The sequence below is a fragment of the Aptenodytes patagonicus genome, chromosome 19 (genome assembly GCF_965638725.1).
Source record: "Aptenodytes patagonicus chromosome 19, bAptPat1.pri.cur, whole genome shotgun sequence".
Classification (NCBI taxonomy): Eukaryota; Metazoa; Chordata; class Aves; order Sphenisciformes; family Spheniscidae; genus Aptenodytes; species Aptenodytes patagonicus.
Window position 1 is genome coordinate 248,628 of NC_134967.1, and position 69,984 is coordinate 318,611.

The 69,984-nt window shown below is 51.9% G+C and overlaps 2 protein-coding genes across 2 annotated transcripts; one reads left to right on the forward strand and one right to left on the reverse strand.

Moving 5' to 3' along the window:
• Window positions 1-10,847: 10,847 nt before the first annotated feature.
• On the reverse strand, window positions 10,848-40,541 carry LOC143169156 (maestro heat-like repeat-containing protein family member 2B). The gene is made up of 34 exons (XM_076356427.1): window positions 40,517-40,541; window positions 39,826-39,965; window positions 39,021-39,143; window positions 38,297-38,462; window positions 37,795-37,893; window positions 37,085-37,236; window positions 36,550-36,693; window positions 35,892-35,984; window positions 35,432-35,501; window positions 35,204-35,320; window positions 34,645-34,718; window positions 34,050-34,169; window positions 32,928-33,035; window positions 32,573-32,732; window positions 31,963-32,003; window positions 31,536-31,677; window positions 30,759-30,811; window positions 30,229-30,336; window positions 29,860-29,979; window positions 29,567-29,689; window positions 28,810-28,920; window positions 28,578-28,726; window positions 28,213-28,354; window positions 27,833-27,900; window positions 27,360-27,471; window positions 27,134-27,229; window positions 26,206-26,329; window positions 25,140-25,249; window positions 24,559-24,711; window positions 22,899-23,044; window positions 22,518-22,665; window positions 22,026-22,219; window positions 21,256-21,393; window positions 10,848-10,929 (listed from the first exon to the last, which is right to left on the reverse strand). Exons 1-34 carry the CDS (start codon window positions 40,539-40,541, stop codon window positions 10,848-10,850), a joined length of 3,951 nt encoding a protein of 1,316 aa, XP_076212542.1.
• Window positions 40,542-59,629: 19,088 nt separating this feature from the next.
• LOC143169030 (guanylin-like) lies at window positions 59,630-64,815 on the forward strand. The gene is made up of 3 exons (XM_076356145.1): window positions 59,630-59,807; window positions 62,844-63,033; window positions 63,930-64,815. Exons 1-3 carry the CDS (start codon window positions 59,733-59,735, stop codon window positions 63,995-63,997), a joined length of 333 nt encoding a protein of 110 aa, XP_076212260.1. The 5' UTR covers window positions 59,630-59,732; the 3' UTR covers window positions 63,998-64,815.
• The last annotated feature ends 5,169 nt before the right edge of the window (window positions 64,816-69,984 follow it).

Consider the following 69,984-nt stretch of genomic DNA (forward strand, 5'->3'; position numbering starts at 1 on the left):
ACCAGCAAATACCGGTGTCCTTCTTGTCGAGGTAAGTCAGCAAAATCTCTCTGCCAGTAGTCTCCAGGACTATTTCCTTTTTTTATAACTCCTAAAGGGGGTCTTTTATAGGAATGTGCATTATTTTGTAAGCAGATTTCACACTTACTCACTCTAGTCTTAACAATTCCTGTCATCCTTACGCTAAGTACTTGATCTTTTAAGGCATTTACGATAGCTTCTGCACCCCAATGTGTTGCTTTATGTTTGTCTTCTGCCAACTGTCTCATTACTGCCTGGGGTACTATTACTTGACTATCTGCTGTTATCCACCACCCTTCAGGGTTTAGGTGGGCTTTTAATAGTTCAGCCAATTGGTTATCTTGGTTCTGATATTCTGGGGTTACATTTGGGAGGTTCACATACCTTGATGGAGCAACAATCAGGATGCTTTCCTCTGCGATCTCTTTTACTATTTTATCCACTAATCGATTCCCTATATTAGTTGATGTTTGTCCAGACTGATGGGCTTTACAATGCATTATGGCTACTTCTACCGGTAGCTGAACGCTGTCCAACAGTTGTTTAATTATATCCCCATACTTGACAGGAGATCCCTGTGCAGATAGCAGTCCTCTCTCTTTCCATATAGCTCCATGAGCGTGTACTACCCCAAACGCATACTTGGAATCAGTCCATACATTGACTCTTTTATCCTTAGATAGTTCTAAGGCTCTTTGGAGTGCCATCAGTTCTGCCTTTTGAGCAGATGTGTTCCCAGGTAGCAGACAAGCTTCCACAACTTCAGTCTGAGTCATGACCGCATAACCAGCCACTCTTTTCCCTTGGCGCATAAAACTGTTTCCATCTGTGAACAGTTCGCAGTCAGGGTTCTCTATCGGGGTGTTGTTCAAATCTTCCCTGCTTGAACAAACTTGTTCAATGGTCTGGAGACAGTCATGTAATATTTCTCCTTCTACTGATGGCTCAAGAAACATGGCAGGGTTGAGGGCAGTCGTCGTTTTCAATTCCACATCTTCTTGCTCCAAAAGCACCACCTGGTATTTTAGCATCCTGCTTGGAGACAACCAGTGACTTTCTTTTTGTTCCAGAATGGATATAACCATGTGGGGTACATAAACAGTCATTCTTTGCCCCATAGTCAGTTTTTGGGCTTCTTGGATTAGCAGTACTGTGCCGGCTACTGCTCTGAGACAGGCCAGCCATCCCTTACTTACGTTGTCCAGCTGTTTGGAGAAATACCCTACAGCTCTTTTCCAAGAGCCTAATCTTTGAGTTAATACTCCCAATGCCAAGTGAAGGCGTTCATGTACAAAAAGTTCAAAAGGTTTAGTTAGGTCTGGTAAACCAAAAGCAGGGGCTGTCATCAAAGCCTTCTTAAGAGACTGGAAGGCTGTTCTACATTCAGGAGTCCAGTACAATACTTCCTTAGATTGATTCAAAGTTTCATGCAGGGGCCTCACAAGCAACCTATAATCAGGGATCCACAACCGACACTATCCAGCCATTCCTAGGAAGGCACGCAGTTCTTGCACAGATCTTGGCTCTGGTGTCTGACAGATTGCTTCTTTTCTTTCTGTTCCCAAGGTCCATTCTCCTTGCGATATGGTAAATCCCAAGTATAAGACTTGAGCTTTTGCTATTTGCGCCTTCTTCCTTGACACTCAGTAGCCAGCTTGCCCTAGGAAATTTAATAAACTGATAGTTGAATGAATGCATTCCTCCTGTGTGGATGCGGTGATCAAAATATCATCCACATAAGAGAGGAGAGTTAGATCTTCATTTTCCTTCTTCCACACTTCTAATTCTTTTGCTAATTGATTTCCAAACAACGTAGGACTGTTTTTAAAACCTTGGGGCAACACAGTCCAGGTAAGTTGTGTTTTTCAGCCTGTACTCGGACTTTCCCATTCAAATGCAAACAACGCTTGACTTCCTGCCTCTAGAGGTATGCAGAAGAAAGCATCCTTTAAATCTAAGACTGTGAACCACTTATCGTTCTCCTTGATTGTATTCAATAGTGTATACGGATTGGCTACGACAGGGTGTATATCCTGCACTATCTGATGGATAGCCCTAAGATCTTGTACTAGCCTATATTCGTCTGAATGAGGTTTCTTTACTGGCAAAATAGGGGTATTATAGGCTGATTGACATTCTACTAGCAATCCATACTGTATAAAGTTATTAATCAATTTTTCCAATCCCCTTCTTACTTCTAATTTTAAAGGATATTGTTTTTGTCTTACTGGTCTGGCATTAGGTTTTAGTTGTATTCTTACTGGTTCTGCTGCTTGTGATTTCCCTGGGATTTCAGTGGCCCAGACCAGCAGAGTAACGGCATTCTCTACCTCTTCTGGAATCCCTTCTTCCGCCTTGGGTTGCTGTAACATGAAAACCTGGGTTTCCAGGGCTTTACTTTCTGGAATATGGACTTGTACGCTCCCATTTTCAAAAGTTATTTGTGCATTCAGTTTACTCAGGATATCCCTTCCTAACAATAGCATTGGGCATTCAGGCATGTATAAGAATTGATGCATCAACCAATCAACTACCTATTTTAAATTTTAATGGCTGGAAAAACGGCCAGTTTTCTCCTTTCCCTGTGGCACCAACTACATTTAGGGTATCTTGACTAACACTCCCTTTACAAGTATTTAAAACGGAATAAGCTGCTCCAATGTCTATTAAAAATCTGTCCTTTCATTCCCCAGCGTCAGGGTAACCAGCTGGGGATGACTCCCCTGGTCCTCTTCATGCCTCATCTAGAGTCAACAGTTTTACAGCCTGATCAGGGGTAATCCCGTTAACTCTCCTCCCTCACGGACACTCTCATTTTCAATGTCCCTTTTCCCTACAAATAGCACATTGATCCCTATCCAGAGGTCGGTGCTGGAATCTGTTTCCTCCGTCGCCTCCCTGATACCTTACTCCTCGCAATCCTTTTTCTGTTAGTGCAGCAATCAGCTTCCTTTCCCGATTCCTCTCAACAACCTCCCTGTTGTTACACACCTTCCAAGCAGCTTCTGATAATTTGTTAAGGTTCCTGGAATCTTCTCCCTCTAATTTCTGAAGCTTCTTCCTGATACCTGGTGCAGACTGTCCTACAAACAGTTACCAATTGCAAAGCATCCCCTTCCTTTTCAGGATCTAAGTTTGTGTATTTCTGAGCTGCAGACATTAATTGCTCGTGAAAGTCAGAGGGAGATTCTTCCCTCCTTTGTATGACGTGGTACAATTTGGACAGATTAATAGCTTTTGGAATAGCGTGTCTTATACAAAACACTATCAATCTCTGGTATCTGGTCAATAATTCACGTTGAGCTGGGTTGTTAGGATCCCATTGGGGATCCGCAGGTGGAAAATGGTCATTCACAGTTCCTGGTTGGGCACTCTGAGCATGTATTCTTTCTGCCTCTTCTTTAGCTTTAGCTAATACCATAGTTTGCTCATCTAGAGTTAACAAAGTATCCAACACCACCAATCGATCCAATCCGGGTTGTGGGTTCGAACTATGGTCTCGAATATTTTTGTTGCCTTCTCTGGATCTTCTCTATATTTCCCTGCCAATTCCTTCCAGGACCTTAAATCAGTTACTGAAAACGGAACTTTAACAGTAACTGGCCCGTTATTCTCAACTGCTTGCCGGAGAGGTGCTTGAAGTGCCTCCCCCCTTTCTGCATCACGATGTTCCATTCCCCTCCTAGTTCTCCCGGCTATGAGGCTAAAATCCCCTTCTTCATCTGTACTCGACTCATCTCCCTGCCTTGTCCCTGATCTCTCCTGCCTTTGCAACTCCCACCTCCTTTGTCCTGGGGCCACTAGTAAATCTATATCGTCTTCCTCCGATTTTCCATACTTAACACAATGTTTTCCAATACTACAAGCAGAACAACATCTCCTTGGTTTCTTTCCTTGATCCTTCTCTAAGGCCAGAACCATAGGATCGTTTGGCACTAAACAACAATCTTTCTGCCATTCCGGTCGATTTCGCAATGTAAAGAACAAATCAACATAAGGCACATTTCCCTTCACGGCGGCAAAATAACATTAATTGTAATATAGTATTATACTTCAAAGTCCCATTCTTTGGCCATTTTTCTTGGTCTTCCAAAATATACAGTGGCCACCAATGATTACAATATTCAATCAATTGCTTCCTTGTGAGGGGGTCATTCCTAGCATCCTTCCAGTGCTTTAAAAAACATCCCAGAGGTGACTTGTTCAAAATTCCCCTGCTAAAGATTGTCCAGAACCCATGATACAACAATTACAGACAACAATTACGAACAATTAGCAATACCAGACACGTTCACACACTCACAACACTCATACACCTTTCCACGGCTGGCACTCCGGGCGTTCCTGTAATAACATGCAAACAAGCCTTCCCTTCCCTACCACGGCTGGCACTCTGGGCATTCCCGTAATAACGTGCAAACAAGCCTTCCCTTTAACCGGTTTTCCCTTTTAATCCCTGTAACACAATCTGGCGGGAATCTTCTTCCCCAATTTACGGACTGGTTCCCTTAGAAGTAATGCCTTATAATCCCAGGGGATCTTGCATTGAACTCACCAGATCAGAGGATCAGAGGCTCTCCCTGAAAAAAAGACTTTGGTGGCGCTGGAGTCCTCTCGATTCTGAGAATCTGTCGAGCGTCAGATGCGGTGTCCCATCTGGGTTGAGAAATTGTCACTGAAAATCGGGAATAAAACACTGGGTGTATTAAAGAGCAGGCATTACTTTATTCGGCTGGGTGCATGGGGGATCTCTCCGCCTAGCATGCACACCATATGTTGCATCAACCGTCCCTTATATGGTTCTTCGATATACATATTCATAATAATTTCTTGGAATAATCATGTATATTCATTATATTTCTAAGAACTAATTATAATATTTGCATAGTCTTTCATGCATGCATTTTGGGTCCTTAGAAGCATCTTCAGGTGTCTTAGGTGGTCTCCGGTGGTCTCTCATGGTCTCTTGTGGTTTCTGCAGGAGGTGAACTTTTCTTGAACCTTTGGGCCCTTCTCCTTATGTGGTCACAAATTGGCTCATCGCTGCCGTTTGCCACAGTTCTGGTTGTCCTTGTCTGGTTTCTGCTAGTACTTATCTGTCTCATGATGTGCTCGTTAGCTTTGGCCTTGTATGCTTGATGCATGCTTGATTAATCCAGCTGTTTACCCTACAACTATTTACAACAAGACAAGTAATTTTAATGAGGATAAACCTTTTGCCTTGCACCTGGCAACTGATGGGGATGTGGACCCAGCATCACAGACCAGGCAGCAGAAATGGACGCAGGAACGCCCCACCTCCTTGCTGAGCCATCTCCTGTCTTTTTGGATGGCATTAGCTGACATGTGAAGAGCGAGAAGTTGCACGTCGAGTGAAACATTACTAAAAGACATTGTGAAAGAATAACTTGTTCAGTTCAGAAAGAAGACTGGACAATGCCACGTTCACAACACCATCACAGGGAAAACACTAAAAGTCAGACGTGGTATCCAATAATGACAATTAATGGCTCTGCACATCAGTTTTCTGTATGTTCAGATTAGTTCTTTCAGTCAGACACAGAAATCAGAAGTGATTTCTTCTGCTTTTGCTAAGTAATCAGTCTTTTAGGTAGTTACTGCTAAACAATGCAGAAGCTACCAAAAAAAAGTTGAAGCAGGTACTTTCATCCTCACAAGAAGCATATCATTGAAGTGCTTTCATATTAAATTCTCTTCTCTACTTTAAAGGGTCCTTGTTTTCTCTCCTCCCAAGGAAAACTCTCAGAGCTATTTATGGGTTTTCAAAGAAAGGAACGTGTCCTTTAAAACCATTTAAAAAGCAAAACAAAACAAAGGTACTCAGAGCTATGAATGGAGAACACTTACAAAACACTGTAAAGACAAATTAACCAAAGAGCAAGCATTAGTGGGAAAACCTGGGAGCAGAATGAGAAGCAGCACACAAGTAGAACTATCCCAAGCACTCAGGCCTCCATCAAGGACCACAAGCCCTGAGGCTGATGATGGCTGTTGGATGAGTTTCCCTCCCCCAGATGGAAACACCTCTCACTGCACTGTGCTCAGATCAAGGAAGGAAAAAGCAATACATCCCCTTACATCTAAAGGCATGCTACTCCATTCAAAGGTAACTTTTTATTTCTTTAGCTAAACTGCCAGGCCAGGTATAACACCTGCCTATAGACTATACTGACTTAATCCACCCCTACCCACAAAAACTTCTGAGGAGCTGAGTAAGTGTGGAGAGTCAGGTGGACTTGCTGCTGCCCCTTCCCAGTACTACCAGGGGGACTGGTTTTTTAACCTATTTACAAGTATCCATTGCTTTGAAGCTGCCCAAGGGTCAGCATGCCCTTGCTGCTGGAGGTTCTTGCTCTGTGCAGGCACTAAGGAAAACATTTCTGGCAATAGATTATTTTAAACTGGTAAAGCACAGCAAAACATACAGTTTATGACCTCCTGGGAGAATTACCTCCCAGACACATCAGGAACAAGGGCAAGAAGAGGACAAAAGAATGAAGGTTGGGAGCCACCGGGCATTGCTTCATAAAAATACTAGCTGAAGAATCAGCAGTGGTTGAAAAGGCAAAGAGAGATTCAGGACATTGTAGAAAAGCAATACAAGACAAAAGAGAACACATTGTTCTGCTCTATTTCAAATCCATGGTACAGCCATACTGCACGCAGTTTTGCTCCCTCTAATTCAAAGATACAATAGATGAAGGGAAAGTGAAAAGCAAGACATAGATCATAGATGTTTCCAGAAATTATCCAAACATAACCATAGTGATTTACCACAAGATTCGTTCTGCTGAAATGAGTTGAGTTCTAGATACACAGTGCAAACGTGTAAGGCACAAGATGGGTCATTCTCATGTTTGAATCTCATCTTTGATACTCTCTCCCATTTACTCAAACCTGAGAACAACGATAAGACTTAAGAACAAAGCACTAAGATTTCAAAGGAGCAGGAGTCCTGACAACGTCTTCTTGTAATGCTTCAAAAGTCACACCACACTGAACAGATGTATGAGGGAGCAAATACAATCCGTTGGTGTGAACTTTGTGAAAAAACGCTAGTAACACATTACAAGAAACACTCAGCCAGGTGACACTCTCCCATCAGTCACTTGTATTAATAGTGTTGTGTTTCCTTAACTGTATTTGGCTTCAGTTCTGATGTCTTCCCGCAAGAAACAATGTGCCAGGCTCTTCCAACCCTATGAATAAAACCTCATCAGCTTTCCTAACTAAAAAGTAATTATTTTAAAAATTATTTTTAAAATTGAAAAGGACTAGGATTCATAGGAGTAGCATCATTACATTTACTTCACAGTTCAAAATGGGAGGAAAAAAGATAATTGACATGACAACCGCCAGTTACAGACATTCCTTCCTGTGGGTGCAGTTCTGACACCAAGGAGCTCATGCATGCAAGAATGGATGACGCTAGACAGCAGTCTCCTTACATGCCTCTGATCTCAGGAAGAAACAGGTAAAATGAATACTTTTAGTCCATTTGCTAGCAGAAACTAACATCCTGAGGACTGGAGATGGAACCCTAGATGAAACACTGACACAATCAGTTCCTTTAAGGGATGAAATTGGTTGTTTGAGTTTGGCTTCAAGGACTCCCACAGCTGGTGATTAACTAAGATTTATGCTACAGCTCAAAACACAGATTGCAGGACAACTCATTGCACCAGGCCTCTGAGCTTGCAGTTCTCATCAGGGCCCAGTGCTGGCTGAGCATGTGGGTGGACTTCCAAGTTCTAGAAATACACATTCGTGAATCAAACACTCAAGCACGCAGGCAAAACTAGCTGAGCTTTAGAGAAGCAAACCAACAACGAGCCTTTGTTTGTTTGGGTGCTTCCTGCCTGACGATACTCTTGGCTACTTTCTTTTCCTGGCAGTAGCAGGAGTAAGTTGCTATCACACATGCCAGCTTCTGACAGAGGAAGAGGATGACCTCGTTCTTGCCCGTTATTACGAGGTGTGGCAATAATGCAGTCTTCCAAGACTGGGAGGGAATGCCTTGGAGGTGCAAACGCCTGGGTGTTCATTACTCCTGGGCAGAATCACAGGAGACGGTGCCAGAGGGCCTGACCTGATTCACAAATTGACACACCTTAGGACTGAAAAGGCTTCTCATTCAACTAACTTACTTTTCTCTTCAGCAAGAGCATCAGGAGAATAACTTCTTCTTAACCCTTTACACTAGAGCAACTACAACAGAAACATTAATTAATGGTTACCATTTCTTTAATCATTGTCAGTTCAAATTAATAAGCTGCAAAATATGCAGCAGACATGGCTAAATTCTGTCCAGTTGCGCCATCAAGAAGAAAGAGATGAAGGCTAGCTGGGCCCTTGATGCACTCTGATGAAAAAATGTCTAGGAGGAGGAGCCTGTAGTAAAGCTGCTGGCCAGAATAATCCAATCTCAAATGCCTCAGCACTTATATACCAAAAATGAAATCCCCAGCAAAACCTGTGCATGCCAATATCCAAGTATTAGCTTCTCTATGCCTATGCTGTGCAATGGCACAAAGCTTTTACAGCGCTGTCTTTTGAGAGCAGGCCAGACTGACGGCAGCTAAATGCCCCTGTAAACTTTAGGGTAGAAGGAAAAACTCTGGTGACTGGTCCCAAAGGAGTAAGGGGGATGAGCAAAATAAGGTGAATACTGGGTGGAGGACATTTGTTTCACTTTTATTTCTAGACTTCAAAAACTACATTGAAGAGGGGACCAGGATAACTGGATGACAGTCCTGCAGGCTTTGTGTGTTCAAAAGCCTATCTAGTCTTCCAACTACCTCAGCTCAACTACTTCTCCTCGTAAAACTCACTCTGTGAGGTGCTTTTTGCTTCTCGCAGCCATCTATGTGGGTACGTAAGCATATACTCACACTTGCGCCCACCCAAGAAACAACTTTTATACTCAACATCCCTCTAGGCAGCATAAGATTTCATGGGAACACTATCCTGTTCTCTCAAGTTCAAGCTCAAACTTCTTCTTGTACAGACTGAAGATGGCTTTGCAGGTACAATCCATCCCCAGAGTCTCACGGATGTGATTTAATCCTAATGTACCTTACAAGAAAACTACTGCAGTCTTCTCTACTAGTGGGCCAATGTTGCTGAGCCTGTAAGGAATGTTTTATGTTTTAGTAACCTTTCTAAGCACTAGCTTTGCTTGCAATCTCATTAGTTGAGCTTCCTGTGACTTTATATATACACATTCATTTTCTCTGGCTAAATCTGATTTGGAACACAGGGGTGTTCATCTGAAAACACTGCAAAACACTCTTTTCACATCAGTTCTCTCTGGTGAAGGCAACAACTGAGGAGGATCTTCAGCTAACGTAAAACTGCAAAGCTCAAAGGAGTCGTACTCCAGCTAAAGATCTGCACACTACTAGACATGAATGTTGAATTAAGTAATGCCCAACAGATACAAGTCATTGAATCTTTTCTTTTGTGAGTAGGAAAGAAAGGATACACAGAAAGATAGTGGTCTGTAGAAAATGGATGTAAATCATCAAGATAATCCAAGGATTATTTGAATTGCTTCCTGGAGATGCCAAAAAAAGAAAGGAAGAGCGAATATTAACAATATAGCCACAATTCCACTGTCAAATACAGTTTCAAGGCTTGGGAAAAATTTAAAATTACTTTACAGTTTGCATGAATCATGGAAGAGCAGGTTCTAGATATTTTGCTTTTCTTCCTCCCCTTCTTTGCCCCGCTCCCTCCCATGACCTTAGAGTGCACTGCACTAACAGACTCATAGAAATTGAAATGAATGAATATTTTAATCTTGAATTAACATAGAAGCATTACTATGGAGCATGGAGGTGTGCTTTTAAATTTAAGAAGTTGTAAATGTAAGAAGTCTTCTTTTTTCCAGCAAAACACATGTAGTATTGACCTGTTTCAAAAATAAACATATTCCTCTTTTTCTGAATATTGACCCAATTCAGTTACAAAGGAACTGTAATTCAGCCCCAACAAATTCCTGCTTTACGAACGGGAAACTTTTTCTAGTAACACCTTTCAATATTTTCAAAAGTGAAGAAGAAAAAAAACCCTTAAATGATAATTTTCCACATCAATTAAAATCAGCACTTTTTCTTCAATAATATTTATAATTCTATTACGGTACTCTAAAGATTTTTTTTAAATTAAGTAACAGGAGCCTTTTTAAGCAGGCAATAGGTTTGTCTCATTTCCTTGGAAATGGAAGGGGCTTTCTTCTGTCTCAGGAAGAAGATGGCAACAATAGAACTCATTGTTTGTGACCAAGCTTGGTCACAAAGTAGTGGCATCATTAAAAGAACATCCACTGGTTCCACTAGCTCCACAGCTACGAGGAAAACGTGCTATTTAGCATTAGATTAACCTCTGTCAAGCTAGATCACCAGTATTGCCACAGCTCCTGAAAAAATAGGAGGGTTTGACAGCTAGTCAAGCCTGAGAAGTTAAAAGCAGTTGTCAGGTCTGAGGCTGAGAGCGAAACCATGGGAAAGTGGTACTGCAGAATGAATCTGAACAGGAATCAGAAAGGAACGGGGTGTAACTAGCTCGACAAATATGAGTTTTCATTTGTCCAATTTTAACAGTCAGTAGCTTCTTTGAAATATTTCAACTAAAAGCATTACTCATCTATGCTAATTGTGCCTGTTGATGACAGTTTTCATTTGCGTCATTTTTTTCACCCTCATACTCTCCAGGGAAGTTCCCCATTACTTGCACTTGAAATGTTGCATTTGACAAAATGTCCTCAGTCCCATAACGAACAAAAGATTTGCTCAGCCTAACTTTCAGCTAAGGTCCCGTGGACCTGCTTCATCTCCTACCCCTAACTCCTTGACAGCACTTTCAGTGATGTCGAGATCAGGAGCACTGTGAAACAAACAGAGAGAGTTAGTCCCACCCCAGTCAAAAAGCAATGGAGCTACATTCGTTGTAAGAGTTTAAACAGCAACAAAACATCATTCTCACTGCACAGAGAAAATACTTAGCAGGCAGATGAATTCCTAATTTATTGTTCTTAACAAACATCCATTACTCCAAAAGGACTGTTTCTTGTGAATTTTCTACCCATTTGTATTTTGTGTGTCTGAAGATACACCAGATGAGAGATCAGATCTTTTCAGTTGATCTTCAGTAACCTTTAGGATTGTTTTTTTAACAAGGTCTCCGCAAACCAGCAGCTCTGTCTTCCAGCCTATCGCAATGCCATTCTGCTCAAGGGACTAAAAGAAGGAACCAGCAGGACATGTCTCTTAATCCCCTCCACAGTGCAAACCTGCAGAGGAATGGGCCTTCACAGCATTGGAGCTAGGCCCTGTGATGGTGGGAGTTGCGTACTGCCTGCATCAAACTTCATTCCCAAATATTAACTACATCTTTTGTAAGCCATCTTCTCAAAAGTTGTTTGCTGCTAGGTATCAGCCAACAAGAAAATGTACAGGGAGAGAGAAGGTCTTAGAGAAAATCTGAACCCATTAAAAAGTAAACAAATCACATAAATGTCACTTGGAAATAAGTAAATAAAGTGGAGTGTAAGGAATTATGGCATAAGTATTCTCTGGTATATGGTCTGGTAGGCAGCCGTTCTCATATCCTCCACATTCAGGGGCCCCAGCCAGAACATTGTCAGAGAGGAGAACTTTTCCTTCCTCTTCTAGAAAGGCTTTCTCCTTGCTTGATATGGAACAAGTTAATGAAAGGAATTACAGAATGCCCCATAGCAGAAGGACAGATATCACTCACCCAAGACTTATGCTGTGGTCATGAAATCTTCGTGAATCAGCAGGAAAACAAAAGTATGATTCAGGAAGGGATGTTACCAGGGTGATGAGGAAACAACCGTGGAAAGAATGGAAGAAAGCAAGGCACCATCCAGGGTCTCATGGCAAGGATGTCAGAGGTGCTGTCTGCGGGCGGATTAATTGGTGGGGTTGGGGGGAGCTTGGGGAAGGGGGGTTCATTATTTTCTTTTAAGCCTGGAGTGTAGACATGTAAAAACAGAGTCATTTTTGAATCGTTAAAGGAAGAACCTTCATTGTTACTTGGTTTTCCCTGGGGATTCAGGAGACCTTCAGTGAAGATAACCTTGCTCTACCAAAAGCCTGCACACACGGGTGGGCAATCAGCTCTATGATCAGCTGGGATCAGCTCTTGCAACTCTTTCAATGTTCTTTTCGGAACCTGTCCTGAGATAGGTCATCATCTTATTGTGGACAAAAGGAGTTTCACTTCCCAAATCTGCAGACTAACTGATAGCATTGCTTTGGGCATAAGGCTATGTAGGCACTTAGGACTTACTCCTTTACTCTCTCTTAGGAACTGGGAGTGAATCCAGATGCTTTGAATAAGTACCCCGTATTCACCACAAACCATGACACAATGGGGAAGAGTTTCACAAGTTTCGCTGTAAAAGGAGTTGCTTTTGCTATGTTTGACCATGTTGATGTGAAGACCGACTTGATGAGCACACTACCAATTCCAGAAGTTATTATGAAACACAAAAGGTGCTGCAAAAGTCTCATGTCCTGTTCCCTCAAGTATAACAATGAATTGCAAGAACTGATGTTGCAATGCACACAAACCGTGAGACATGCAGGGGCAATGACAGACTGCTAAACTCAAACAAACGTAGTGCTCTCTTCACCATCAGGAGATCACACGCCTGCAGGCTGTTCAGAAACATACGCACACTACTGGCACTGCCTTCCAAAGGGATTATGCTGAGCAAAAGAGCTTAGTCACAGACAAGAGCAACATTTCAAGGATCTTATGAACACTACACGACACCACAAGACATTCAACACAGCTTCCTCTCCAAAATCAACACAGAGAACAAAACAAGGAGGAAGGTTAATCCTCCTGGACCTGACACTATTCCAGCAAAATGCTAATAACCAAAGCTGAAGAAACAATTGCATTTCAATTCATCCCAAAATAAAGTTATGCAGCAGAATTTCAAAGAGCCAGCCTCCTGCTACAAAGGAAAAAGGAGACCAGCGTTGCACGAGATTTAATGTAGCTTCAGGTCTGGAGACAGCCTAATTGGCACGATGTTCATAGCGCATTCTCTTCAGTTGTTCTGCATCTAACAACAGTCACTTCCAGAGTAAACCCAGGCTCTGGCAATGTCTGTGCACATCTGAGTGCAAAAGGAAATCCACTCACACTCATAAAACCACTCAATAGGCAGAAGAATCATTAACAGCAACAATCAACAACGGCAACAGTCAATCACAGGAGCACCAAGTATCTATACAGTATTACAGGTTAGTAAAATGGATTTGCTCGTGTTTTCTTCTCTTCTAGTTTTGCACAGGTACCGGAGAGAAGGCAGCAGAAGTGCACACTGGTTAAAACCCCTTTTTATTGCCGGCAATAAAGGTGCCTCTCGGCTGGGAGCACAAGAAGGACCCCGTATTACAACTCTTCATTCCTTATAGACCATCTCAAGACTACTCCCATATTCCTTTTTACCCTTTACACAACCTATTGGCTTTGGCCACGATACTGTCTGTTGCCCTTGACTTTTGAGTATCTGTACATGCAGGCCCCTGTGCAAGCAGACTTAATGCCTATTTCTCTAGCTGAGCTTGCAAGATTTTGTTGCAACTTTGCTGCTTTCAGCCTGTTTGGTCTGGGTTCTTTAACAGCAGACCCACTTGGAGAGGCAAGGTCGCTGTTGGTCATGTTCAATTGTGCGTGTCTTGGAAGCCATCTTTACATTGGAGCTTTTTCTTGGGTAACATTCCCTCCTTTTGTTTTGTGCATACCTACACACCTTAAACTGGAGAAGAGTAGTATTTGTACCCACTAATTTGAGCAAGACAGGTTGGGCGTACTTGAGTAAACCAGCAGACCGTAATCCCCCAAAGAAGTAAAACTCCTAATATCATTAATATCAAACTGATAAGTCGTTTCAATATTGGGGCAGTAGGAGGAAATAGATTTGACAACCAATTTCCACCTTTCTCTTCCTTTCGGGTCCTGTCTTACGTTTTGTACTAAAGCTTTAAAGTTTTTCAGTTGGGCTTCTGTAGGTTTACCGTTACCTGTGAGCTTGAAACCACCAAGTCCTTCAAAATCTTCACAGCCATGGTTGGCCCCAAGTAACAAGTAATCTACGGCTGCTCTATTTTGTAAGACTGCTTCCCTGTTTGATTCTTGTTCCTCCTGTAAGAACGCAGTCCAAGTGGAGGTGGCATTCAGAGTTTTTGCTAGCGTACGGGCCACCTTTGTCAGAGGGAGGTTGGCACCAAGTGCTAGTGCAGGGACTCCCACAAATGAGAAGCTTAAGGCCACTGCTTCCGCTTTGCTGAACGGACTTACATTTGAGTCACAATCCGGTGGTAGAGCCTGAGGTAGGCTCCTTCTGCTTCTCGTTGTGTTATATTTGGCTGAGGTATTTCTTGTTAGTAGGGAGACTGCGAGTCTTCCAAGTGTGCACAGACCTCCGGTTGCATTTTTGGGTCCATGACTATAGGCCTCAAGTTCACACAACAGAAACCCTCCTTTTGGGAGACAGATATCAGTGGAATAATAGGAAACCTTTGTACTTGATTGGTTGGTGCAGTAGCATCAACCATACACATGCAAGATTTGACTGGAGTAACACTGAGAAGCTGGAATCGCATAGCATGTTGAGTTGTCCATGCAGCCCGTGTTGAGACTTTCCCTATGCTGGGAAGCTGACTGTAGGTTAGGTTCCCCTCAAAGCTGGACAAGTTTGAGACGTTACGTCTGAGTGACCGAGGTGTGCTCGTGCCTACGAAACGTGTCGTTGCAACTTTCATGGTACCCGACCCATTCTATACACAGAATTTGTCTGAATTATTTAACGCAGTCCTTGCTACTAATAGGCACCGGTTTGAACTCGGAGTTACGTGCTGTAGTGGAATTTCTCTGGTTGTGTTCAACAGCAGCAAAAGGAGGATCATGGCCGGGAGTTCGGTGCAGCTTTCACCTGAGAGTGGTGAATCCCTGCGTCTTTACCCGCAACTTTGAGAGCAGAATAAGCACATAGCACTACTTGCGCAGGACCCTCCCACTTGGGTTGTACTGCACCTTTAGTCTTACAGACCTTGGTCATGACACAATCTCCGGGTCGATGCGGATGCAAATGCTTTCCTAAGGATAAAGTTTGCGTAATTACAGCTTGACACCGTTTGTTTTTAAAACTACCTTGTAGCTGTAAGACATATTGGGTCGCTGCTTCATCCACTGCCAGAAGGCTTGTGTGTGCTGGAAAAAAGGTTCCTGGAATTCTACCTGGTCTTCCGAATAGAGTCTCAAAGGGAGCTAATTTATGACCTGAGTTTGGGCATGGCCTGAATTCCCGTAGTGCTAATGGTAAAGCTTCTGTCCATTTTAATTGAGCTTCTCTACAGATCTGTGCCAGTTTACTCTTTAGAGTACGGTTCATTCTCTCTACCTGTCCTGAGGATTGGGGGTGGTAAGGTGTATGCAGTCTTTGACAAATCCCTAAAGCTTCATACAGGTTTTCTAATATTTCAGCTGTAAAATGTGATCCTTTATCAAAGTCTGTTTCTTCCGGCACTCCAAAATGTGGTACGATATCTTTCAGTAAAGCTTTAACCACCACTTGAGCAGTTGCTTTTCGGGTAGGGAATGCCTCTACCCAACGGCATAATTGATCCATTATAACCAGCAGGCGTTTTTGTCTGTCTTTGGGAGGCACGTCTTGGGAGTCAGTCTGTAGTTTGTGGAACAGCACCCAGGCCCAAGGGCGCCCTCGTTTTGGTTTTGCCTCTATTTTGGAGTTTGCGTTACATTCTGCACAGCTCAAACATCCTTTTGTGACTTGTAATATTGCTTGGGTCAGTCCAGGTGCCACCTGCCATGATTGAGAGACCTGATTTTCTAGAGAAGGTGCTCCTCCATGTGTCCGATGGTGGGGTTGTCTGACCAAAGGTATCAACATAATCCTGGGGAGAAGAAGTTTTCCTTCTAATGTCCAGATTCCATTTATCTGTTTTGCTCCTAAAAGTTTCCATTTTTCAGTTTCTTCTGTGGGCAGGGTTTCATGTTCTCTTTTTAAGTCTTCTTCAGTTATGGTCATTAGCATTTCTTCTTGTATTTTTGGTTGGACCTGTAAGGGTTGTAAAGCTGCTGCCTTAGCCACACCGTCAGCGAGATTGTTTCCTTCAGTCAGATCAGAAGTATCTCACTGGTGGGCTTTATGGTGTAATACCGCTACTTGCTTTGTTTTTTCTAGAGCATGTAGAAGATCCAAAATTTGTTCTCGATGTGCAATTTTGTGTTGCGTTGTGACGTTAGAAACTCTCTTTCCTTCCAGGACGCTTATGGACATCTTTCAGTCCTTGGGGTATCGCTTGGAACTCCTCAGCCGTCATTATCTGATCAATTACCTCTGGCAGTTCCAACGCTATGCCCTTGTTTTCAAACGTAACTCCTGCCTGCAATTTTTCCAGTAAATCCCTTCCCAATAAATTAATTGGACTGCCTTCCATTATCGCAAACTGATGGTATAATGCCTGTGGGCCAACTTCTACTAATAAAGGGATTGCTATCCCCAATGTCACCGGGTGCCCCTCGGTTCCCTGCACTTGTACTTTCTCTTGACTTAATTCACCTGAGTATTGATTTAGCATAGCGCAGGTTGCACCCGTGTCTATCAGAAATTCTAAAGTGTGATTATTGACTTTTATCACGACTCGAGCACGATCTCCTACCACTGGTTTGCACGCCGCAAGGGTTACAGGCTTTCCCACCTCCTGTCGTTGTTGAGAGTCATACTGAGGGAATTCTGCCAGTTCCTCAACATTTTCTCTGCTTGGCGGCTTCCAAACAGCGGGATTCCCAAATCCTCTCGTCATTTGTGGCCAAAATGGACAACCTCTCTTCCAGTGGCCTGGTTTCTTACAGCATGCATGACAATTTGGGTCCAGTTGTCCTCTTCTCGTTGCTTCTGCTGTTCCCGCACCCCTTCTCATATTCATTCATCTTCCTCTCGTCACCGGGGTTCCTCCCATCGCTACTCACCCAGCGCGCCGGCTGTGTTGTATGTGGTAGCTACACTCACCAGGTCGGAAGCCCACAGAGTCCCATCTGGGTCGCCAAATTGTTAGCAAAAAGGACTTGCTCACATTTTCTTCTTTTCTTCTAGTTCGTGCGCAGGTACCGGAAAGAAGGCAGCAGAAGTACACACTAGCTTTTATTGCCGGCCTTAAGGTGCCTCTCGGCTGGGAGCCCAAGAAGGACCCCATGTTCCACTTGATTCTTTATATACCATTTTAAGACTGCTCAGATACTCATTTTTACAGTTTACACAACCTATTGGCTTTGGCCATGACATCACTTGTTACCATGCTCTTTTGAGTATTTGTTCACGTGACCCCCCCGTGCAAGCGTGCTTAATGCATATTTATTAGCAGAGTTTGCACTATTTTGTTGCAACTTTGCCACTTTCAGCCAGTGTGGTCTGGTTTCTTCTAAGAGCAGACCCTCTTGTACAGGGGAGGTCACTGTCGGTCAAGTTCTCTTGCGCAGGTCTTGGAAGCCATCTTTACATTGGCGCTTTTTCTTAGGTAACAGCCTCCAAGGGCTGTCCAGCTCCCTTCGGAAAAGGCTCCTTGGCTGGCACCTCCCCCTGGGGAGAGGAACTGTCCCTCAAGTCCAAGTCCTGCCTAGGGCTGCCTTTGCCTTCGCCTTCTACTGAGGCACCCGGAGTGACCCTTGGAGGAGCCGTACATGTCTGTGGTGGGGACATCTGTCCATGAGAGCTCCTCAGCAGAGGGTCCCCTTCCATCCCACGGTGATCTGGGAAGCCGAGTCACCAGAGGCAGGGCTTGCTTTAGTCTTGCTTGCAGATCTTGAGCTTAGACATCTCTCCAACCTCGTTGTTCCAGTATCATCCCTCTCGCCGCGCCTGCCCTCTTGATGCAGCTAAGGATGCCATCCTCTAGCCTGAGGAGCCAAAAAGGGCCGACCCCAACTCTCCTCCCTCCTCTGCCAGGCCCAGCCTTGGAAACCAGCTGGTAGCATCAAGGAGGTGTATCAAAGGGTGGGAAGTTTAGGCAAGGAGCGTGGGGAGGCATGGCCCTAGTTCTGGCTGGGCTCTGAGACAGCATTCCCAGAAAAAGTCATGGACATCCCTCCCCACACCCTTCCTTCCCTCCCTCCATCCCTGACTAAGTCAGGCAGCCCCAGCTCCAGCTGTGCTCCTCTGGCTCCAGCTGTGCTCTGCCCCTGGCCTTCCGCCTTGGGGTGCAAGGGGTGGGGAAGCCCCCGTGCGTCCCAGAGCCTTCCTTCTGCCCTTGGATGAGCAAACTTCCCCTCTCACCCCTCCTGCCTTGCTGGAAAGCCCTCACCCATCTCTGCTCCTTGGGGCTCAGGGAGGCAGGGTCAGACCGTGGTGGGAAGGCAGGGAAATCTGTTGGCCATTGGGCGGGGCACCACAACCGAGGTGGGGTTTCTCCTGGCCTCTGGAGGGATTTCTGCCTGAAGTTTTGAGAGCAGCAAGAGGGACAGCCACATGTGAGTGAGTCGCCCAGGGTGCCTGTTCTGCTCCCAGAGCAGGCAACGTCCCGCAGCCCAATCTCTGGGTCGCAGCCCCGCAGAGCCTGGGCCCCCCCCAGCCCTCCATGCACAGGGAGCGCCTGGGGACCCCTCACCTCCCACGGAGGTGGTGTGGCACGATGGGACAGCGCAGCCTGGCCATGCCCTGGGGGACCGCGGCCGCAGGACTGGGGCCGTGCTGGCCTGGTGCCCCTGGGGGCTCTGTGCCCCTGGGGGCTGGTCCTCAGCTCCCGGCCAGCATCACAGGCTTCCCTCCAGCCCCCCACCCGGCCCAGAGCTTGCTCCTCTCCCAGGAGTGGGGCCCGAGGGAGCTGCCTGGGGGAAGCGAGTTGTCAGAGTTACGCTTGTGTTTGCTCAGAGGAGGCTGTGCTCTGCAAACAGCCTGTCTTCAGCAGCTGTTGTGGCTGCTGCTGCTGTTGTTACTGCTGTCAGGAGAGCTAATAAAACAGGCTAGCAGGCAGAGCTCGGCCCCTTCGAGCTGTTGCCTGCTGGAGCCTTCCCAGTCCACAGTTTTGTCTCTTCTCCTGGCCTGGCCGGACATGAGAAACCTCCTGCAAAGACATTTATCTCCAGGGACTCCACTCTGCAAGGACCTCTCTCCCCGTGTCTCTGGCTTCTTGGTCCTTTGCTTGCTTTCAGGAGATGCAGCTGAACCAACGCACCTGGTCCGTGCGAGCAGCAAGTTGGGGGAAATAGGAGTTACCGGCAGGGCTGAGAAGCTCTGTGGGGTTGGGAGGAGGCTCAGACCATTTGAGGGGAGTGCAAAGCCCGATGTGCAGGGAGCCAGGACTCACACGTGCCTGGGACCGACCCCCTGCAGCGGTGGGGCAGGATGGGTCCCTCCGAGCCCACCTCATACAAATGCCTGCCGCTGGAGCACCTCCAGCTCAGTCGCTTGCCCCGTGCCTGGCACACTCAGCTCCCAGGACTGCCGGAGCCCTCGGCACTGCAGGTGCCCAGGGCAACCCCCGGCCCCTCGGCCCTTGCTGGTGCCCCTTCCACAGCAGGACCCCCTCTCAGCATGGTGTTCAAGCCAGAAAGGGGCTCCACTCCCTCTTACAGCTCCATCCTCACCTCTGTCAAGGAACATGACTGTGCGAGGCGGGAGCACGGGTTGTGTTTGAGCAAACCTTGCAGAGTCTTCAGTTTGGATCACACATATGGTGGGACCCCCGGGACAGGGGACCAGAGGCTCACAAGGGCTCACAGCAGGGCTGGTGTGCACAGCAGCTCGAGGGACGAAACCACGTCTCTGCTGGTGGGCTCCCTGTGTGGAGCTGCCCCCGCCCCATGCAGCTGTGCCCAGGCCCATCTGGGGAGCAGCACCAGTGGGGCCTGTGTTAATGGGCAGGGGTCCGATGGGCCAGCCAGACCCCTCTGCTGCACTCCGTCCCTCTGCTTGGCCCCTGTGCCATTGCTGACCCTTTAAGATCCCCCCGACATTCCCCACCCGTCCCCCAGTGCCCCCCTTCCGCCCCCTGCCCACACCCCCCTGTAAACCCCTGTGTCCCCCTCCATTCCCCCCACCCATCCCCCAGTGCCTCCTACTCCCCCCAGTGTCCCCCTTTTCCCCTGCTACCCCCACACTGTGTCCCTGGGCAAGTGCAAAGCAGGGTCCCAGCGGGGTGGGACACCGGGGGCCAAAGCCTGCTGTGGTGGTACGGACGGGGCTGTCCTGTGCTGTCCCCTGCGCCAGCCCTAGCTGGTGCTGGAGGTGGTCATGCCGTGGGGGTGGGGGGTGGCAAGGGGATCCCCATGGGCAGTGGGAGGGCACGGCTAGGCCCCAGGACCCCATGGGGAGACCCCTGCTCTGGGGTCTGTCCCGGCGTGACTCCGTTGTCCCCAGCCCGGGAAGATCTGAGAGGGGCCACGCAGCTGGCAGCCCCCAGCCTCAGTGTAACCCACATGTGGTCCCACCAACCACGAGGGTGCCATCAGGGAAAAAAAAGATACACTCCCCTCCAGGCATTTTGTGCTGAGCTTTATTTAATTAACTCCTTGGTGCTGGCTGCGGGCAGGTATTGCAAAAGGACTCCTCTAGTGCCTGCCTCACGCGTGGATCCTTGCCGTACTGCAGTCCCGAGAGAGCTGGAACGACACAGGCAGTGCCTGCCTCACGCGTGGATCCTTGCCGTACTGCAGTCCCGAGAGAGCTGGAACGACACAGGCAGTGCCATGAGGACCTGGTCCCAGCCAGGCGTTCCCCTGACTGCCCCACTGCAGGGACCCTTTCTCCAGGGATTTTCCCACAAAAAAAGGCATCCCAAGCAGCAATGTCTCAGTAAAACCCCTCTGAACCCTTCCTTCCCCCCCTCCCCCCCGACCTTACCTCAGCAAAGAAAGCTCTAGCTGTCACCTGCAGGTTAACTGAGCAGGAATCCAGCCATGGCAAGAGGCTCTGCACCAGACAGGGTGATGCGAGCCCAGCCTGGAGCAGGACGCTGCGCAAGGGAGCACAAACAAGGGACACAGAGTTACCCAGGAAGGCCACAGGCCAGGTCTCCAAAATTCACTTGCACTCATGGAGACACTATTCTTCAGCTCAGGACGTCTCCCCAGGCACGCCAGAAGGGTCCCAGCAGCCATTTCCCTGGGCACAGCCCCGCAGAAGGCAGCCACATGCATCCCTGGGGCTCTTACCTGGTCAGGAGACACACCCCCTCAGGGTGAGCCAGGGGGTCTTCCAGGCGAGCCCACACTGCCCGATTCATGAGCAGCCGCATCCATTTGTCTGCCATGCATCTGCCTAGCACCAGCTCTACAGCCAAAAGGAAAAGCCTGGCAAAAGAAACAAAACACAAAACAAATAAAAACACAGTCAAACAAAACAAAACGAGTCAAAAAACCAGCACCACCACAAAACCAAAGAAACCTCAAAGAAACCTCAAATCACAACAGGTTAGGGGAAGATTTATCTTTAGCAGAGCTAAATACCCCCTGAAATGATGCTTCATAGCCTTCAAGACCGCAGCTAACGGCACTGGCATTTTCTTCATGCCCCAAAGCCACTGAAGCAGAAGAAAAGCCATGTCCCTAGACTGGCTCCATGCTAGATAACCCAGGCAACACCTAATACCTCTTCCCACCAGCATTTTGCGAAGAATGACACCAGCGCCCGTGAGAGTCACGCTCCCCACAGCGGGGGTCCATTGAGGGAGTGCAATGCTATCATGCATGCAAGGTTACGCAGGAGGCAAGATGACAGCCGTCCGCAGTATGAGCTGCGTAAGACCTTCTTGCCTGCGAGCTGGAGCTTCTCCGTGAAGGAGCAGAAGTAAAACCAACCGCGACGACCGGTTTGCACATCTAGGAAGCAGGGCAGGCAAAGTGCTCCCACAGCCCCACGAACGCACATGTCTTGGAAAGGGGAACTGAAGCCAACCCCTCCACCGACCCCTTCAGCTCCTTACCTGCAGGGCTTCTCCTCAAGGACCCGGCCCTCGAGGAACAGCCTTCTCCAGCTGCTCACGGGGGAAAGCAGCCTCTCCTCGCCCAGCGTTTCACTGGCCCACCTCAGGAGGCTGGGAAGGAGCTGGGGAAGCAGTTGCTTGAGCTCCTCTGTGCTCCTCAGAGCAAGCACCACCTCGGAGATGGCACGGGTGATCTACAGAGAAACGTGACCAAGAACCACCTGTTCAGGCAAGGCCTTTTCCCACCAGCCGGGTTCCCCAGCCTGCCTGGGGCAGGGGGGGTGTTACTCTCCGCAATTGTCACTTCTGCGACAGCCTTGTGGCTCAGGAGCACAAAACTGTCCCGGCTCCCCACACTCCTCAAGGCCGGCCCAGCACAGCACCCTGGGAGTCTCCACGGGCATCCGCAAAGGGCACCCAACTCCCTCATGCCAAAGTATGCGTTAGAAAGCAGATGCAAAGCTGCAGAAATGGGTCTGCCGTTGAACGTACCGTCAGAGTCTCCAGAGCAGTCTGACGGTTGTGCTGCTCACAACCCAGGCGGTTGTTTCCTGCTCTGTTTAGTTTCTCCGCCAAGCACCTCAGGACCTGAATCCCAAAGGTGCTTCTCCCCAGGCTCCTCCACAGCTCCACTGTGTCACTGCAAGGGAACAGACATTCACCCATGAGTCCTGCAGTGCCCTCAAACCTTCTCCTCGTCTGCAGTGGGGCTTACAACACCCCACTCACGGCAGAGACACAAGCACGCGGTCTTGCATCACTCAAGACAGTTCAGGCAGAAAAAGGACCTGCTTCTTAACCGGACCCCCCCAGTGCAAGCAAGCTCCAGGGTCTCTCTTTGACTACAGTGGGGGAAGGGGATAGTGCACGTACCTGTCCATGGGCAGACCTTTCTGGAGGAGACTGCTGATCACGGGCTCCTGGTGAAAGCGGGTGAGGAGAAACACCGCATGGAGAGAGAAGGGCCTGTGGGTGCTCTGCTGCATGGAGCTGTAAAGGGTGTTCAGGATTTTTGGCACCTGAATGGAAGAAGTGGAGAAAGAAGGGCTCGGTGCATCCTTTACCCCCTCTCCTGCGGGGCCCAGACACAGTCGTTCTGCACATGAGCAATGCCTGCTCCCTTGACACAGAGTCCAGATCTAGCTCGAAACCTCACCCCTTCCCCCTGCCTGACCCTGGCTCACGTCCGGAGCCGAGCGTGCTCTTGGCAGTTGCGCTTGTGCGCGCGCACACACATGCACGCATGCACGCGCGCACGCGCAGAGCCTCAGTCACTGCATGTGCCTGGGCCCAGCCGTATGAGCAGCTGTGTGCCCTGTGTGCACACAGAGGACACGGACACATTTCACACCCAACACCTGAATAACTCTCCCCGTGTGTCCGAAGCAATGTAAGAGCAAAACCAAACGCGCTCTTCAAAACCCTGAAGAGGCCTTGCAAGAGCACGTGACTCCTTCCCGGGGAAGCCAGTTCTCCAGGGACACTGTTCCTTGCCTCTACCCTCCTTTCCCAAAGCGCCAGCCCCTTCCCCGCACAAAGGACCTTCCCCCAAAGGCAGGGGTGTTTGTCCGAGCCTTTCACAGCTAGAAGCCGTGGCCACAAATAGGCAGCCAGGTCCCTCATCCTGTGGAAGATCCCAGCTTCTCCCACAGCTGCCTGCCTCTGGCCCATGGGGCAGACACAACCTGCTCTGCGCCTGGGGAAGCAGCAAAGGGTGACCCCGCAGCCCACGGTTGCGGTGCTCCCGCTGCCCGGAGCGGCCGCGGGCTCTGGCTGCCCTGGCTGTAACAGCAGCCGCCTAACAGCTGGGTGAGCTTTAGCTCAGCTGGGCGCGATCCTGTGGGCTGCCACCCGCGGTTGCCGTCACTGTGAACAACCTCTGTCAGCGGCAGACAGCCACACTGGGGAGTTAGCCTGGGCTGAGTGGGCTGCTGGCGGCCCTAGAGCCCAAGTGGAGCGCAGCAGAGCGCGAGTGGAGGAGGAGAACGGGAGCCTTGAAAGGGCAGGCACAGCACGAGGCCAGGGGCTCCCAGGCTACAAATGGGCAGCAACTGGTCGCTAAGGGAAGAGCGCCTCGCGGGCTGGGTAACACCACAGTCGGGGAGAGCAGTGAGAGCAATGAACAAGTACCCAAGCTGTGGAAAACCTAGCGTGCCCAGCAAAGCTCCGAGTAGAGGGAATTGGGGACCAGTGAAGAAAGAGCAGGGTGAAGTGGGTCCCAGGGCAGGGAGGACTGACAGTGACCCCAGAGGAAGGGGAGGAACGGTAAGGTTGGTGCCTCCCAGTGATAACTGCCTCACTCATGGGAAGGACCTGGACCAATGGGAGACTCTGGACAAGAAATGCCCATATGCTCGTCACCAGCTGGAGCAGATGCCAGCAGCAGTTGCTAATGCACGGACTCAGACCATCACTAGCCCCTCGGCTCAGCACACAGGCGGTGTTTCTTGAGCCCATGCCGGCTGCACAGCGTGTAGTGCAACAGCCAACCGGAGAAAAGACAAAGTCAAGCGGAAAAGAAGTTCTCCTTTACCTCCTGGAGTATTTCCTTTCTGCATTCCACCAGGAAGACGAACACCCACTTCCACACTGCCTTCACACACGTGGGTCTGACGCGCTGGAAGCTGTCCAGGAGAGCAGTCAGGAAGTCCGTAGCCTGTGCTGGAGGGATGCATTTGCAAACACCCTGGAGAGAAGTTGGGAACAGGAGAGACCACGTCACGGCTCTGCTCCAGCCATTCAGAAAGGAAAGGAAACTTGACAGGACTGTTAGTTTGGCAGTCGTGGAGGGGGCAATCACTTGATCCTCCTGCTGTGCATACAGTGCTGTTTACATCCGATGCAGCTAACTGATTTGGAAGTGTCTCCCCGCCATGTTGTTTGCTTATATACCAAATTTGTACTCTGACAAGAGCACTCACGCAGACACACACATACAGTATCTGCTCCAGCATGCCTAAAGGACAGTCTTGTCTCAAAGCCTCCTGCTACTTGCTAACAAGAGCCGTCCTGGACAGCACGCTCTGGAGACAGCAAGAGGCTCTGGAGGGGAGCAGGGAGACGTGCAGGAGTGCAGGACCTGGGCCCCCACCCCATTGTTTTGGGGCCAGTTACCTTTGCTATCGTGGCACAGCTGTCCGCCAGAGTCTTGGTGTCTGGGCTGTTCGGCTCCTCGCACAGGCACCTGATCTCATCTGCCTGAGGCACCACCTTCATGGTCTTGGCTGGAACAAACACCAGGAGAAAAGAGGAGTCACGTCCACAGAAAGCCAGCCTCTGGCCCCAGATACTGACAAAGGAGAACCCCAGTGGTGGCAGTGAAGGCCACAGGGAAACCCAGGGCCCTCCTGAACTCGGTGCAGCAGGATTTCCTGAGCCTGATGAATGGTTGACAAATCCCCGGCTGGAAAGACCCCTCTTCCTCCTTGAACCACTTGCTGGGGCTCCAGGGTTTCAGCGGCCACTGGCCTCTGCTGCCAGCAGCTGTGTCCCCTATTCCCACACAGGCCACCATCATCGCTGGGAGGCAGGAAACCTCCCTGTGGCTTCCTCAGCACAGGCAGACGCTGCTGCCTGAAGAGGAAAGGGTTCAAACACAACCCTTTGCAGCACGCTCCGGGCCTGCAGCTCAGATCCCTCCTCCCTGCCCACTTTGCTCTGGGCAGCAAATTGGTTTCCTCTCTTGTGCTCGGCAGGAGACTTCTTCCCTGGCAGGGATGAGTTTGGAGACGCTGCCTGGGTAGCTGCCTGTCTCCCCAGGCTCAAGGCAGGGAGCAAGGGGGAAGGCACCCTCTGAAACGTCAGGGGCCTCATCCGAGCAAGTTGTCTGACCACCCTCTGTCTTTCCTGGAACGTGGAAGGGGACAGACGTGGAGGGGGACAGTCCCCAGCGTTGGTGACAACATCCTGCTCTCGGACAGCAGTGGGGGATGGCCCTGACCACCCAACATCACACACGCCCCAAGGAGGTGGGACTCAGCAACCCTTTCCCAGGGATCCTTCCTGAGATGGCCGGGGAGGCAGAGACTTAACAGGGTGGGGGCACAAATCCAGCGGAGCACGTTGCCTCCCCCTTCCCTCCTGGGGATGGGGCCTGGCCCTGCAGGATCCCGGCGGTGCCAAGCCAGGAAGGGAGGGAGGATCAGGCTGAGCAAGGCTGGGAAGCGCCCGCTCCCCTCACCTTGCATTTGGAGAAGGTAGCCAAGGCAGACCCATGCCCTCTGGCAGGATGTGGCCAGGCAGTCGCTGGTCAGAGTCCCCAGCAGTCCCACCAGAGAGCCGAACTGCTTGCAAGGACGTCCTCTCTGCAGGGGAGAGCAGCAGGAAAAGGGTCGCAGGCAGCCCCAGCACCCACTGGCCTCTACCGCCCATCCTGCTCCCTGAGCAGCGACTGGGCAGAGGGGCAGGCCGAAGGGCTGCCCCATAATCCCAGGAGCCCCAAAACCCAGCACCCGGCCGGGCAGGGCTCCCTTCCGGGGCCATGAATGGGGTGGAGGGGGCACCGGGGCACACGGGGGGTCCCTACTCACCATGAGCTCAAATCGCTCCTTGCAAGCTCCCAGCACATGGGCGCAAACCCGCAGGGCTCTCTCCCGCTCCCATTCTTTGGCTGAGGTGAGCCAGCCCTTCAGGACCTGAGGCAGGGTGCATCTCTCTCGCAAGAGGCATCTTTCTCTCCCTGACATCCCTCTCCATCTCCCTCCTTCTCTGGCCCCTTCCCAGCACAGCCCCCAGCCCCACCGAGCACTGGCACTGCTGCCTCCACCGCCTTGCTCTCTCCAGCTGCCTCTGCCCTGAGCCAGGTGTTGCTTCCCTGCCAGCATCTCCCCACTCCAGCGTTCCCCCAGGCTGCTCTTGCCCAGCTCAGGGCTGCCTCTTGGCTTTCCCTCCGGCAGGGCCCACTTCTCTGCCTGTCCGGAGGCCACAGTGGCCGGGCGCCCCTGCCTCCCAGCTCAGGCCCTGGCCCCAGCCCCAGCCCGACGCACAGCCTCAGAGCGAGGAGCCAAAGCCCCGCTTTCCCATAGGAAAGGTATCCACCTCCTATCACCCTCTAAGGCCCTGATTCTCTGCCCCTGTGACACTTTCCCTGTTGCCCCATGGTTACTCACATGGACCACGTCGTCAAAACAGGCAGAGGTGGCCTCTGCCTCCAGAAGGGTTTCTATGAGATGGCCCAGATCTTCCATGCCTCTCCTGTGCAGAAGCTGAAAGCAGGAAAGGAGAGCTGAGGTTCTGCATCACGGGGGCTGCCAGGGCACACTGAGGTGGGATCCTGACACAGAGGTGGGCAAGCACTGGCCGGTGGGTACCTGCACGCTCACAGCTGCCCTTCACTGTCTTCCTTACCTTGTTCATCCGCTCCTTGGAAGGACCGGACAAGACGCTCTGGCAGCACACTGACAGCAGGTTGCGATTTTCCTCCCTGCTCAGAGGTGGCCTCAGCTTGCTGGCCAGAGGAAAAAGGAAGAGGAAACAGAAAGGGGATTTACTAACCCTCTCCAGAATGGCTCAAACCACAAGTGGGTTCCTCCTAATCGAGGGCCCCAAACCCAACACCCCCAGCCCATGCCAGCGAACACTGCCTTCAGCTCCAGCAATTCCTGCCTCCTCCCAGGCAGCAGGCGCCCCGCCCCAGGTTAAGGAACCCCTGGGGCTCCCTTCCTTTGGAAGACACCCGAAATGGGGAACACCCTCCCACTCCACAGCCCCAGCAGCTCCTGGCCCCATGCTCAAGGTCGCTGGGGCAGCCCCAGCCAGCTGGGCTGGGGCACACCCAGAGCCCCCTGAGCCCAGGGAACAGACCTCACCTCAACTCCTCCAGGGCCTGAAACACTCCATACACCAGGGAGTCCCAGGGCTCCCCCTTTATCCAGTCCTGCAAGTCCCAGAGAGACAAGCGCACAGCTGGCAGTGGGCAGGCGCACGGGACAGCCCTTCCGCCTCCCCCGGGGACAGGCTCCACTGACAGGCCCTGCCCCGGCACCCCCACGGATCCCCAAAGGCACCGCAGGATGGACCCCGCTCCCCAGCCACAGCCACCCTGCACCAGCACCCAAGGGCCCCACCAGCTCGGGACACAGCTCCAGGAGCTTGCATGAAGCCAGAGACCATTGTGCCTCTGGGGAAAGCAGCCTCATGGCGCAGCCCAAAACTCCCCCGTGTGACTGCCCCGCCTACGGGCACTCACCAGCAGGGTCTGTGTTGCCTCCTGCTTCAAGGAGAGCTCAAAGCTGCCACAGTCGCCCACAGCCTGGATGGCGCTGCTGACCTCAGTGACGCTCTGCACCAAGGCAAGCTTGAGCTGCAAGTCCTGAGGCCAAAGAGAGCAAAGCACCCCCTGAACTCTTTGAAGAGCTGAGGGGGGGAAGAGGAGCATGGGCAGGGGGAACCCGTGGGGGTTTTGGGTCTGGACGTTGAGGACAAACCCTTCCTTGGGGGATCTTTAGAAAGAGACCATCCAACTCGGTATGCCCCAGCCCTGAGGGGCTGGAGCGAGGGCACCCAGGCACCCCTTGCCCCTGCGCGCCCCACGCTCCTACCCTCTGTTTGGCTCTGGAGAGCCGCAGGATGTTGCCCATGATTTCTTTATCCACGCGGGTGAGCAGCTGCTCCTTGGGGGCACGCAGCGCAATGCCGCTGTAGGTGCGCATGAGAGCAGCGCAAGTGGCCTGGGCTCTCTCCATATTCTGCCGCCGCTGTACCTGTGTCGACAGAGATGCCCCAAGACATCAGCCCCCAGGACTCCCGCGGGCTCCTGCGGCAGGCCGCTGCCCTGCACCCTCACCAGCTCCTCGTTCAGCTGGGCACCTCCCAGCAGCTCCCCAAGCCGCTCCTCGAGCTGCGAGCTCTGGGGCCGGGAGCTGTTCCCATCCCACAGCGTGGGTTCTCGCATGGACTGAGGAGGAGGGTGCAGCCAGCTTCACACACACTGCTGGTGGTTTTACCACTGATTGGAGGGGTTGGGGAGCTGTCCGGAACCTTTCTGTGGAAAGGTATCTGAAATAGCCTGTCACGGTCCTGCTCAGAGACGCACAGCCTGCGCGTGTCAGTGGGCAGGTAAGCCCAGTCTGCCCACCGCCCCAGGCCAGGCTGCACCGCTCTCTCTGCAGGGCCGGGCCCTGCCCTGCCCTGCCCTGAAAGGCTTCCCCATGGCCCCCAGGTGCGGGGCAGAGCCAGTGAGACCTCACCAGGCTCCTGGTCCCAGCCTCAGCTTTGGGGAAGGGGCAGAGTGTCGCACCACGCCCACCCCCTTGTTGCCAGCTCCTGCTGAAGTTAAGTCATGGGCAACGTGGCTGCATACAAGCAACTGCTGCAGCTGCCCCAGCCAGCTGGCTCTCATCCACGAGGTGTCAAACTCCGTCCTTTCCAATGACACCTCGGGGGCCCCAATGCCGGGACATCCCCTCTGAAACACAGGTCTCAGGGAGCTCTTACAAGAGGGCTTATCTAAACACAGCTGCCGCAGTTTGGCTGCTGCAGGTGTAGAAGTGTTTGGCTTTCCAAACAAGGAAAGCCAAACAGCAAAACCCTGGATCCTTTACCTTCCAGCCCATGGAAGTCCGACAAAACCAGCCTCTAGTGAAAGCGGTGGTGAACATCGTCACTGTGTCCAAGACCAGGTGGAAGTGGCTCTTGGCAGTGTGGGACACAACAAAAGTCATTCCCTGCAACCACAGAGAAACAGGGAGTCGGCTCCAGCCCAGGCACTCAGCTGTGGCCAGTGACAATGGCCAGGCAGGATGTTGCAGCAAGGGGGAAATCAAGAGGTCTGGAGCAGCCCTCCCTCTCCCCCAGGAACAGGCAGGGGATGCTGAGGACATGAGCATCACCTCACCTGGGCCTCAGACAGCTCCACAGGGTTTGTCTCCTGGAGGAACCTCAGCACCTGCCCTTGGACGTGCCTGAGGTCCTGACAAGCTGCCAGCGCCGTCCCAAGAGCCTTGTACAGGAAAAGCTGCAAGAGAGGAGGCCGAGCCCAAGATGGGGTCAGGGCCCAACCTGTCAGGAGAGGGCTGGCCCCAGATGGACCCCACCGCCCCCGGGAGCAGGCGAGGCCAGCCGTGGTGCCAGGCTGTAGCCAGCCACTGGAGCAGCCTGGGAGGAAGCGCCTTTTGGGGGTGAAGGAAGGGGAAGCAGTGAAAACTGCCTGCGTGGGCAGAGCACTGGCGCCAGCCCCAGCCCCAGCACGGGGCAGGAGACACACCTTCTCCCAGGAACCAGGGGCAGAGGTGCCCAGCTGCTGGCTCAGCTCCTGGCTCAGGCCCACGGTCCAGGCCTTGTCCTCGATGGGCTCCAGTGATGCTCGTAGGAACTGTGGGGAACAGGAGAGGAAGCGAGTGTTCCCCTGCCCTTGGCCAGGACCCTTTCCACACTCGCGTGTCCCGGGACACTGCTGGGGGAGAGCTGCCGGGAACGGCAGTCCCTTCCCCTGCCCCACCCAACCCTCTTTTCACCAGCCTCCCTCTTCTCCTAACACCTCAGGCGAGACCCCCTGGCACGCCAGATGTGGGAGGAGGAGGCAGTGCTAAGGCGTGTGCCACAGCATTAGAGGGCATTAGCCATCAGCCGTGGCTCGTGTGCAGACAGCAGCTCCTCTGAGCAGGCAGGCACCTACTGTGGGGGGAGGTGCAGGGTGCTCAGGAGGTGCCCCCACCTCCCGGTGCCTACACAGGCAGCCCCAAGCTTCCTCCCACAATTTTGTTTGCTCCCTCTTCTCCCCCAGGGATGCTATACCTTAAGCAGACAGTGCTCCCACTCTGCAGAGGCCAGGGAGATCTCGGTGTTTCCTAGAAAGCAAGAGGAAGCAAAAGCCCTCGCTGCTATTTAAGCTCACACCAAAGAAGAGCCCGGTGGTCTCCTCTGCAGTCAGACCTCCCAAAAGTCCCAGGCCATCAGGCTAGAAAGGCCCTAGAAGCACCTACGCCAAAGCCCTTGTGAGGCCAAAGACACAGGAGGGATCCCAGGGGCATTTCTCAGAGCCACTGGATTCAAGTTTGGGAAGGACGCACTGACCGCCGCTGACCCCCACTGCTTGACTGCAGCTCCCACAACAACTCCGACCACTGAGTGCCAGCACACACCAGCAACACACATTTTCTCCTGAATGACCCATCACTTTCTGCCCATTTGCAGCCCTCCTCCCAGGCTATTGCCAAGGACAGATGCTGCAAACCTGGCCTGGCCTGGGGACTCGGCCCTCCAAAGCCAGGGGCTGCACCCCCTCCAGGAGCACCAGTCCTGTCCCTGCCCCAGACACCATCCCAGCCAGGACATAGGGGTGCCACCAAGACCTGCCCTCCTAGGGGACATCAACGGCCCCATCCGTCCCCTGGGCCGAACTGACGCTGGGGGACGGCTGCCCCCAGCCTCAGCGCTGGCTCCCTGGGAGGGGAAAGGCAGCAGAGCAAGTGCTGGGGAGCTGGGAACAATTCCCCTCCGTCACACTGGAAAGCTGCATTTCCCTGCCCCTCCTCTGTCCCCATAGCCTCTCCCTCCCCTCCCGCACTTTACCTTCCAAGTACTGCAGCAGGAGGGGGATCTCGGTCGCCCACACCGCCCCCAAGGCTCTGTGGATCCTGCCGTGGAGGGCCTGCAGCAGCTGCAAGGCAGCGACTGCACGTTCGCCGCTCTCGTGAGGAGCTGCCGCCACCACCTAGGCGAGAGCAGGAGAGAAAGGGTCGCTCCTGCCGCCAGAGCTGCAGCGGCTCCCGAGAGGGAGCTCAGGAGCTCAGCGCAACTCCGGCTGGCAGCGGGCGTCCAATGGCTTCACCCGGGGTGCTGCTGGCCCCGAGAAGGGAGTGAGATCCCCAGTGGGCACGCTCAGGCGCACTGCCTTCTCCTCAGGGGCTCCTGGCACTGGCCTCAAAAGCATCTCTGCCCCAGGCTCTCCCACCACCCCTGGCCAGAAAAGCTCTTTCCTCAGAGCCCCGTTACTCACCAGCAGTCGAGCCAGCAGGGCCTGGGGAGTCGGCAGCCGGGCTGCGGGAAGAAGAAAGGCTGGGTGACCGACGAGCCCCTGCCATGCCCTACCCCTTGCACCTCCCTTGCCCCCGCAGAGGGCTGAAGGCTGAGAGCAGCTGCGCTGCCACAACGCTGGCCTGGGGGGGAACTCCCAAGGGCTGCCCAGCATAAGATGAAGTCAGCTCCAGCACGGCCAGGAACAAGCCCCGGCTCACCAGGAGCACGCTGTGAGCAGGAGAGCCAGGCCTCTGCGCCAGGCAGGAGGCAATGCAGGGAAGAGTCCCTTTGGTTCTCCTGGGCTCCTGCTCAGGGCTGGCAGGGCACGTGTCATAGAATCATAGAATCATAGAATCATAGAATCATTGAGGTTGGAAAAGACCTCTAAGATCATCGAGGCCAACCGTCGACCCAACACCACCATGCCCACTAAACCATGTCCCTAAGTGCCTCATCTACTCTTCTTTTAAATACCTCCAGGGATTGGGACTCAACCACTTCCCTGGGCAGCCTGTTCCAATGTTTAACCAAGTCAAGACAGACTGGCCTGGCACCCGGCCCAACCCAGCAGCACTCGCTGGGGCTCCTACCTTGCTCCTGGGAGTCCGCGGCATCAGGCTCCTCCTCTTCTTCTGCACATCCTGCTCTCTCCCGTCTCTCAGCCAGGGCTTGGAGACAGCGGGAGAGCGGGATCAGCATGCCGCTGTACTGGGCTGGCACCACATACTGCAACAGCCTCGGCCACAGGAGCTGCAGAGAAGAAGCAGGCAATTTGCCACATTGGCATTTCCACTCAGCTCAAAGACGAAAAGGATGGTCTGCGTTTCCCTGAGCCTTGTGTGCTTCAGCGCACGTGAGGGGAGAGGTTCAGGCCATGAGGAAGCGCAACGAAAAATGCCCGGAAGGCAAGAAGTGGCCACAGCAGCAGGGCAGAGGGCAACTTACTTTGGTCATCCCTCTCAGAGAGACATCCAGCGAGCCCAGGATGTCCACGCACAGGGCCTGAAGAGCCCCTTCCTCCGGGGTTTCCCAGGCAAAAAGGCCTCCTGCCACCTGTAAGACAGAGTTGGCAAAACCCCCGTTACTCTCAGCTCCCGACCGACGAGGCTCAGGCACAGTCCCACCAGTGCTGCTGTGCCAACCTGCCGGGAGCAGAGGACAAGGACAGACAGACCCAGCTCGGGGACCAGTTCCCGGACCCTGGGAAGGACTGGCAAGCCTGGGAGCAGAGAGAGACGCTGCTTGTCTGCACAGTCCCCCAGGGCCCAAACGCTGCTGTCGTGCCACCAAAGCAGAGGAGAGGAATGTGCCCTTCAGCGGGGCTGTGCTCGGTGCCAGTCCTGGCGGCAGCACGCCCAGCCTAACGGATGTGGAGGAGAACGCAGAAGCCCTTTCCTTCGCCCTGCTCCCAAAGCAGAGCCTCCCCGAGCCCCGGAGCAAAGCGACACACATGGATCCCCCGGCTGGAGGGAAGCTCCAGCCAGAGGGAAGGTCCTCGGCAAGTCAGCAGGAGGCTCGGCCATCCCCGGCCTTCATCTCCTGGATGCCCAGCTGGAAACACTCACCAAAGGGACTGCCAAATGGCCTGTCCCCTTGCCAGAAGGGAGACGGGTCCCCAGACTGCTGTCGGGTGGGCAGGGTGTGCTTTGGAGGGCCAGAGCACGAGAACACCACAGAAAGCTCCTCTAGCCAGGCCCACCTGTCTGCACTGGCTGTGTTTTGCTGATTGTCCATCAGCATTTAAGGATGGGGGATGTCCTGTCCCTACAAGGCCCCTCCCTTCGCAAGGCGGCTTTGCTGAAGGTGCCTGTGGACACAGCTCAGCCCGTGGGGCATGCAGGCAGCCCCGCAGTCCTGGGTGGCACGCCCAGGTGCAAACCCACATCATCCACTGACATCTCCACCAACATCAGCACAGACACCCACGAGGAGGAAGGCCGCTCCGATGGCAGGGCCCGTGCTGATGGCCCTGCAGCATGGAGCTCTCCACGGTCAAGGATGCCTGCAGGAGCTCTCAGCACAGTCCAGGCACCCGCCAAAGGCCCAGGTGTCCCACTCTGCCCTTACCAGTCTGCCTGAGGACCGGCTGAACTCGTTGAAGATGTGCCCCACCACATCCCATGCCCAGCAGCTCTGGGAACCGGAGCTGAGCAGCGCCCTGATGAACTCCAGAACTGCCCTCCGCACCTGCCAGGGGAGAGCGTGGTTACGACCCTCCTGTTCAAAACCCAAAGGGAAGCTGCCTTTGCTTGGGGGCAGCCTTTGTGGCTCGCAGGGAGATGACAAGGGCATCACGGCAGAAGCTTTTGCTCCTGGGTTCAGGAATGGGCTTTAGCACCAGGCTGGATGTGCATTTGCCCTGCAGAGCACAGCGACCTCCCCACTCTGCTCTGCCAGCTCTCCCCGGTGAGGAGCCATCACCCACCACCTGGGTAACGTGCTGGCGCTTCCCCAGGCACCCCAGCCCTGCCCACGCCAGCAGCAGCGTCACCTCTTGCCATCAGCTCTCTGGGGAGCACGAGGAAGCGGGGAAAGGGAACGATCATCTAGGTCAGACCCCAGACTGCTGCTTCCTGCTATGGCCTTGCCAGGCTCTGCCCCGAGGTTTCCCTCGGTTTCTCTGCCTTCCCTGGCAGCACCGTCCCTTCCCAAGCCAGCTCACCGAGGCACTGGGGTCGTTGCACACCGACCGCACGGCCTCCACAACCTGGGGCAGCTTCTCTCTTGTTGCAGGTGCTGGAAGAGATACGGAGAGTGTGCATTGAGGCAGAGCCCCAGTGGCAGAAGGGATCCCCTGAAGCTTCCAAGATTTTCAAACACCAGTGGGACAGAAAAGCGGGGGCTGACTGACTTCACAGGAGGCAGCGGCGTACCCAGGGCAACTCCGTTTCTAGAGGCATGGCTATTTTATAGGGACTGAAAGCTATGGTAACAGAGAGAATGAGAGAAATGGCACGGGTACAAGCAGCTCCTGCGCATGCCAGCCCGCCCGCTCGCCCATCAGCCCACCCGTGTTACTGAGCTTGGAGCATCGTCCTTTGTGTGTAGCCCTTTCTAACTGCCGGGGGAGACAGTTTCTAACTGTCACAGGGCGTCAGCTCAGCTGGGGGACCTGCTCTTTGCAGCTCCTTTTGGGTGCAGGTGTACCACTTTCAGCCCGTTTCTGCGCTCAGCCCCGTAGCCCCAACCCCTGCCTCGTGTCTCTGGCCCATGGCACTGACCGTCGTCAGAGTGGGCCAGCGCTCCCAGCAGGCCCAGGGCTGCCACACGGCCGGCCTCGCTCCCACCATTCAGCTGGGAGTGCAGAAACATGACTGTCTCCTCGGGGCAGATGCGGGCTGCAGGGAAGAAATCGCGTTCTGCATTAGCAGGCAGCTGCCTCCGACCGCCGAGGTCTGGGAGAGAGCTGCCATGGCACGGCAGGGCATCACTCAGTCTCCTCTCCTTACCCTGCAGAACGATGCAGCGGGACAGCACTGCCTTATGGGCCGGGCCAGGCTCGTTGGTCACATCAGAGAGCTGTGGGAACAAGGTCCATTTTAAAGAAATTCACGTCAGCGTTGAGGGGGACTGAAAAGAGACGGTGCTCTCTGCCCTCCTCTCCCAGAGTCCTCCTGCAACTTGGCTGAGAGGGAAATCGCTGTGGGAACGGGGCTACCCCTCAGACCCGTTCCAAACAGCCAGGATGAGGCCTCCTGCAGCCTTAAGGCCCGTACGTGGCACCTGGCTCACAAATCCTGGCGTGCTCCTGGCCTGCAGGAAGGTCCTGGCGGAGGGACGCCCTGCCCTGCGCTGCCCTGCCCTGCCCTGCCCTGCCTCTCCCTTCCCTGCTAGCCGGCAGGTCTTTCCCCTCCATGCCAATCAGGTGTGCAGGCCCCAGGCCAGTGGCAGGGCGCAGTCTCCCCTTACCTGGCGGTGCGCAGCAGTGCTGATGGCAAGAGCCGTGCCCTGTGGGATTGGGGTCTGAACTCCCTCCAGCGTCTCCAGGACATAGATGAGGCTCTACAAGAGAACGGGGGAGGAAGAGGAGGCTAAAGCCACCGAAAGCCACTTGGGAAGGGAGAAACCCAGCACATCTGGGATAAGGGGAGTCCCTAACACAGGCTGCCCAGGGAAAACCCCAAACCCTCCTCCATGGGGCTTCTTGTTTGCCCTCCCCTCAGAGCGGCATCGGGAGGGTCTCTTTCCTCTGAACAGAGCCCCGTGTTGACAACTCAGTTTCCCGCCACTTCCCACTCATCAGACCTCACCCCTCACTGGACGGGGCTGGACATGGCCCTGGGCATTAGGGCAACGCTGTTCCCGCACACAGAGCCCCAGGGAGGTGCCAATGCCTCCCTTCCTGAGAAGATGAGCCTCGGGGACTCTTGGCTCCCTCCTGCCCACCCCCCCGGCATTGCTCTTTTCTTGCCCAAAGAGCCCAGGAAGCCTCAGGCCTCCTCTGCTCTCCCTGTTCCTTCTCTAAGGGCTTCCCAGCTCCTTCTGGCACCCCACAGCTCCCCAGTGCCTTGTGCCACTCGCACAGACCCACCCCAGCAGCCATGCCGGGCCCGATGCGACTTCTCACCTTGGTGACCGGGGCGGTGTCTTGGACCTCCTGATACTGGTGCAGGAGCCAGAGGAGCTGCTCCCAGGCATGCTCTTGGTGCTGCTCCGCATGCAGGAGGACCCCCATCATGGCAGCCACTGCCCCGAGGACAGCCTGCTTGTCCTGGACAGGGAAGGGAGAGGCTCTGCTTGGAGGGCTGAAGGTCTGCCTAGCGCTCAGCGTCCCCTGGACACCAGTCTGCCCTTCCCACTGGGAGGGGTTTCCCTTTCCCTTCTGCCCTGCAGAAGAAGGGCTCGCTCCAGAGGAGAGAGAGCATTTCCCCATGCTGGTACCCCAGCCCTCCCTGCAGAAAGGCCCCAGGACTTGGCTGCTTCCCTCCAGGGAGCCCCCAGCCCCAGGCACTGTGCCGGCGGGCTCCCGGCTTGGGGTGCTTTCTCACCCAGACCACTTCCCTTCCCGGCCCCCCTCTGCTCGCACCCCACCGGGCACAGACGGACCCACTGACGTGGACATCCCTGCTGCGGCCCCAGGCGTGGAAAGCAGCACTTCTCACCTCTTCCTCCTCGCAGCCCAGCCAGTTTACCACCACGTAACGGAAGACCGGGTAAATGTCTTCACAGAGCTGTGCTTGCCCGTTGCGAGGGAAGGGACAGTGCTCCCGGTTGCAGAAGTAGGTATTGACGCCTTTTGACCATTGCTCCAGAACTGCACCAGGAGAAAGGAAAAGGGAGCACGTGAAGTCTGCAGCAAGGAAGGTTCCTTGCACCCTCGACCAAGCCTGCTTTAAGGACAGTCCCAGGCTCGGCAGGGCTCAGCCTAGGACCAAGATCTGGATCCGAGGACAAGCCGTGCTCTTGAGGTATCTGGATTCAATCACCCCACTGTTTCTCTCCTCCTCCCCATCGCACCTTTTCCTCCTCAATGCCCTGTTCCCCTCCAGCATTTTCCACGGCAGCCCCTGCCCTTCCCTTCCCACATACTCGCCCTTTCAGTGCAGGGACTTTAAACCCCAGAGGAAGGCAGGAGAGCAGAAGCCATGGGAAGGGACCCTGGAGTTCCTCTGCGCAGCACTGCCGCGTCCTGCACACAGAAAGCTCCCAGGCTTCCCCCGCTCCTTCTGCACACTCACAGCACTTTGGGATCGCCAAGGCCTGACCTCGCTGCAAGGCTGACACCCACCATGTTCCCTCTGAGATCACATGGAGGCATCAAAGGCCACCCCAGCCCCTGCCCCTGGGCCCCGGCCAAGGAGCTGACACTCACCACTGCAGACAGCGCGCAGGATCCGGCCACTCCCCACCCGGCTCAGCATGGTGCGCAGGGCGAGCAGTGTCATTCCCACAAAGGGGATGCACCACAGAGCTGCAGAGAAGGCAGGGACAGAGGGACCGAGAGGGTCAGTGAGAGACACAGGAGGCTGGGGTCGATCGCTGGCAAGGCTGGGGCTGCTGGGCTACGCGGGACAAGCCAGAGGGTGTGTGGAGGGCTGCCTTCCCCAAGGAGGACACAGGGAAGCCCTTTGGGGAAACGGGGAGGACAGTGGGGGGCAAGAGACCCCACGGGTTTGCCTCCAGCGTGTTCCTACCCTCCAGGAACCGGGATTGGGCTGGTAAGGCAGAGCTGCCAGCCGGCCCTGGCACGGAGCAAGGAGGCACGGCAACTTCATCGCCCCCCAGTTCAACGCAGAACATTTAGGAAGGGGGAGGATCCCTTCTCCCCGTTATCACAGACCCCTACCCAAACCAGGATGCCGAGAGTGCCGTACCGTAGCTGCGGGCCATTTTGCCCAAGGTGAGGAGCACAGTCTCATCAGGGACCTTGCCCATGACCTTCAGGTGGCTCTGGAGCTCGGACATGACAAAGTGGAAGTGGGAGCGGGCCAGAGCCACCAGGACATCGCTAGCGGCCGTCTTCACATCATCTGTCACACCCTGAAAAAGCGCCCCAGGTTAAACACTCCCAAGAAAAAGGCCGAGGCACTCGGACAGGCTGAATGACCCTGTCTCCCCTGCAAGACCCCTCAGGGCAGCTGTGCTCGGGCCGGGTGTCTGCCGCCTCTTGTACCCTGGGGTAGGTGGACAGCTCCGCGGTGAGACAAGGGAGGCTTTTCCCCAGCGCAGCCCTGTGCTACTACCTCCTCTCCCTCTCTGCCAGGGAGATGCCAGGAACAACTGTCGCAGACTCGAGACCCCCCCGGGGCCTCTCCGTGGAGCTGGTGGGTTCCCACAGCTCTCCCTCAAGGCAGGAGAAATAACCTTGAGCCTGAACTCAGCTCTCGCTCATCCAGAACAACCCCGAGTTCGCCTCTCTGCACAGCTCTCTACGTCCCCTCTTCAAATTCTCTGTAATGAGGGGTCCCCAGAGCTTCTCCCTTAGGACCTCCGCTGGGTCTGAATGACCGAGGAACATCTCTGCGCTGCTCTGTATTTCCCCAAAAACCAGGGGCATAGGCAGGCTGCTTTGGTGGCCTTGAAAGAGAACAAGCTCACCTGGGCTGCTCGCATGTCCCTGGATGCCTCTGCTATCAGGCGGTTCACGACACCGCTCGTCAAACAGCCGTTGTCTCCCTGCAAGATGCTCTCCAGCTCTCGGTACGTCTCCACTCGGTCACCCTGGGGACAGACCACAAAGGGGAGTGATGGGACTTGCTTTGCCCTCGTTCCCAGGGAGCCACAAGAGAGACCAGCTGCCCCCCAGATCATCTGTGTGCCTTGGGCATGAGGTACGAGCTGCAGGCATCGGTCAGGACAGCCATGGGGAATGGCAAGATCTTCCGTGGCACCTCTGACACTAGCAGCGAGCCAGTCAGGGAGATCGACTCCACCAGGGTAAAAGGCCGCGCAGGAGCCTAGAAAGTCATTCCTGAGGATGGCGGAGGTCAGAGGAAGAGTGCCAGGCGAGGAAGGGGAAGGCGTGGAAATGAGACCATGCCCTGAGGAGGGGAAGCCACGAGCACCCTGCACCTTGGGGCACAGTGTCGCTCCTCGCACAGGCAGGAGCCCCGGCGCTGGGACATTTCCCGAACCAAAGCTAAGGAGGGGCCTTGGCCACTTGGGCAAAGGCGCTGGAGAGATGCTGGGGTTTATGCCAGAGGCTTTGCCTTGCCCAGGAGGGCGCTGCGAGCTCCCGGGGAAAGGAGGGAGGGAGCGGTGGCACTAGTCCAGCTTGAGCTTCAGGATTGGTGCTTGGGGATGAAACACCTGCAGGAGGGCAGAGGTGCAAAGATCCTCCTCTGCCGTGGCACGCAGGGAAGCCTGGGGCAAGGAGGGGAGCCCTCACCCCCCCCCGCCTCACCTCATGGTCTTGCAGCTGCTTTATTAGAGAAGTCCCGACGTCCGCAAAGGTAGTGACGGCTGGAGGGACAGTCCCCTTTGCCCTGCCTTCATCCTCAGGATGCGCAGGTCTGGACTGGGAACACAGGCATGGGCAGAGAGCTGGAAGAGAAGAAAGAAACGTTTTTGCTGGCTGCAGGGTTTCAAACCAGGGAGGGGTGAGGATCTTCCCAGCCTCCCCCAGCACTAACAGCCCGTGCTGGGCTGTACTGGCACGAGGGCAGTCAGTGGGATGAGGGGAGGGAGTCTTCCTGTCACTGTGGCACTGGGAAGACCACCCCGGGGGACTGGGCCCATTCTGGGCTCCCGGTGCCAGAACGGCAGCAATGCGCCAGAGTGAGTCCAGCGCGGGGGCCCCGAGCTGGGCAGGGGATGGACATGGGGCCCTGCGAGGAGAGGCCAGGAAGGCTGGGGCTGGGCAGCCGACGAGGCATCTGGGCCAGGACGTCTCTGAGCAGTCTCCAGCTGCGCCACGGAGGGCAGGGAAAGGATGGAGCCAGAGCCGTCTCGGAGGTGCCTGGCAGCAGGGTAAGAGGTGAGGGGTTCGCAGTCCCCAGCACCCGGCTGGGACAGGGATGCAACCCCCAGCCCCCAGCTGGGACAGGCACTGCCTCCAGCAGGCATCAGCCCCCAGCCTCCCCCCAGCCCCTCACCTCTGAGCACTCTCATCCTCCTCATGGCAGCAGGATCCCCCGGATGGACGCACTGCTCTCTCCGGGTGCTCCTCCCGCGAACGCCATGAGAAACTGGGGCAGCACCAGCCCCAGGGGGAAAATATAGAGCCCAGCCATTGTGACCCCCCTGCGGGGCACGGCGCCTCACAGAGGGCTGCTGTGACATGCTGGGACACATGCTGGGGACACACTGTGGGGTGCGGACAGGCCACGGCAGCACCCTGGGGACACCCACAGACCCAGAAATGCAGGATTTCCCCATTCTCCATCACTTGAACTCGCTCATGGTCCTTGAACAGCTGTAGCAATGACTTTCTCCTGGCAGCTCTTCCCAGTCCCATCCCCGACCCATGTCCCCCTCCGGGGACCCGAGGCAATGTGGTCTCAAGAGGACTGACCTGGCCTTTTCCCTCTGCATTGTCTCTCCCTGGTTTTCTCCAAAGAGGAGGCTCCTGCTTGTGTCTGTGTGTATGGCCTCCCCTACGTCTCCTCCAAGAATGTTGGCTCCCATTCTCCAGCCAGGACCGAACTGGGCAGAGACTGGAGACCTCCAACCCATCAGACCCAACTGCGTCACGACAAGAGGGGACGCAGGAAGGTGAGAGACGCAGGCCGGAGCTGCAGGAAAACCCAGCTCTTGACTCTTGACTGCACACATGGGACATGCTACAGCAGAGAGACACTGGCCACCAGAGCAATTTATGTCACCACTTACAGCTGCACGGTGTCACTCAGCCGCCTGGAAAGCCCTGCTAGCACCCGGGGCCTGACAGGATCAGGCCACCAGCCTCTAGTAAACACACATGGCAAAGTTACTCCCCATTTTCCTGTTTTCAGCCAAGAACATCAGCATTGATGACAGGGGTGTCCAGCCCAGCCTAGCCAGGCCCTTGGGGCACAGCTGCTCCTGGCCCACCCCGGCCTGTGGGCCTGGCTCCGGCCTTCGCCCTGAGGCCTCACAGCAGGAACCGGCAGCAGGTGCCAAGCCCAGCCCTGCTGCAGCCCGGCCCGGTCCGGCGCCCTCCTGCTCTCTCCCTCAGTGCCAGCACGGGGCCTAGCCACCGGCTGCCGGGGCCTGGGGCTGCGGCTGGCAGCCCCTGCCAAGGCGTCGGAGCCCCCAGGTGCAAGGGGGGCCCCGGCCCTCGGCCTGCAGAGAAGTGGCCTGTGGAGAGGGTCCGGGTCGGGCCTGCTGGGGCCGGCGCCCTCCCCTGCCCCAGCCCTGCTTTCAGGGGCACAGCGTGATGTCGTGTGGTTATGTGGGGGTGGGCCAGGAGCAGTGAGGGGCTTCTGCAAGTATGTTCACAAGTGCTCGGTTACTGTGTTGCTCATCTTCCGTACTGCCCCTTCTGCCCAAGCCTGTGAGAGGGTCCCAGGTGCAGCGGATCAGCCTGGGGCTGCGTCAGGTGGGGCCGAGACCTTGGGTGTCCCAAACAGGTATCCCCCCTCGGGGCAAGGCGTTTTGGTGCCAGGACTCTGCAAAGGGAGCACAGACTCTGGTTTGGAAAGGGGAGAGCCAGCCATCAGAGGGATCCCTTTCTCTTCAGCCAGGTCCCACACGAAAAGCCAATTTGGGGTGCCCAGCAAGCCCCCTCGGGTGTCAGGGAGCTCCAGCCCAACGCCAGTCTCCAAAACCTGCTTCTGTCTCATGAGGGGTGTCAGAGAAATCCCCTCTTTCCCCCAGGGCTGCCCTCAGTGGAGGGATGGGCCCTGCAGCCGGGGGAAGCACCTTCCCTTTTTGGAGGTAGTTACCAGGGGAGCTGCCTCTGCTGCTCTTGCTGCCACCTGTTGGTCTCGGTGACGTGCTTGAGTATGTCCCGCCGTGCTTGATGCGGCTCCAGCCTTTCTAGGACCCGGACCGCGCGTGGAGAAAGGTGGCTGCAACAGCAGGGAAAAGTCATCCCTCGACCTCTGCCGGAGACCCCTTCTGCCTCCCCTCTCGTCCAGCCTCTGCACCCACCCGGTCCCCCGTCCACCCACACTTTCACCCTGTGGTGAGTCTTCGGCCTTGGCTGTGGGGTAACCCAGGTCATGCGCGTGTTAGGAGACATTAGGTACAGTTGCTTTCTGTTTTATTACATGAACAACAAATGTAGATGAACAGCAGAAAAGCTTTTGGAGACAAGAAAGCTGTAAACTTCAAAAGCTACATACATATTGGGAAGAGTTGAAGAGACCATTTAAAGGGAATATGTGAAGGAGAAAAAATGGTCTGTAAAGGCTTACACCTCCTATGCTTTCTGCTGACTGGTGTATGGTGTGCACCACTACATCAGTGATGACACCATGACACTGTGGTGCAACTGGGAAAGACTGTGGTCCCTGGTGACCACAGACACTTTTCATATGCAGGATTATTACTGTGTCTGTATATGGTCTGGTTATGTGAGGAGGGAAAGAAATGCCAGTTCAGTGTGGTACGGCAAGGGAGGGAGGGGAAAGGAAAGAGGATCAGGGCAGGTTGCTCACGTGGGGATGAGGCAGTGGTTTGTTTGGGGCCTTAAAGACCCCTTCTGAGGTGGAGATGGGGCTGTGTGTGTTTGGGATTGAGCTGAGGGATTCCTGTGAGGTAGGGGTCGACTGGTAACAATGTGAAGTATGGGAATTCAGTCTGGAGGTTTCCTGCATAAACAACCTTTTCTACTGTCTTCTGAAGGTACACAACGCAGACAAGACTCCATCTGATGCCTTAAGGCTTTTATACACAACTGGGTAAGAGGCTTGTCCGGTGTCTGGAGACGACCTCACACAGCCACAGCTCCGGCCGCGTGGTGTCTGCCCGGGTATCTCAGGACAGTTGCTGGAATGGGGAGGGGAACTGCTGGTGGAAGATTCCTGCTCTTTAGTAAATCCTTGTTATCGCCGCATTGCTTGTTTTGCTTTTTCCCCTACTGTACGTTTCCCCGTACCATCACCATCATATACTTTTTCCGGGACTTACAAAATACTTTCCATCTGTTTGTCCACGTCTGTGAGACTTCAGCGGCTCTGCCCTCTTCTGTGGCTTACTCTGCTCCACTCTGATTATGCCTCTTAACTTATCTGTGAGGGCTTGATGCCCTTCAGTATTTTTTCCTTTTTGTCTTTCTCTGCATCTGTGGGGTTTTTTATTTTTATTATTTTACACTCCTGTGCAGTGGACACCTGTTTTCCCTTCCCTGTGAACGAGCTGGGGCACTTCCTTGTCTCTGTGTGTGCTCTTCCCTGCTCTCCTTGAGTAAACAGAGAGTCTCTGTTTCCTCCCAAGTCCACATGTTCCTTTTGTGGCTCCTGGGGTCTTAATTTTCACCGAAAGCCTTTCTCTTGCTGGCAGCGTGTGGTTTGAGATGCATCACTCCCTTTCTTGTCGCTCCTCTGTCCCATGAGAAACAAGGGTAACACAGATGTTTGGACAAGGTTTTGGAGCAAGTGTTTTCTCGTGGTTATTCCTCGGAGCATTCTCAATCATGAGGCATTCCCATTGCACTCTTCTTTAGAGCTGGCCTGGTCTCAGACATTGATTCCAACTTTCTTTTCTCGTTAATTTGGAAGCAAAACACTGCTGGGTACAAAAGAGCGGATGCTGCTCCTGGCAAGAGCTGTTGATATCAAAGTCCCTCGCATGATGATAGATGCTGCAAAGGGTCTGTGTACCCTCCGTGTCCTGCCTCAACCCAAAGGCACATACATGGTGGTAGAAGTCCTGCCTTTTGCTGCTCTTGACTTTTCAAATGTTAGTGGCCCCTCAGTGGAGTCTCTCTTCTGACTCTCACTCTTCATTTTACAATGGGTCTGCAAATGTGCACTCCTGTCCTGGTTTGTGGGGCAGCTGCTGATCGTCTCTCATGGCATGTTCTGGAGGCTTTTCACTAAAAGAGCAGAAACGGATGGCCTGGAGAGCGACTTGAGACCCTGTTGGACGGCCTGGAGAGTGGAACCTCAGTGGTGCTGAAGGTACTTAATTCCTCAGGTTTTTGTGGACATGGCACTTGGAATCTAATGCAGGAGCTGGGGAGCATGTAGCAGGATGAATTTGGAGTGGATGAAATGCCTTCAGCTTTACTGCTTTTTTCTGCTGCAGCTTTGTGTGTTGTCCTGTGACCTGGGAGCCCACCAGCAGAGACGTGGTTTCGTCCCTCAGGCTGCTGTGCACGCCAGCCCTGCTGTGAGCCCTTGTGAAACCTTGTTCACCCTTGTGAATCCCTTGCCCAGGGAAATGGCTGCTGGGACCCTTCTGGTGTGCCTGGGGAGACGTCCTGAGCTGAAGAATAGTGTCTCCATGAGTGCAAGTGAATTTTGGAGACCTGGCCTGTGGCCTTCCTGGGTAACTCTGTGTCCCTTGTTTGTGCTCCCTTGCGCAGCGTCCTGCTCCAGGCTGGGCTCGCATCACCCTGTCTGGTGCAGAGCCTCTTGCCATGGCTGGATTCCTGCTCAGTTAACCTGCAGGTGACAGCTAGAGCTTTCTTTGCTGAGGTAAGGTCGGGGGGGTGGGGGGGGGAAGGAAGGGTTCAGAGGGGTTTTACTGAGACATTGCTGCTTGGGATGCCTTTTTTTGTGGGAAAATCCCTGGAGAAAGGGTCCCTGCAGTGGGGCGGTCAGGGGAACGCCTGGCTGGGACCAGGTGCCCATGGCACTGCCTGTGTCGTTCCAGCTCTCTCGGGACTGCAGTACGGCAAGGATCCACGCGTGAGGCAGGCACTGCCTGTGTCGTTCCAGCTCTCTCGGGACTGCAGTACGGCAAGGATCCACGTGTGAGGCAGGCACTAGAGGAGTCCTTTTGCAATACCTGCCCGCAGCCAGCACCAAGGAGTTAATTAAATAAAGCTCAGCACAAAATGCCTGGAGGGGAGTGTATCTTTTTTTTCCCTGATGGCACCCTCGTGGTTGGTGGGACCACATGTGGGTTACACTGAGGCTGGGGGCTGCCAGCTGCATGGCCCCTCTCAGATCTTCCCGGGCTGGGGACAACGGAATCACGCCAGGACAGACCCCAGAGCAGGGGTCTCCCCATGGGGTCCTGGGGCCTAGCCGTGCCCTCCCACTGCCCATGGGGATCCCCTTGCCACCCCCCACCCCCACAGCATGACCACCTCCAGCACCAGCTAGGGCTGGCGCAGGGGACAGCCCAGGACAGCCCCGTCCGTACCACCACAGCAGGCTTTGGCCCCCGGTGTCCCACCACGCTGGGACCCCGCTTTGCACTTGCCCAGGGACACAGTGCGGGGGTAGCAGGGGAAAAGGGGGACACTGGGGGGAGTAGGAGGCACTGGGGGATGGGTGGGGGGAATGGAGGGGGACACAGGGGTTTACAGGGGGGTGTGGGCAGGGGGCGGAAGGGGGGCACTGGGGGACGGGTGGGGAATGTCGGGGGGATCTTAAAGGGTCAGCAATGGCACAGGGGCCGAGCAGAGGGACGGGGGGCAGCAGAGGGGTCTGGCTGGCCCATCGGACCCCTGCCCATTAACACAGGCCCCACTGGTGCTGCTCCCCAGATGGGCCTGGGCACAGCTGCATGGGGCGGGGGCAGCTCCACACAGGGAGCCCACCAGCAGAGACGTGGTTTCGTCCCTCGGGCTGCTGTGCACACCAGCCCTGCTGTGAGCCCTTGTGAGCCTCTGGTCCCCTGTCCCGGGGGTCCCACCATACGTGTGATCCAAACTGAAGACTCTGCAAGGTTTGCTCAAACACAACCCGTGCTCCCGCCTCGCACAGTCATGTTCCTTGACAGAGGTGAGGATGGAGCTGTAAGAGGGAGTGGAGCCCCTTTCTGGCTTGAACACCATGCTGAGAGGGGGTCCTGCTGTGGAAGGGGCACCAGCAAGGGCCGAGGGGCCGGGGGTTGCCCTGGGCACCTGCAGTGCCGAGGGCTCCGGCAGTCCTGGGAGCTGAGTGTGCCAGGCACGGGGCAAGCGACTGAGCTGGAGGTGCTCCAGCGGCAGGCATTTGTATGAGGTGGGCTTGGAGGGACCCATCCTGCCCCACCGCTGCAGGGGGTCGGTCCCAGGCACGTGTGAGTCCTGGCTCCCTGCACATCGGGCTTTGCACTCCCCTCAAATGGTCTGAGCCTCCACCCAACCCCACAGAGCTTCTCAGCCCTGCCGGTAACTCCTATTTCCCCCAACTTGCTGCTCGCACGGACCAGGTGCGTTGGTTCAGCTGCATCTCCTGAAAGCAAGCAAAGGACCAAGAAGCCAGAGACACGGGGAGAGAGGTCCTTGCAGAGTGGAGTCCCTGGAGATAAATGTCTTTGCAGGAGGTTTCTCATGTCCGGCCAGGCCAGGAGAAGAGACAAAACTGTGGACTGGGAAGGCTCCAGCAGGCAACAGCTCGAAGGGGCCGAGCTCTGCCTGCTAGCCTGTTTTATTAGCTCTCCTGACAGCAGTAACAACAGCAGCAGCAGCCACAACAGCTGCTGAAGACAGGCTGTTTGCAGAGCACAGCCTCCTCTGAGCAAACACAAGCGTAACTCTGACAACTCGCTTCCCCCAGGCAGCTCCCTCGGGCCCCACTCCTGGGAGAGGAGCAAGCTCTGGGCCGGGTGGGGGGCTGGAGGGAAGCCTGTGATGCTGGCCGGGAGCTGAGGACCAGCCCCCAGGGGCACAGAGCCCCCAGGGGCACCAGGCCAGCACGGCCCCAGTCCTGCGGCCGCGGTCCCCCAGGGCATGGCCAGGCTGCGCTGTCCCATCGTGCCACACCACCTCCGTGGGAGGTGAGGGGTCCCCAGGCGCTCCCTGTGCATGGAGGGCTGGGGGGGGCCCAGGCTCTGCGGGGCTGCGACCCAGAGATTGGGCTGCGGGACGTTGCCTGCTCTGGGAGCAGAACAGGCACCCTGGGCGACTCACTCACATGTGGCTGTCCCTCTTGCTGCTCTCAAAACTTCAGGCAGAAATCCCTCCAGAGGCCAGGAGAAACCCCACCTCGGTTGTGGTGCCCCGCCCAATGGCCAACAGATTTCCCTGCCTTCCCACCACGGTCTGACCCCGCCACCCTGAGCCCCAAGGAGCAGAGACGGGTGAGGGCTTTCCAGCAAGGCAGGAGGGGTGAGAGGGGAAGTTTGCTCATCCAAGGGCAGAAGGAAGGCTCTGGGACGCACGGGGGCTTCCCCACCCCTTGCACCCCAAGGCGGAAGGCCAGGGGCAGAACACAGCTGGAGCCAGAGGAGCACAGCTGGAGCTGGGGCTGCCTGACTTAGTCAGGGATGGAGGGAAGGAAGGGTGTGGGGAGGGATGTCCATGACTTTTTCTGGGAATGCTGTCTCAGAGCCCAGCCAGAACTAGGGCCATGCCTCCCCACGCTCCTTGCCTAAACTTCCCACCCTTTGATACACCTCCTTGATGCTACCAGCTGGTTTCCAAGGCTGGGCCTGGCAGAGGAGGGAGGAGAGTTGGGGTCGGCCCTTTTTGGCTCCTCAGGCTAGAGGATGGCATCCTTAGCTGCATCAAGAGGGCAGGCGCGGCGAGAGGGATGATACTGGAACAACGAGGTTGGAGAGATGTCTAAGCTCAAGATCTGCAAGCAAGACTAAAGCAAGCCCTGCCTCTGGTGACTCGGCTTCCCAGATCACCGTGGGATGGAAGGGGACCCTCTGCTGAGGAGCTCTCATGGACAGATGTCCCCACCACAGACATGTACGGCTCCTCCAAGGGTCACTCCGGGTGCCTCAGTAGAAGGCAAAGGCAAAGGCAGCCCTAGGCAGGACTTGGACTTGAGGGACAGTTCCTCTCCCCAGGGGGAGGTGCCAGCCAAGGAGCCTTTTCCGAAGGGAGCTGGACAGCCCTTGGAGGCTGTTACCTAAGAAAAAGCGCCAATGTAAAGATGGCTTCCAAGACCTGCGCAAGAGAACTTGACCGACAGTGACCTCCCCTGTACAAGAGGGTCTGCTCTTAGAAGAAACCAGACCACACTGGCTGAAAGTGGCAAAGTTGCAACAAAATAGTGCAAACTCTGCTAATAAATATGCATTAAGCACGCTTGCACGGGGGGGTCACGTGAACAAATACTCAAAAGTGCATGGTAACAAGTGATGTCATGGCCAAAGCCAATAGGTTGTGTAAACTGTAAAAATGAGTATCTGAGCAGTCTTAAAATTGTATATAAAGAATCAAGTGGAACATGGGGTCCTTCTTGGGCTCCCAGCCGAGAGGCACCTTAAGGCCGGCAATAAAAGCTAGTGTGTACTTCTGCTGCCTTCTTTCCGGTACCTGCGCACGAACTAGAAGAAAAGAAGAAAATGTGAGCAAGTCCTTTTTGCTAACAATTTGGCGACCCAGATGGGACTCTGTGGGCTTCCGACCTGGTGAGTGTAGCTACCACATACAACACAGCCGGCGCGCTGGGTGAGTAGCGATGGGAGGAACCCCGGTGACGAGGGGAAGATGAATGAATATGAGAAGGGGTGCGGGAACAGCAGAAGCAACGAGAAGAGGACAACTGGACCCAAATTGTCGTGCATGCTGTAAGAAACCAGGCCACTGGAAGAGAGGTTGTCCATTTTGGCCACAAATGACGAGAGGATTTGGGAATCCCGCTGTTTGGAAGCCGCCAAGCAGAGAAAATGTTGAGGAACTGGCAGAATTCCCTCAGTATGACTCTCAACAACGACAGGAGGTGGGAAAGCCTGTAACCCTTGCGGCGTGCAAACCAGTGGTAGGAGATCGTGCTCGAGTCGTGATAAAAGTCAATAATCACACTTTAGAATTTCTGATAGACACGGGTGCAACCTGCGCTATGCTAAATCAATACTCAGGTGAATTAAGTCAAGAGAAAGTACAAGTGCAGGGAACCGAGGGGCACCCGGTGACATTGGGGATAGCAATCCCTTTATTAGTAGAAGTTGGCCCACAGGCATTATACCATCAGTTTGCGATAATGGAAGGCAGTCCAATTAATTTATTGGGAAGGGATTTACTGGAAAAATTGCAGGCAGGAGTTACGTTTGAAAACAAGGGCATAGCGTTGGAACTGCCAGAGGTAATTGATCAGATAATGACGGCTGAGGAGTTCCAAGCGATACCCCAAGGACTGAAAGATGTCCATAAGCGTCCTGGAAGGAAAGAGAGTTTCTAACGTCACAACGCAACACAAAATTGCACATCGAGAACAAATTTTGGATCTTCTACATGCTCTAGAAAAAACAAAGCAAGTAGCGGTATTACACCATAAAGCCCACCAGTGAGATACTTCTGATCTGACTGAAGGAAACAATCTCGCTGACGGTGTGGCTAAGGCAGCAGCTTTACAACCCTTACAGGTCCAACCAAAAATACAAGAAGAAATGCTAATGACCATAACTGAAGAAGACTTAAAAAGAGAACATGAAACCCTGCCCACAGAAGAAACTGAAAAATGGAAACTTTTAGGAGCAAAACAGATAAATGGAATCTGGACATTAGAAGGAAAACTTCTTCTCCCCAGGATTATGTTGATACCTTTGGTCAGACAACCCCACCATCGGACACATGGAGGAGCACCTTCTCTAGAAAATCAGGTCTCTCAATCATGGCAGGTGGCACCTGGACTGACCCAAGCAATATTACAAGTCACAAAAGGATGTTTGAGCTGTGCAGAATGTAACGCAAACTCCAAAATAGAGGCAAAACCAAAACGAGGGCGCCCTTGGGCCTGGGTGCTGTTCCACAAACTACAGACTGACTCCCAAGACGTGCCTCCCAAAGACAGACAAAAACACCTGCTGGTTATAATGGATCAATTATGCCGTTGGGTAGAGGCATTCCCTACCCGAAAAGCAACTGCTCAAGTGGTGGTTAAAGCTTTACTGAAAGATATTGTACCACATTTTGGAGTGCCGGAAGAAACAGACTTTGATAAAGGATCACATTTTACAGCTGAAATATTAGAAAACCTGTATGAAGCTTTAGGGATTTGTCAAAGACTGCATACACCTTACCACCCCCAATCCTCAGGACAGGTAGAGAGAATGAACCGTACTCTAAAGAGTAAACTGGCACAGATCTGTAGAGAAGCTCAACTAAAATGGACAGAAGCTTTACCATTAGCACTACGGGAATTCAGGCCATGCCCAAACTCAGGTCATAAATTAGCTCCCTTTGAGACTCTATTCGGAAGACCAGGTAGAATTCCAGGAGCCTTTTTTCCAGCACACACAAGCCTTCTGGCAGTGGATGAAGCAGCGACCCAATATGTCTTACAGCTACAAGGTAGTTTTAAAAACAAACGGTGTCAAGCTGTAATTACGCAAACTTTATCCTTAGGAAAGCATTTGCATCCGCATCGACCCGGAGATTGTGTCATGACCAAGGTCTGTAAGACTAAAGGTGCAGTACAACCCAAGTGGGAGGGTCCTGCGCAAGTAGTGCTATGTGCTTATTCTGCTCTCAAAGTTGCGGGTAAAGACGCAGGGATTCACCACTCTCAGGTGAAAGCTGCACCGAACTCCCGGCCATGATCCTCCTTTTGCTGCTGTTGAACACAACCAGAGAAATTCCACTACAGCACGTAACTCCGAGTTCAAACCGGTGCCTATTAGTAGCAAGGACTGCGTTAAATAATTCAGACAAATTCTGTGTATAGAATGGGTCAGGTACCATGAAAGTTGCAACGACACGTTTCGTAGGCACGAGCACACCTCAGTCACTCAGACGTAACGTCTCAAACTTGTCCAGCTTTGAGGGGAACCTAACCTACAGTCAGCTTCCCAGCATAGGGAAAGTCTCAACACGGGCTGCATGGACAACTCAACATGCTATGCGATTCCAGCTTGGCTCATGAGCACAAGCTGGAGAAGATGCTCCCACTGTTCCCAAAGTCCTCATGTGGTGTATTTGCAGTGTGCTGCCACCAATTGTGGGGGACTCTTCAAAGAAGGGCAGAGACGTCAAGGGGAAGGAAGCTCCTGAAGCTAGACTGCCTGCTCTCAACAGGCAAGGGAGTTATGTCCCGGTACGTGATACAGACTTGTGTAATGATAGTGTCCTATGTCCATGCCGGAAGGCTGCATCCACTGTGCAGATTGGGAGGTTGAAAGGATCCCTCTGGATGCATTTGTTCTGGGACTTCTTTCGGCTCCTCCTTTCAGTCTTGCAAATGACTCCATCATTCAATACTATGCTTGCCAGGGGTCTTTCTAGGAACTGAATCTCTATTATGTCTAGGTTTCTATAGGAAGTAGAGGGTTCACTGCCAAGCACTTTGGGGTAGCGAGGAGGAAACCAAACTGTCCATTGGCTTTATTGGCTGAGGGCTTAATGTTGCCTTGGTTGGAGAAAGACAAAAATGTCTGAGATGCCTCCTGTTTGTTTGCCTCACACAACAGCTGCCACCAGTGGCAGAGCACCAGAGGCCAGACAAAGATGCTGCCTTCCGTTCTGGAGCATTTGAAAGGAAGAGAAAGAAGACTCTTTTCCCTCTGGCAAGAGAGACGGCTTCTCTCTCCCCTCAGGGAGCAGAGAAGACAAGGACACCGGCCCCTTGGTGGGAGAGACCACAGCCAGAGTAAGTGTGTGGCAGCACCCGGCAAGGCCAGGGAGACTCGAGCAGATGGGACCACCATGCTATGGGGCCAGGGAATCCGAGCCCTGAGCCCTGATCCTTGACGGGTATGGCCCCTTGGATTTCCCCTGACACGGGCACACGGGCATGCCCTGGGATAGCCCCTGATGCCCAGTGTCTCTGGGCAGCCCGCAGCATGTGCCTCAAGCTTGTCCCTCATTGAAGGGAGCATGGGCACAGGGGCAGGAGTGGCAGGGGCTGGCAGGGGCTGGGGCAGGCAGAGTCTCAGACAGGTTGCAAGAGGAAATCTATCCCTGCCATTGAGCATCCGGCCATCACGAGCAAGAGAGGTCCTCACAAATCTGGAACCATACAGAGCCTGCCAGGGGGAGTGGAGGAAGGCCATGGAGGTCAACAGGTTGCAGACAACAGCCCCAGAGCAGTTCCCCTGGTAAATATCTCCAAGCACGGAAGGCATTTTCCCACAGCAGCATTTTCCCCCCTTGCCCGGGCAGCAGCACCCGGGAAGGACTGTCTGTTCCTGACAGCCGGGTGGCAGGAGAGCAGCGGGGTCCTGAGGCTGTGCCCCTCAGTCAGACCTGCCTTCCAGCCCCAGGGAGATGTCCGCAGGCAGAACAGGGGCAGATGGGGACACCGGTGGCTTCCTCTGGCGTTTGGCCTGTCCTCTCCCAGGTCTCAGCCCTGAGCTGATGGGCCTGGGCCTGCAGGGCAGGGGTTGTCTCGGAGACCACAGAAAGCCTCCAAGACCAGACCTGGTGGGCAGGAGGTCTCTGCCCTCCTCTCTGTACCTCCAGCTGAACACCTTTTGATTTCTTCTTTAGCTTTGTGAAGAAGATGGAGCTCTGGGACACCCCCCCAATAAAAAGCATGAGGACATTATGGCAGTGCATGGGACATGAGCACAGTGCTGCCTCCTCTGCAGCAGCAGAGCCCTTAGCAGAGCGGGGCCTTTCCAAACTCTGCATTCCTCCTGGAGATGCCAAATAAAGATGCCGGGGGCCTGCTCCCAGCTGGAGTCACCAGCATGTGCCTGGCAGGACATCCATTACAGGGCTTTGGAAAGGATGGGCTGTTAACGATCCCATGCGCTGGCCCATCCTCACGCAAAAGCAACCTGTGAGCACAGTGCTGCCCGTCCCCAGCAGCCCTCGGATTGACGGTGCACACGCAGCTCATCCCAGCCTTGCCCAATGTGGGAGCTGAGCAGCGTGGAGGTGAGGAGAGGAGATGCGGGTATGCAGGAAGGGGAGAGGATGGGAGGGCAGTGCCCAGAAAGGTGGATGGTGGGCATCTGAGCACCCGGGGATGGGAACTGAGGGGGTCTTGGCTTGTCTGGAGGGGAAGGGCAGTCTCAGCACGTGCCTGGGGAATACAGGATTGGAGTCAGAGGACAGTGGTGTGTGGCGGGCAATGGAAATGGAGAAGGGGTGAGCATGCAGGGAGGGAAAGAGAGGAGATCTGTGCTGCGGTAATGGGAAATGGACGGGATTTGAAGAGATATGGTGATAAGCAGAGAGTATCTGGGTTCATAGAGGATACTGTGAAGATATATAAGCTTGGGTGGATGGAAAGAAGGGATTTTGAGCCTCCTTAGAGGGGAAAGGAGGGGACCTGATGGTCCAGAAGGGAGAATGAAGGGGATGTGAGCAAGAATTAAGGAGAAAGTGGAGGATCACAGTGCACACATGGAGGCTAATAGGAAGAGATGGTAACAGATACTCTGGGGGATCTGCATCCTCATGAAAAGCATTAAAGGGCATGGGAGTTGTCTTGTAGGGGAAACAAGGTCTTCTGAGTGAGCAAGGCATTTAAGGTGTGGGTTGCGAGTGCTCTTGGAAGGAATGGGATACCATCTGAGCAAACATGAAAGGGGTTGGGGATGATCTGAGCGCTCACAGCACATTGTGATAGGGACTGTGACTGCTGGGGAGCCAGGGAAGTGTGTTGGTGGCTGCTAGTTTGTGTATGGTGTGCTTATGACTGTTGGCATACCATGGAGGTGTCAGAGATTGTTGGGATGGGGGTGGGGTGCCAGTGCTGTTCAAGCTGGTGCCTCCCCCCATCCCCTGGGTGCTGTGTTTCAGCCAGCAGCACTGAGCACCAGGTCTCCAGGTACTGGGGAGTGACCCAACACAAGGGGTGAGCTGCAAGAAAAGAGCCTGAGAGCATGAGCACTGAGGGCTGTGGAGGATGCCAGGAGGAGAAAAGAAGTGAAGAGGGCACTGTGCTGGATTTACATGGCAAGGTTTTGGTAGCGGGGGGGGGGCTGCAGTTGTGGCCTATGTGAGAAGCCCCCGTGCTGGACACAGCCAGTCCCAGCTGGTTGCAAAACAGATCGGAGCTGAAGCTGAGTCCATCAGTGAAGCTGGTGGCACCTCTTCAATAACATATTTAAGAAAGGGTAAAAAATGCTGTGCAGCGGCTGAGAGAGAAAGGAGTGAGAAAACTGAGAGAAACAACCCTGTAAACACCAAGGTCAATGAAGGAGGGAGAGGAGGTGCTCCAGCAACTGGACCAGAGATTCCCCTGCAGCCCATGGAGGACCATGGTGGAGCAGATATTCACACTGCAGCCCATGGAGGACCCCACGCCATGACAGGTGGATGTGCCCTGAAGGAAGCTGCAGCCTGTGGAGGGTCAGTGGTGGAGCAGGCTCCTGGCAGGAGCTGCAGTCTCTGGAGCCATGCTGGAGCAGTCTCTTCCTGAAGGACTCTAACCTCATGGAGAGGCCCCATGCTGGAGCAGTTCTTGAGGAAGTGCAGCCCATAGGAAGGACCCAGCTTGGAGCAGTCCATGAAGGACTACCCCATAGAGAGGGACCCCACTGGGAAAAGTGTGAGGAGGAAGGAGCAGCAGAGCAGTGGTATGAACTGACTGCAACCCCCTATTCCCCCACTCAGGCTTGAGGGGAGCAGGTAGAAGATTTGTGAAAGAAAGAGTGAAGTTGAGCCTGGGAACAGGGCGGGTGGTGGAAGGTGGGTTTAGTTTTGTCTTTGTTTCTCACCATATTTTTAATTGGTAATAAATTAAATTAACTTTCCCCAAGTTGAGTCTGGTTTGTCCATGATGATAATTGTAAGTTATGTCCCTGTCTTTATCTCAACTCATGGTATTTTCCATCTTATTATTCCCCCCTTTCCTGTTGAGGAGGATGAGTGAGAGAGTGGCTGGGTGGGGGTCTGGCAGCCAGTCAAGGTCAAACCCACCACAAAGACACTGGGCTTGATCCCCATTCTGTTGGCAGAGGACTCACCTCAGCCCTGCAGACAGGGAGCCTTCCCTGGACAGGCAGGCAGGACCATCTGCCTGGGGTGGGGTGACTGCAAGAGCAGGGAGGAAGGGGTGGAGGGGACATGGCAGGCTTGAGCCCTGCCCTGAGGCCAGTGTCCTCCTGCTACTGCTGCTGCCTGATCTTAGGTGGGATCTTAAGTGCAGTCCCTGCAGGTGATGGTAGCGTGTCCCCCCTACTCCAAGCCTTTGGGTTGTGTCTCCTGGGGCAAGGCCTGGGAACCTTCCATATGTGTTTTGTTGCCCTCTCCCAGTGCTCCATTTCCCTTTGGGCACTTGGAAAGCCATTAGCCCCCACCCAGGAGCCCTCTGTGCAGCTTTGGGCACTTCCAAGAGCTTTCCAGGCTTCTTTTGGTGCCTCCATGAGCCCTCTGTGTGCATTTAGGTGCCTGGGGAACCCTTCTGTGTTTGTTTTGGAGCCTCCCTGACCTGTCACGTGACCCTCTGTGCCTCCCAGAAACCTTTGGTTTGTCTTTGGTTGTGCCCCTGAGCCCTCCAAGCACCTCGGGGTGTGCCCAGCTGCTGGGACTTACAGAGCTGGAAACTGAGGTATCCTGGACCTCATGTGCAGGAGCAGCTACGACAATGGTTGGTTTCAAGAAGTGCATGGAAAGACTGGTGCCCCCTCGCCCCTCTACAGCCATGGCTTAGCCCCAGGCAGTACTGAGGCGGAGGTGACCACTGGTCCACTGTGAAGCTACAGCCTCACACATCTCCACCCCTGCCATTACCACGGCCTTCTCCCCAGAGCTGCACCCCATCCCACAGCCCCATCGAGGATTGGCCCCACAGACCAGAAACCACCCCAAACACTGCCCCACTGTAGAGTGGCTTCCCCCCCCCTTCCCAAATCTGCCCCACCACAGCCTACCCCACTGCAAAGCAGCTTCTACCTGAGCCCCCATCCCAGAACCACCCCCCAGAACCACCACAGAGCAACTGACCCCACACAGCCCCAGCACAGAGGAGCCATCCACACACACACACACACACAGCCCCCACAGCCCCGTGGTTTCGCCCCAAAACAGCCCCACAGCCACCCCCCAGCAGCTCCCAAAAGCCCTACAAGGAGTTTGTCTCTTGTTGGGTTCTGGTTTGCCATGCCGGCTGTCCCCTTCCCAGTCCTCAAAGGCCCAGGGGCTCTAATGGCACTGGAAGAGGTGCTAAGGGGGCTCCAGCTGTGGCTTGCAGGTCCCTGGGGACCCTTGGGGCCTTCCCCGGGGCACCTACCTGGGCTGGGGAGGTGGTCAGCAAGTGCTGAGGGAAGGGGAACTGGAAATGGGCCCTAGAGAGGAGCCATTTGTCCACTTGCCTTGTTGGGCTGGGAGCAAGGCATGAGGCGCTTCTGCTGTGTCCATGCCCCTATGTGCCCCCCTGCCACCCGAACATGTGGGAAGCTGGGACTAGGTCCTAGGGGAGTGTGTGATGGGGCAAAGTCTGTTCTATGGGGATTGAGGGATGGCTGGGACAAAGGGGCTGCTGTCAGCAGGGGTGGTCCTGGTGCCTGCCCACAGCAGGGGTTAGTCAGGAGAAGTCGGCTGCAGGGCAGATTGCCCGAGGTGTGGGGAACTAACACCCAAGGCAGGGCAGGGTGGTGCACTTCCCCTGCCCGCGCTCCCAGACAGCAGAGCAAAGCCCCTCCAGTGTGCAGGGTCTGGGCAGGCCAAAGCCCCCAGCAGGGCTGGGCCTTGAGGAGTGCCCAGGCTGGAGAAATGGGCTGCCAGAAGTCTCATCCTCTTCAACGAAAGGAAATGCAAAGTCCTGCTCCTGGGGAGAAAGAGCCCCATACACCAGTAAAGGCTGGGGGCTCACCAGTAGCTTTACAGCAACTCAGTCTTGGTGGGCTCAAGTTGAACATGAGCCATCAACATGGCCTTGTGGCAGGGAAGGCCAAGGGCTGCATTAGGAAGCGCTTGGCCAGCATGCTGGGGGAGGTGATCCCTTCCCTCTGCTCAGCACTGGTGAGGCCACGTCTGGAGTGCTATGTCCATTTTGGGGGTTCCCAGTTAAAAAAAGATGTAGACACACTGGCTTTTCAGATCCACCTGGTATCAGAAATCTTCTTGTAGCTCTTTCTCTTTAGCTCTCACCTTTCTCATGGATAAACTCAGGCTGGCTGCAGGTTGAGCACAAAAAGCACTTAGGGGCCTAGTTCCAGATTTATGCTTGTTGTAGACCTTTTAATTCAAAGGTACAGCCTCAAAAAAAGCCATTCCTGGAGGTGACTAAATGTGTTAGATGTCTCTCTGTTTCTTCTTAAAGATTCTATCTGCTTAGATATGTGCCCCCATCATCCCTGCCCATGCCTGGGGGGATGCCACATGGGAGCCCTCTTAAGACTCCAGGTGAAGGCATTTGACAACTATTCTGAGGAAAGGCCCCATTTCCTCTAAAGAGTAAGCAATTCCCATCAATTAGGAGCAGGATACCAAACAGGGGAGACACATGATCTGAGTTTTGACATGGAGTCTTTTTTTTCCAGGTACTTGGAAAAACTTTTGGGTTTCAAAACTTACAGGTGGACTGGATGAATCCAGACAACAAAATGCAACAATGCCACTCAAGAGTTCAACAAGACAGAAATGAGGGGTGTGAAGTAATGGACCAAAACTGGTATCAGAGCTTGACGTAACTCTTAGATAAAGTAGTAAAAAAAAAGTGTAATCCAGCCATAATTCTCTTTGGAGGTTTTTAAAAGAAGATGGATGAGAGAGTGTGTACTTATTCACTGTCAGAAAAGCAGTTGGATCAGAAGCACTGGGATTTTCCACTATGGCACGCCATCAGCACGTCAAGCACGGCACTGATGAAAAGTGGTAGTCCATGCTCCGACAGGTGTCTTGACCCAGAGGTTTTGGGAACCAAGCATGTGATGGGAGGTGGGGTTTCAATCGCTTCTTTCATGCCTCTCAATATACCTTTTTATTCCCTACATCTAATTGCTTTCTTACCCTCAGCTTCACCTAATTGGATTCTAGGCATGTCTGCCTCTTGTGACACTGCTGCAAAGCTTCTAGGAGGAGGTTGTTGCTACAGCCTCTGCTGTTATACCCTTGACCGATATTAGAGTAATTAAGGGCACGGGCGTGACTTGTTCTGCAGTTGCAAGTGGTGTTGGCTGTTGGCCATGGCAGCACAGAAAGCAGAGAAAGCGTAACAGCGGAGAAAGCAAGCTCATTTTGTGGTAATAAAGATGCTTCCAGGGGTTCAGATTTCATGGATAAGGAGTAGACTGGAGTGGTGGAGAGGAGAGAAGCAAAGTCTATCAGTAAGCAGTCAGCACTGTCAGCTGAGGGGTAGCTTCAGCTTTACTGAAATTTTTTGGGGTATACTGAACCAGAGAAGTCCCATTCCCTCCCTACAAGCCCACTGCCTGGGAACTCCAGGCTACTCCAGTTCCTGGATTTTTATACCAAGCAGCATGGTGGTTTTCAATTGGAATAGAGTAAGAACTATTTAGAGCCTTTGCTGGCATAAAACATTGCTGAGATATCAGAAAGTCGCTTAGTGGCTGACTGTTGCCCTCCTCTGTTCTGCTGGTATCAGGAAGATTGTTTGGCATGGTGTCTGTTGTTACTCCAAAGCCACAATATGCCCAAAATCTTTTACAGATTAAAGGTCCTGAACTTGATAGGCAGAACTGAGCTGAGTGAGGCATGTTGATGCTTCTCTATCTGTGTGACATTACCATGTTTCTGGATAAGACTGAAAGTGACAGAGAAATAGATTTGATTCATGGCAGCCTTTATCCTTAATGACAATCCCTGTGCCTTTTAATGTGTTCATTTTAATTAGGTGCTGCAAAAAGCAGCAGCAAGATGACATTTTATATCTGGTCATATGCAGGCACAGCTTGTGTTCATCTGCCTTGGTCCACTGCTACTGTCTTAGTACCTGGAATCCCCAGAAGAGGGAACTGACTGGCCAGCAATCAGTGCAAAAGATCAATTTTTTTCCTATCTTCTTCCAAATCTCTTTCTTTCTCACAGCTCTGCAGGAAGTGGCCAGAAACCTGAGTACATTCCCCATATGGAGACTGAGTTTCAGATGTTGCGTTAGATCAGTCTTTACCATTTATTTATTGTAGGCTGGAATGTTTTGCCTGCCTGTGTCATGGCCAGTTTCTCAAAGTGGGAGAGACTCATAAACCCCAGGATCTGCCTGGGTGTGACTGGCCTATTCTGCTAATGAGTGGATAACTGATAGTCCACTGGGGGTTTATTATATGTCAATAAAGAGTTTAGATTAATGGATTACCAAGCAAATGCTCTGTGAAGTCTTTATAAAGCTCCAGCTTTGCGCTGGGAGCATAGAGCTCTGACTGCTAGATGGTCTGAGTGCTAAGAAGAAGAGAAAAAGTCTGAGACACAGACAGAGAAAGACCAAAACCAGAGAAAATAAAATATATTCAGGTTAGGAAAGGCTATACTTTGCAGGCACTATGAAAGGCTTTCTTTCCATTACAGTCCTTGCAGTCCTTTTACTGGTGCACAGCTCCCAGGCAGTCTACGTTCAGGTGAGTTTTCTGCTCTTTAATTTGTTGGTATTACGAGTTCAATGAAGTACTGATATTATGTGAAGTGTTGTGGCTGCAACAGGAATCTCGAACTAAACTAATAGACCTGAATTTTTGCTTTGCTCTGGCTTGATATCCAACTTCATCTCCCTATGGTTCAGTTTTTCTTTCTGTAAAATGCTTCAGGTATTACTAACAAGCTGCTGCACTTTAATTACCTTCACCAGCCATATCGCTGCTCTGAAATCCCTTGCTGACTGAGGCACTGCATTTCCAGAGTTATCTTTTGCACACAACCCCATGTGTTGTGAAGCTGCAAGAACTGGGGACACCTCTAACTTTATAGAATGATGTAAACAAGATGTGACAAAAGAGAAATCGTCTTGTCTCACCTGCTTCTAGGCAGGAAGTTCTTTACAAAAATGATCTGCAAGCTTATGTGATGGAGCCTACGCACATATCACCTATAAAAACAAGGTGAAAGAAATGCTTAGCTGGATCCAATGAAATATTAATAGGCAAATAAGATATTAGAGGAGCCTATATCAAATTTTCCAAAATACACAGCACCTATGACTGATACTACATGCAACATGGAAGCAGTTAAGAAGGTACTTCAGTGCTCTTGTCTGTACTTGTGAGTGAGTTGGATCTGTCTGCACTCATCCTTAGAAACAGTTTGGGATATTTCAGTTTGATTGCAATGCAAATAACTTCCTCAGAGTACCAAGAGAACTAATATTTCTTAAACAATTATTGACTCTCTTTATATGTACACAGTAGGTTTCCAGGTGTAGGTACTATCTTTGTGCCTTGAAATATCCTCTTTTTCTCCTTTGGATGTCAGAGATATCTAGAGATAGCAAGTTTAAGCTATTCCTTTCTTCCAAACCATTCTTTAACATTTAGAGTCTCCAAGGGAACAATATAGCTTCCTACTTAATGAAAAAAAATCTCAGTTTTCCACTGGGAGGCATAAAAAAAAACTAAATGAGAATAGCTGTCTATAAGTTGGGTAGAAGTGTAGAAAGTGCCGCTCTGGAGATTTAGCTCCTCTTTGTAGTTTGAATTCTTATCTCATTAATCACTAAATCTGTATTTTCCCTAATATATGTACAGTGTACTCTGCATGTGTGTTGCTCTCCTTTCACTTGGACTACTTGAGGTCCCGAAGGTCTGATTAATTACTCAGTGCACAAAGTTGGCTTACGCTCTTGTTTTCTGAAATTCTTCCCAAGACTTCCCTTCCCTCTCCCGTAGTATGTCAGAAGTTGTTCATTTAACAAAATGTTTTGCAAAGCAGAAGTGAAGTTCATTTGACTTCATACCATGTTTTTGAAGACTGAGTATCACTATCTCGGCACTTTCCACCACAGATCTTGAATGAATACGATGGAAATTGGAGGAAGGTGGTTTACTGGGTGTGGAGTAGAACCAGAAAAACTACAGAGATGGATTGTTCTGGCCTGCACTATTTCTGTGATAAAATCTCTTAGTTCAGCAACACAGTATGCACTTTCACCTTGGAGGGAAGATGCTGCTCAGATTGAGCTCTCTCTAATACATCTTTCTTATCTGAGGGGCGGGGGTGGGGTGGGTTGTTTCATTTTTTTGTTGTTCCTTTGTTGTTCTTTGTCATCAGGACATACACGTCTCAGGGTTCATTCCTACTTTCTGGTTTCTCTGAAACTGTACCTGAGGAAATCCATCCTTTTTTAGTTCTCTGTTTTATGCTCTTGAGGTCTGTGACTAATAGCTGAATCTAGAACTGCGTTTATACAGGAAAAGTTAATTTTTCATAGGCCATCATGACTGATAGATTAACTTGAGTAAAATCATAAACTGATTGCAAGTAGAAAAGAGTTTGACTTTGTTAAGTAAATGCACGTCCAGAGTTTATCTGGTTGGGTTTTTTTTTAATTCTTTAACACCAAACTTCTGTGATTCTGTAAAAAAACCACAACAAACCAAAACCAACTACCCTCCCCCCATCTCACACTGCTCAACATTGGGCTCATGAGACTATGAAACAAATGGCAATGTTTGGTCTCATGCTGTATCAGTCACTTCACTTTATTTCTTTGAATGAGTAGGTGTTACTTGATCACGCTACTGACTACATGTTGGTCATTAAACCAGATTAAAAGACATGCTAAAGATCAATTTGAAAATGCTTATTTCTCTTCTAGGCCAAACTGGTTATCTGCAGACATACACAGACTTTGTGCACCTAGCTTAACAGTTGCAACACCTGCAATTTAAGTTTATGACCTACCTCAACAGTGGGATTCATTTGAAACTGGGGGAATGACCATTAACAGATGCACAGGGTCTAGCAATCTAAAACATGGAGTAATATTTCTCAGAATACTATTGCGGCCTCCTGAGGCTTTTGGTATGAGCTTTGAGTCAGAAGTGTCATATTTATGCTGCCAATAACTTGTGTTCCATTAATTGTGTGGACAAGTTTTAAATTAATGGAAACTTGCCACAGTACTTTGGGGTGAGGGATCTCAGCTCTTAACAATGTGTAATGTAAAGAATAGCTCCTTTTGTGTGGTTAGAACCTGCCACATGACAGCCAACACTTGAAGTTCTCTACTGGTGTATTAGAAGAAAGAGTGAACAAAATAAATTCCCATTTATTCCCATTAAACTCATTATTTTGTAAATCTCTACCACATATTGCCCAGTCATCTTTCTTCTAGGCTGAAGATTCCCAGCCTGTATCTTTCGACCCCAGATTTTATGGGTCTCTCTCATGGGAGTGAGAAATGCACTAATTCTGCCTCTGTCCACTGTGATACATAATGAAAGCCCTGACTGGCCAGCCAGGTCTCACTGTTGCTCTGAAAGATCTTTGCCTTGAAGAGCTGATCATTTTGCCTTCAGTCAGCACTGGTTTTATCTAGGCTTTGTTTCAGCACTGTCTTTTCCCTGTAGTATAGTTTTTGGGAGAGCTCATGGTTGAAATGGAATGGGTTTGCCTAAGGACTGACTTCCTGATGCCTTTTTTTTCTGGTTCTGTCTACATAGGATGGAGACTTGAAATTCTCCCTTGAGTCTGTGAAGAAGCTGAAGGAGCTTATGGATGAGAACAGACACGTTAATCCTCACATGGTGGTTTCAATGGCTAGCTATTCTCCATGTGATGAAAAAGATCTCCCTGAGGAGTTCCAACCTCTGTGCAAAACAGAAGATGCATCCATGGTTTTTGAGAGGCTGAGTATGTAGCTCATATTGCATAGGTCCCATTTTTATCACACTTTTCAACCTTAAACATTCAAATAGCAGCAGGCAAAGAAACATAATTACTGTTCTGTCACTTCTAAAGCAGCTGAGAGAGTCCATGCTGCCTTTTTACTACCCCTCCTACAAGGGCTGGACTACACTAGCTGTGAGCCCCTACAAGAAAATTCCTGCTGTGCTGAGCTTAGCTGCAGCCTGTACAGATCAGGCTGCTGTAACCATGGAAAAGCTTCCTCCGAGTAGTTGCACGCTAACTTACATGACTTAAAGTGAGAGAGCCCACAATCTCCTCTGGCTTACAGGAAAAGCAGGGTTATATCACTCAGTTTTAGCTAACTACAAGTTGTGAGCAGGTCTAATTGCTCTCTCTAACCAGTGTAGAAGAAGGTGTTTTTCCAGGTAGCCTAAAAGAGGTGTGAGAGGTAAATGAGGTGAATCACTCTTTGGCATGATCTCTCTCCAAGACACACGTAGCGATTCTTGAACTGGCTGCTACAGTGTCTGCTTTTTTATTTTATAATGTTGCATTTATCTACTGTCCAATACAGTGGGCATTTTAGGAAGAAATACTACCAATATAACGAATGTTGTGATTCTACAAGCCACATCCCCACCACCCTCCCACACGATGTCCTATTGCCCTCTTGCCTCCACATGTTCCCATTGTTTCCCCAATGAATTCAGGTTTGACTTCATTCTTTAAGCCAGATTTTTGCAAGAACTAATTTTACTTATACGAGTAATAACTTCAAGGAACATTAAAACTCATAAAACAGTAATGGAAAGGAGTCTCCAGATCCCTTGATATGTGGCGCTGCTCTCCAAGAAATTTTCTTGCCATCTTATTGAAACCCTCTCTTTTCTCTCTAACAGACCAGGCTGTCCAAGACGATGATTTGTGTGAAATCTGTGCCAATGCTGCGTGCACTGGTTGCTTTTGAATAAGGATGAAACAATCCAAAGAAGATGTGTCAAGCTAGGAAGTTTGTGCATTCATATTGCAAGATGACATACTTTCACAAATCAATAGTTGGGCTCCATCTCCACTACAGTCATACTGGAGCTGCTAGCTCATGTAGACATACCAGAGGTACTCGGATCATGTGCCACCAGCAGTGCAGTTCTGGCAACAAGGAGACAGTAAACCTCATCTGAGAGGTTTCAGTTCTGCATGAGTTGTGTCACACTGGAACGAAAATGTCCTGGGCACAGTTTCATTTTCCACGATTTTGTCTGGATTGGAATACAATGGGTGAAACTGAGCAGTCTCCTGCAGCCTTTTTAATAGCTAAATCTGCCTGTGATTTGGCCTCCCCTACACATAACACCCAGAAACATTGGGTTATCATCTTTTCCAGCCCATGCTTTTCAGTGTGTAGGGTAACTCTTGACCTGCAGGCCTGCATGTGACATGTGCATGTTTGTAACAGAACTGCAGCAAGTAACTTGGGGACAAGGTACTAGTGTTTAGCAACACTTTCATAGCCAGAAAATTCTCAGTCTGTCACTGGTACTAATTGTTGCCAGTTTAGGGAACGGATGTAGAGGAGCACAGGAACACTTTCTACATAGTTGTATGGAAGCTGCCTTCTTCTGGCAGATATTCATGTTCATTTAGGAGAAAGGAAGTCCAAACTGCAATGCTGGAATCACTTTGAAATTAAAACAGTGCCTTGTGTTTTTATTTATTGGTGGCAAGATTGTGAAGAAAGGATCTGCCTATGTTTATATGCTGTATATGAAATAAAAGCTAGTAATAATTTGGGCTTTTTTGTTGTTTATGTTTTTGCTGGGTTTTGGGGTTGTTTTTTTTTTTGTCTGCTTGCCTACTTGCTTTTCTCCTATATAAGGTCTTTCATGTCTGGGTCTTCACTGGAATAGAAGATATCTTGTTAATATTGTCCTGAACTTAAAACAATTTGTGGTCCTTATAGAGACCACAGTAATATAAGACTACATCATAGCTTTTAAATTATTTCCTTTTCAACTATTGAATTATTATCTCCATTTCATATATATGGGGCCCTCAACTCAGGAACCAAGTTCTCAAAAGACTGTCAATGCTATAAAGCTAAGCACTTGTCCCAGCACTTAAATCCAGAACTGATGTTAAAAAAAAAAAAAAAAAATTAGGTTTCATTTGACAGAAAAGCTATGTGGGTGCAGAAAATAATTCCTCACATCCAGTATGTTGACTACTCTAGGACAAAAAACATCCAACAGCAAATGCCAAAGAGAGAGTCTCACACTAAGGCTCCTCCTGCTGCCTTAAAATTGGCACCTCTGAGAAACTGGATTTCCTGACTCAAAACACTGCCTGGGCTTATTTTAACCCTAAAGTTATTTCTCTGCATATAGAAATGTGGCTTATTATTTTCTGTTAAAACTAACTTGACAATTCATTAAGTCTTAGCACAACAGCTTGGAGTGGCTCATGTAGAGAGGACAGGTTATGCATTTTGCAAGGAAGACTTGCTGGCAGCAAGACTAGAACCAAGATCTCCCTGCTGATACGCTGCCAGTGTTCAAGTGGGGCGAGAGGGCTGGACTGGGGACCCTCGTGTGTGTTCTCCCACAAATCTTCTGCCCCTTTGTAAACAGTGCCCTGCCATCAACAGGAACACTGCAGACTGATTCTGGCCTAGTGTGTAGAGCACTGTCTTGACATACAGAAAAAGGGGGTTAAAAGAAGGACTCAAACCTCCGTTTTGCACTTGCTGGATGAGATTTCTAATAATTGGGGGGTTATATAGAAGGAGGATTGTGTCTCTGGGGGGGAAGGGGTGGAAGTGCATGCAATAAAAGAAACAAACCAAGAAAGCCAAGAAACAACAGGCAGGAGTGGAGTTCCAGTTTTGTAGCAGGCTGTAGAAAGCCCACTAGAGAAACCAGATTTTGAGGACTTCATTTTCTATCAGTCTCTGGGAACTTGCTGTAGGCATAGCATGCTCAGAGCAGAGCAAAGATTTCATCAGGCTGGGTTACCAGCTTCGCCACCAACCCACTGTCACCTGCACACAGTCAAAACATCAGGGAAATATCCTGCAGGCTTCATGCTTCATGCTTATGCAGAAAACCCAAGCTGACTTGCTGAACCACTAATGCTGCATTAAGAGACACTGGAGATGTGTGTGTATTAACTAGCAAGGTGTTATTACTTTAATGGAGAAGATTTGTTTGCTTTAAGAAGTAACCCCCATGGCAAATGCTAAAAGTGCTCCTCCACACAGGAAAGCTGCTGCCTCCTTCTCTGACCCTGTACTCACCTTCAAGGCCAGCATACTAAACACACACAATGAGAGAGCGAATAAAGGAAAAGCAAGATAAATTTCAAAGAAATATCCTCTAGTTTTCATTGCCTTTATCGGCAGAGATAAGACAAGCTCTTCAGCTAATCACAGCCTTTTGTTCAGAAGCAGTAAGCTGCTGGCTCAGCTCAGTTATCTCACCTAATTGCACCTTTTGAGGGTAGAAACTTGTATTCTATTTATATGAGAAGTCTGTAAAACCACACATAGTAGAGAATGATGCTGTAAACTGGTCCCAGTATCCTTGTCCATGCTAAGAAGTAGACTTGTAAGAACAGCAACAACAAAAAAAGCCCTACAGACACTTTTTGGGATCATTGCCATAACCTCAAGCTAATGTGAAATGTAGTATGAGACCTTAAATAGAAACAACATATAAGAATTAAAAATATTCAGGTGATAAGTAAGGGAAGCTGTGCCTGATTAAGCAGTGTCAGATGAATTCAAGACTGAAGAGTTGGGACTGTTTTCAAATGCTGTCTGGCTTTTTTCCTTCCATAACTGAGTTGAGTGGATCCTGTTCAAAGCAAGTTTATTACACAAATTCAGTCTTGAGTTTTAGTACTTTTCACGCCTAATTTAATATCTCTTGACTTTCAGAAAATATTTTAGTGGGCAATTTCATGCAAGTGTCCCACAAAGATACACTAAAAGCCATTTGATAAGCCCAGTAACAGGGCTGGACCTGCTGCCTTTGCACAGTGTATTTTATCAGAAGTATTCAATGCTTCATTTCTGATTTATGGCTCTTAATGCAAATTGAAATTGTTGCCTTTGCTCTGCTCTCTGTCATGCCAATGGACACGTAATCAGACCAGGAGATGGAAACTCATTACTGAAACTGAATTTAACTCATGAATTTCCTGCGATGAGCTCTTCTAACATTTCTAGTACTTCAGTTTCCTGTTCACATCCTTCGAGAACAAATTTTACTATGCTATTGAATTCTGATCTTAAAATGTAATTTTAAATTTCGGTCTAACACTGGATTTAAAAAAACTTATGAGATAACACCCAGTAAATATGCATTTTGATTCTGGGCTATAAAAATGGAATAATCTTCCAAGTTTGTACCTGGGACTACTAAAAATGCATACAGGTCATACCTTCCCTTGTATGCATGAGATTGAGGAGTTCTCTCTTCTATGATCTTATAGATTCTCTCTTGAGATTTGGGGTTTTACTGAAAGTTCCACCTCCTGGATTTAAGGGATTGGAGAAGAGTTTCAGTTTGTTTTTAACACAGAAAAGCGAGGGATTTAAGCTTTTTTGTTAGGAATGAAAGGTTCAGGGTATGTCTTGAGCACGCATTGGAGCACAAATAATGACAGAATTTTATCATTTTAACAAAAGCTGAGAACTGGTGGGCCAAGCTGAAGATTTTTGAGGGCTTAGGTACATGAGCTTCCCCAGGGAAGAAACCTCAATGCATAGGCCAGAGGGCAAATGCCAGACACTGATCAGCGTGGTCAGCCCCATCAGGGGATCAGAACCCTGCGACATACTCTGGCTGGAACCTGCTGCCTAGTTTAGAGCATTTCACAGCCAACAGAAGCACAAATCTGGATTGACAGGAAGTTTCTAAAGCCCCCAGATGACAGAACTGAAACTGGCCTTTCCTCTAGCACAGAAGCCTGGCAGGCGCTATCTTTCGTACATCGCAGACATGTGGAGAGCAGAGCCCCCACTCCAAGGGCTGAGCTCCAAACTCCTCCTCTCTTCCTCCTATCTACATGTGAACCCAACTCTCAGGGAACTGAAAGGGGAAGAAAGTAGACAACAGACATATCTGATCATGATGAAACCGCCTGTGGGTGGAAAGAGAAGCATAGATAAAGAAAGACAACATGGAGAAATGCTCCTGTGTCCTTGCAGCCACAGGTGTGAGGTCTCCCACTTCTGTCTGTGGCATTGGTGCTGAGCATATCCTCAGCCTGGAGGAGCCGAGCCGGGAATGCCTGTAGGAGACATCCTCTTAAACCCAAAATGCGCTTCACTCCACTAACACGGATGAAAGCCATCTCTGTACTCACTCTGAAATGCAATCTGTCAGCTGAACGTCCCTCACCAGCCAGAGTCCTGGCTGCCTGTCCATACACTATTGTCAGGGGTTAGAAAGGTCTGAAGGCATTCCCTGTTGGGATACTGGGAGTTTGGAAGTCAAATAGAGAAATGTTGCTCTATATACAGCTGTTTGCTGCTGCTTCTGTTATCAGCCCATGTTGGAGCTGACCGGTGCACAAGCCAAAAGCAGCAAGTCATGATATGACAGGGGGACACCATGCCAGCTATAAAGGAGTGGCAATGATGATGACTGGCTAGTCCTGGCACAAAAGAGAAGCCTCTGATCATGCACTCCTTCCCTCCAAAGAGCACAGAGCACATCCTGCACTGCATTTTCAAGGTCTTTTGGTGACATCTGTCAGGGCTCTGAGGGCACTATGTAAGCTTTAATGGTCGTGACAAAGTCACCTGAGGCCTCCACGCACAACCCCTGCCCATGGGCTTCATTTCAGTGTAGCTCTGGGCCTGCCTGAGCTATATTGTAGGAGTACTGATCACCACAGCCAAAGTACTGTAGGAGTACTGGTCTCCACCACCACATGTCTGTGCCTGGCCACGGGCTCTGTTGATCAGGACCCCAACCCATATAGACCAAATCCCTAGCTTGAGCTTGGACCTGTCTCTTCATTATGGACCTGCTTGGTGATCACAGGGCTCTATCTGATCCTCTTTACTGTCACTGGCCCCAAATCTGGCCCTGACCTGCATATTGACTTGCCGAATTAACTTCAGACCTGCCTCATCACCATGAATTATCCTGAAAATTTGAACTCTTCGTTAAACCTGACCCCGGTCTTTGGGTCTGCTGTGCTCATCTCACCCAGGTGCTGTGAGACTGTACTGTGGCTGGCAAGACCCCTGCCCCAGTGGCCGTGGGATTGCCCTTGGCTCCCAGCTCCCCATCCCTTAGGGAGCAGATGGCTCTCACTGCACTCTGACAATGCTTCATTATGTTGTTTATAACACAAATGCTAAGTTGAATGAAATCCTACATCAGAAATAACTACTTTTGACATAGTTGACTTATGGGCATCAAGCCACAGTCCATACCCCTTTCTTCAAGACCTCAGCCCCTGAAAAATGAGCTATAATTAAGTGACTCACTGGCAATTCCACTAGGTAATTTGTATTATGAGAAAAGAACAGGTTGATTCCCTTATTTTCCACCAAACCACTAGGCTTGTGTTGTTACCATAAGTCGGCAGATAAAAAACTCTCTAAGACTCAATTTGGAGTTTTAGAAAGCAGGCATTCTTTATTGCGGCGCCGGGTGCTAGGTGGTATTCCACAAATCAAGCACACCTATGCCGAGATCACCGTTACATTTATACACAAGAATTACAAGGTAGTACATTCCCAGTTACAATGATTGGTTAGTTATTTACATATAATTATAATATCTGCTGTGTCATTCTCTTCTGTTATTACGCTTGCACAGGGGAAGGGTCTTCACCTGGGCAAGGGTCTTCTTGACCTGTGGGTGTGTTTTTTAGTATTATAATGAAGGCAGTTCACTTCAGGATACCTTAAAAGTAAGTTTTGTTGCCAAGTTGGCC

Coding starts and splice junctions, on each gene's coding strand:
- LOC143169156 (XM_076356427.1), bottom strand. CDS start 40,541: ATGAGGAGGATGAGAGTGCTCAGAG. Junction 27,901..28,212: donor AGGCAACACAGACCCTGCTG/GTGAGTGCCCGT, acceptor TGGGACTTGCAG/GACTGGATAAAGGGGGAGCC. Junction 27,230..27,359: donor TGAACAAGGTAAGGAAGACA/GTGAAGGGCAGC, acceptor TCCTGCTTTCAG/CTTCTGCACAGGAGAGGCAT.
- LOC143169030 (XM_076356145.1), top strand. CDS start 59,733: ATGAAAGGCTTTCTTTCCATTACAGTCCTTGCAGTCCTTTTACTGGTG. Junction 59,808..62,843: donor CCCAGGCAGTCTACGTTCAG/GTGAGTTTTCTG, acceptor CTGTCTACATAG/GATGGAGACTTGAAATTCTC. Junction 63,034..63,929: donor CATGGTTTTTGAGAGGCTGA/GTATGTAGCTCA, acceptor TCTCTCTAACAG/ACCAGGCTGTCCAAGACGAT.